The 72,089-nt window shown below is 36.8% G+C and overlaps 1 protein-coding gene across 2 annotated transcripts; it reads left to right on the forward strand.

Annotated features, from left to right (window-relative positions):
- The first annotated feature begins 17,377 nt into the window (after window positions 1–17,377).
- On the forward strand, window positions 17,378–53,734 carry tsc22d3 (TSC22 domain family, member 3). 2 transcript variants are annotated; one of them, XM_084134122.1, is made up of 3 exons: window positions 17,378–18,047; window positions 50,840–50,891; window positions 52,386–53,734. In XM_084134122.1, exons 1-3 carry the CDS (start codon window positions 17,743–17,745, stop codon window positions 52,641–52,643), a joined length of 615 nt encoding a protein of 204 aa, XP_083990248.1. In that variant the 5' UTR covers window positions 17,378–17,742; the 3' UTR covers window positions 52,644–53,734. The 2 variants fall into 2 exon arrangements, with proteins under 2 accessions (XP_083990248.1, XP_083990247.1); XM_084134121.1 differs by lacking the exon at window positions 17,378–18,047 and adding an exon at window positions 50,362–50,658.
- The last annotated feature ends 18,355 nt before the right edge of the window (window positions 53,735–72,089 follow it).

A 72,089-nucleotide genomic window follows, 5' to 3' on the forward strand; every position in this document is an offset into this window, starting at 1 on the left:
TGTGAAAACAGTGACATAATGCACATGCGTATTACATGTTCAGTCTATAGGTGCATAGTGTTTCTTTACAAAGTGACATCGCAAGGGACATCGCCAACTATTGGCCAGGCATGAATAATACAGTGTTTTTAGTCATTTTTGCAGATCCGTGTGAACGGGGATCGTTTTGACACTGTTGTCATGTAAACGTACCCTTAGCCTGTGTTTAAATAGCCCTCATTTTCAGTTGATCTTTGTCCATTCTCGTCGCTGTTTAGTTGGTTGTGTTTGCACAGCAAGCAATAACCGCCATTTCACCGTCTATAGGTTAACTATAGACCCGATATAGTCCAGCTATGAGTAACCCACTTCTTGCCAAAATAACCTTGCATTTGGTTACATGTCGTTTTTTGCCAAAATAACTTGCGAGATGTATGATATTCCATCATGTAAGCAAAGTCAACAGTGATTACAAGGTGTTTGGTTTCATGTTATATGTGTAGCCTGTGCGTCTATTCTTGGGCTTTGGTTAGACGTCTATTCAATTTTCACTGGCAGCCCAAATTTTGCCTTGTTTTAGCCTAGACGTCAAGGCTGTGTTTGGACGGTAATTAGACGTCTTTAAAATGCAAAATTGCTTGCCTCTTGCTTTATCCTGTACTACTTTGTATCTGTTATTTTGTTTGCATTGCAATAGACGTTACTGCCTTAACACTTCCTTTGCTGCAACCAGCTGTGACACACCAGTTATTGCCGTGGAAACTGAAACCAGTGATTTAGGAAAGAGAGTAAAGAGAGTAAAGATGGCAGGAATGCAGTAACAAAAATTGGACAACAATTCCTCATAGATTTATAAAACCCCAAATGCCAACAGTAAAAGTCGTTGTTAAACGTACAGTATGGGATTTTTTCTCCACTAGGGGTCGCTAACCTATTTACAATAACAAAGGCGTAGTTTGATGACGCAACATTTGCTAAGAATTATGGATCTTGTCGTCAACGTCAAGCCGACCGATCTAATAATGTTTATGGATGACTGAATACATCGATGCTTTTATCATGACTGTGATATGAAGCAGTTCGGGATTGCTAAGAGACAGCTATCAGCTCCAAACGCGACGCGAGTCCCGCGGATATAAAAGGAATATGGACATTTCATTCTACCGAACTACACGCAGAATTACTACTCACAGGTCAGTTTATTAGACAAATTAAACTTGTGAGGTAACGCAGCGCTGTTTCACTTGGTCTAACATTACACTAGCACACTAAACTGCATTTGAATGTGTTGAAATGTATGTGTTAGTCTGTCTGTATGAGACTAGCAGTAAACTAGATCAACATTAGAATAACATACAGATCATATTCTGACATTTTATCATTGTTGAACTATATAACATTGATTAGTTTTATGTAAATGTGCTCACCTGTTTAATAAAGTACATGTAGGAGCGGTCGAAGTCTCGGACGTGGAGCTCTCGTTTATATACTGTCTATGGGAGCTCTCGGCATCTCGAAAACACAGCGCTGATATTGATTCTCGTTTTAGTTCTCCTTTTTTATCCAAAGTCTGCTTGCCATGGTCCATAATGTTTGAACGAAACAACAACAGCGTGCAGATAGACATTGCGAACTACAGTGGTCCACGTCTGTCGTCTTGGTTACTATCAGAGGGCTCTGGTTCATAACTCTGGTTACCATGGCAGCACGAGCGGAAACCAGGGACAACGCGGATATGACGCCATTGACTGCGACAAAACGGAAATAAAGAAACGTCCCATGTCTTCGAATTAAATTAAAATTTCTCCTGGTTTGAAAGTTGTTGGAAACAGTCGGGATAATGTAAGTACACAACTAAAAAAAATATATAACATAGATATAGTGATTTTTGCTATTTTTAAAGCAAAAAAGTTACATATTGTGCCTTTAAACCCAAAAGCCACAAAGAAAGCATCTGTGTAACAGGACATAAGCATATTCATTTTAAAATGTAGAACATTGTCCAGATATTAAAAGCATCAAATCCAATAATTAGGACTTGACAATGTTTCATGTGACAATTTAATATTTTACATGATTTGATCATTTGTACTTATGTACATTACTCAAACTCTTCATTTTCAGTAATAAATTAACCTTTGTATGGCTGCACTAAAGATGCTATAATATTTATATTCACCATGTATTATTATTATTATCATAGATATCAGCTCACCAAAATAAAAAGCAAACAATAATTCACATATATTAATCTTTTTTTCTTTTTTTTGTTGCCTTTTTCCAAGTTTGGATCAAATTAAAATCTCCCTGGGGGAATTTTATAATATAAAAGTGATTTGCAGTGCATATAAGTAGTTAATGATTTCCATTATGCAATAGAACGTAGGTTTTATTCTCAAACTGTGCAACCCTGCACTACGCTTGCACGTTGAGAAAGAGTCTCATTCTTCCATTCATTCTATTTCATTTAGGTTATGCTCAAATAATATATACTCAAGATGCCATTAAAATTAAATCATATAATAAGGTATTTCAGTATAAATGAAGCAGCCTTGAGGGTTCAGAGTCCTCTTCACTTGCATAACTACTTTTTGTTACTTGTACTCATTAGTTAGTAGAACATATAAACTATGTAATGAGCAACTAAAGATACAGATGAATATACAGCTCATGTGTTTAGGCATGTGACACATTCATTATGCTCTCAGTATTTTCTTTTGTGAAAACATTCGATTTCAGAGCTAGTAACAGCGCTTTACAGATTTCCTACAAAGGAATGCTAAGCCTTTTCTTACAATGAAAGAGAAATACAAAAACTTTCTGTGATGCATGGAGCCTTGGAACAGATGGAGATGTAGGGGATTGGGAAAAACAAACCGCAGCTCTCATTTGACCACGTACAGTAACAAGAGCAGCGTGTTGCTCTGCTTCCCACCATCAGAGTAATGATAGCTGGATTTATAATGAGGTCTATGGGGAAATGATTGAAGATACCTTCTATTCTGAACAGAAGAAAAAAGTGAACACTTCAAAGTGTGCTGGCAGCCAGAAGAATTCCTTATGAACCTTGTATGAGCTGAACGTAAAACCTAAGAAGAGTGTGGAACTGAGGGACCTCAATATCCCGGCTTAGATCTGGTTTACGAGCAGCAGAGCAGAGAAATTGTTGAGTGCCTATGGCCATTATATGGCACTGGAACGTTCTTTTAAATTAGGTTAAACTTTGTCTTTAAGTCAACTTTATATCTTTAAAAGATAGTCAGAAAGGAATAGTTCACTTATGAATGTTGTCCAAAACAACATTGGACCCCACTGGCGTTCATTGTATAGGGTGCTAAAAAAAAAAAAAGTCTTTTTTTTCATCTTTCAAAATATCTTCTTTTTGTGAATTTTCATTTTAGGTGAACTATCCCTTTAACTCTTTGGAGTCAACACGTGTGATGACAGATTGATGTGGGTTGTGCTTTATTTTCCAGGGTGTCACTGAGCATCATCAATGACGGCTCTTAAACCTGTCAAAGAATATATAGACTCTGAAGGCTCAGATCACATGGATGCTCAGATCTGACAGGAACTTTGACCTCAGTCAGATGCTTGACAGCGGCTTGACTTTGAGAAGACACAGCAGGTTTCCCCTGGAGAATATTCACTGACTGAGCTAAAAATCACTCTTCTGCCTAGCTCTTCAAGGTCCAACTCAAACTCTGAGCTTCAGGTGTGAAAGTTTGAACAATCCTCAAGCTGTGCTTGCCTGAAAACAAGCAGCGGGCAGCAGTGAATTAATAAACTATGCTCTAAACAGAGCATATGGTCTATGAAAGCCATTGGAAAAGATACATGATGGTATCTGATATTTCTTTGCCAATACAGAGATTGCATGAATGTTAACCCTATAAAACCTACTGTATCATATTTGATTCACAAATTTCTAAGGCCTATAAATTACCAGCATGATCAAAACTTTGCTGAAAGAACTTCAGAAATGCCTTCTGTCATCTGATTGATAGTTTATACTATCAATCAGATGCCAAGTAAGTAAAAGGCATTTGAAAGGCATTCGTGACCCTGGACCACAAAACCAGTCATATGGGTAAATTTTTTTAAATTGAGATCACCTGAAAGTGGAATAAATAAGCTTCCAATTGATGTATGGTTTGGATATGGTTAGGATAGGACAATATTTGTCCGAGATACAACAATTTGAAAATCTGGAATCTGAGGGTGCAATAAAATCGAAACATTGAGAAAATCGCCTTTAAAGTTGTCCATTTATGTTTGCGATTGTGCTGCATTAACTCACAAAAATAAATGTTTTATATATCTAAATTTACAAAATATCTTCATGGAACATGATCTTTACTTAATATCCTGATTTTTGGCATAAAAGAAAAATCGATAATTTTGACCCATACAATGTATTGTTGGCTATTGCCACAAATATACCCGTGCGACTTATGACTGGTTTTGTGATCCAGGGTCACATTTTAGTATAATTCTGAGTTTAGTATACATTTTAATATAACATAGCCACCTTCAGGTTGTTGTACACACGTCTTTCTGCTCTGAAATAAGTGATTATTTTATAAAGTAAACATAAGAATAAATTATATATTCTTAGTAACATTTCAAGATGAACACTTTTACTGGGCAACTTATGTTTACTTGATTTTCCATACTTTTTTTTTTTTTAAATATCATGTGTTAAAAATGTGAATGTCAAATACATCAGACTTTTAAGGAATGTTCATTTGTACATTTTACAATCTTCATTACATTACATTATTTGTTTTACCCTCCACAATAAAACTACAGAGCTTTGATAAGCATACAACTAAGCATCTAAATATCAACTTATATGACATATTATTGGGAGATACAGAGTGACATACATACAGAGTGAGATAAAATTAAGGTTTAATTTAACACCTCCCCAAAAAACGATTCGATTTCAGAAAAATAAGATTTTTCAGACTGCTATTTAGAGGCTTTAGAGGGTTAATGCTAGCATGGTTGAGCACATCAACCATTGATTTACTGCTAACTGAATTCAGCACAGATGTATAATCGATTGGAATTGGTGCACTCATTATTTTTATTTTTTTGTATCATTTTTTAATTTCTGTCTGTTAAAGTTGTAATGTAAAAGTATTAAATAATGGTATCTTCAAGATGAAAACAAATTGATTTGGGTAATACATTTGCTATCATGGAATGCACAGTGAAAGTCAAATAATGTGGACATTTCAAACATTTTCACAATGACATGATGTCTGTTCAGTATCACAGAAATGGTTGGTATTATGTTTGCATGGATGGACTACATGAATCTGTGAACTTAACAGATGCTTGCCTTTATGTCTCTGAGGACTCAATCCACATTTGCTCCTCTACTGGAGATGGCCTACCAACACTTGGTGGAGAATTAATCACTTGCTTTCAGCCTGAGGCAAATCCATCATTGCATGGGAATACTGTGGTGTGTTCCTTTGTTAGAATGTATTTTAGATTTCCCTGAACAGGCTCATATCTATTTAGTCTTTTAAAAATTAGCATCGAAATATAGGACACTGAAAACTAATATTCTGTCAGCTTGGAAACATTTGTGGATGGCATGCCTAATGGAGATCTCACTCACTCTGGCCAGGCTCACTTCCCCTTTAATATTGGGGAGAGGGTGACATCTAGTGTTTGATTTAAGTGCAACCAAAAAGGAGCAATTTGCTTGAACACATTTATTTTATTTTATTTTATTTATTTTTTCCATAGGAAAAATCTTTTCAGATTATTAAAAAGTTCTTCACACCAAAAAAAAAAAAAGGAAAAAAAAAGAAGGTTATTTTAAGAACTGTTCACTGAAAGGTTTTTGGGGAACCAAAAATGGTTATTCTGTGAAAACCCCCTTTTGGAACATTTATTTTTGATTTTATCATTTGTTCATGGACAGAAATATTTCTGTCATGACAACTCTGTGAGTGTTTGGCATGTTAATAGATTTGACTCATATAGCCACTGTGGCCAGTGGTTTTAGTTAGTTAGTTAGTTAGTTAAAGTTTATTTCGGTCAACTTCAAAAGAAAAAAATAAAGAAAAACAATTTACAAGCAAACATAGAAACAAACATTAAATTACAATGTAAACAATATTTAAATGATAAAAAAAATGTTGATCGACCGAAAAGGTGTCGGCGGAAGCTTATGCTTATTGCGCTGATCCTTTTTGCATATTATTTATTTTACACACAACACCAAGACCCAAAGTCATCTTGCGTACAATGACTAAAAGAAAAAGAAGCTAAATTCATTCTGTTTTTTATAATGTAATCTTTTAAAAAAAAATAATTTCTTGAAACTACTAATGGATTTACATATTTTCAGTTCATCATCGAGACTATTCCACAGTTTAACCCCCTGAACAGACAGACATCTCTGTTTGACATTGGTTCTGATTTGAGGTTTGCTGAACATAAGTGTTCCTCTGAGCTCATAAGGAGTAGATTTCATCTGAAACAAGTTCTGGACACAGTCTGGAAATTTATTATTTTATACATTATTTTGGCTATTTTATATTCCACTAAGTCATTAAATTTTAATAGGTTGGAATTCATAAATAACTTGTTTGTTGGGTGATAATAATCTGTTTTATTTATAATTCGTATTGCACGTTTTTGCAGAATAACAATTGGTTTTATTATTGTTTTGTATGTATTTCCCCAGATCTCTACGCAATAAGTCATGTATGGCACTATTAGAGACTGGTACAGTATGTTTAGGGCCTTTGAATGAAGAATGTGTTTTGTTTTAGACAGGATAGCCAGAGTTTTAGAAATTTTTGACTTTATAGGTTATGTGGGATTTCCAACTAATCTTGCAGTCAATGATGACACCTAAGAATTTAATTTCATTTACCAATTCTAGTTCAAATTTATCAATTCTTATCTGGACGTTTGTATTTATTTGTTTATTACTAAATAAAATAAATTTAGTTTTATTTATATATAGTGACAGTTTAACATCAAACCATTTTTTTAATGTTTTCATTTCTGCTTCCACTGTGTCCAGAAGCTGTCCCGAATTTTGATTGGAACAAAATAAAGTTGTATCATCTGCAAATAAAACACAATTTAATTGAGTAGATGCGTTACAAATGTCATTGATATATAATAAAAATAGCTTTGGTCCAAGGACTGATCCTTGTGGAACCCCACAAGTGACCCTCTGTAGCTGTGACCTGTCGTTGGTGAACTGCACAAACTGGAATCTATTCCTGAGATAGTCACTAATCCATCTTTGTGCAACGCCCCTGATGCCATATATTTCAAGTTTTTTTAACAATATTTTATGATCAATGGTATCAAATGCTTTTTTTAAGTCTATAAAAATTCCAACTGAGTAATTTTTATTTTCTATTGCAGAGGTCAGTTTTTCAACCAGCTCTATTACAGCCATTTCTGTGGATCGATTTGCTTGGAAGCCATATTGATGACCGTTTAATAGTTTATATTTTTTAATGAAACTGTCTAATCTTGTTTCAAATAGTTTTTCTAGTATTTTTGAAAATTGTGGAAGGAGGGAAATTGGTCTATAATTTGAGAGTAAATGGCTGTCACCATTTTTATAGATGGGGATGACTTTAGCTATTTTCATGTTGTCCGGAAAAACACCAGTTTGGAGAGATAAGTTGAAAATATAGGTTAATGGTTTAACAACAAATGTCATAACATCCTTAACTAGTGCCATGTCTATATCATTAAAATCTGTTGAATTTTTATTTTTACATTTATTTATTGTATTTATTATTTCATTTTCATCTACTGACTTTAGAAATATTTAGTTTGTATTTGATTTAATTATGTCAACATCCACACGTACTTTTAATTCTGGTTGCACAATATTGTTTGCTAGATTGGCACCTACATTTACAAAATAATTATTAAATTCATTAGCAATATTAATTGGTTTGGTTATAGTTTTCAATTGGTTTGTGAAGTACTTTGGATATTCGCTTTTCTTAGTGTTTCCTTTGATTGCACTATTTAATACCTTCCAAGTCTCTTTAATGTTGCTTCTGTTGCTTTCTACAAACTTCAACTTTTACAAAGTTACTAGCGAATCAGCATATTCACTGGCCACAATTTTGACATTGATCGATACCATGGGGAAAAACTGCCATATAGATACTTTTAATATGGCAGCAGGTAAAATAGGCTGCTGTCACTTTAAGACCTGATGGATGGAGCCATTATACTGTTACACATGCGTTTTTTTTCTCAACTGTTAGGTTCATTAGCCGCGTTTCCACTGTCGGGCCAGAGCCGGGTGTGCTAGTGCATGCCAGGGCCAGTCGCGTTTCCTCTGTCACTTCCAGGGCTTGATCGGGATACCTGGCCCACCGAATACCTTGGTCCAAAGTGGGCCAGCTCGGGCTAGAGGAGTGGTTACAAACAGAGGCGGAGTTTACCTGAGTCTGGAGATGGCATCGCCGGAGGATTCTGTCAGCATTAAAGACATTTAAAATAATTTACCTCAAAACTCACTTTCATGTTTGAATGCCTTCTGTTTGTGATCCGATGTGGATTCTGATCACCGTATAAGGTCGAAATATTAATACGTGATGCAAAAGACTATGCACGCTAACCATTACCATTGTAAACATGGTAAATATGAATGCTTGAAGAAATCAGACAAATCATAAAGGCTATCACAATCCTGTTTTTATTTTATCTGTCAGTAGCCTACGTCTCGTCTCTTTATACCGGACTATTATAAAATAAAGCAACTTTCCTTTCGGGAGCTTCCTCTGCTTCTCTGACTGAAAATATAACTGTAGCCTACTGGGAGAGAGTGCTAAAGCTCATCAGGTCGTATTTTTGGTGGCATATTTGTAGAAATTATCATTCTTTCAAAATGTGATAATATGTCCTGTAACTACCAAATAAACAGAAACAGCCTCGACTGAAAAAGTAAGTGTGTCCTCTTTCTTTTGTGAAATAGACCTAATGGTAAACCACTTTATTTCTGTGTGACTAATGTGCAATTTTGACACAAATTAATTCATTATAGTCAATGTATCACTTTTTATTGTAAATATGTGGTAAAACATTGATTCTTGGGTTTTAAATATTCAAGAAAACAACGAAAATGCCAGCAAACGGTCGCTTATCATGTTTGTTTTGCGATCACGCTGTTTGCAGTGATTTATTTCTGATTAGTTTTCTGATAAAACTTCCATTTGTTGGTGAAAAAATGGTTAGTGTGATGTTGTTCCAGAGAGGCGTGTTACGGGCGTGTTTTAGTGCAGCGCTGTGGAGCTTCTGGCCCGATAGTGGAAACGCAGCAGATTTTGGGCCCGGTGCTACTGTCCCGAGGCTATTAGCACGGCACGGCACGTTTAAAGGGTAACTCTCGCCAAAATTGAACCTAGGCTCCTTTTGTTAATCTACCCGAGTCAAACTTTTGTGTAAAAGCATAATTAGAATAGAAACGCCACTTTTAAGACTGACCGTATTTTCGTTTTAGGTCAAAATGCCTTTTGAATGGGAGTGCATGGGGCACTTCTATGATAGCATCAAAATCGCTATTTTTAAAACACTAAAGCCCTATTCAGACGGGACTAGTTTAACATGGAGAGGTGGGGTAAAGTAATAATTACCAGAGCTTCTCTGTAAATTCTCTGATTTTAGTCCCATCCGAATGTGCCATTTCAGTAATCATTACGGACAATGTCAGTAAAGATTACGGCGACTTTTACCTTCAAGTAAAAAGGTCCAGAAAAATTACCTCAGGTAATACTAATCCCGTGCGAATAGACCTGCTGTAAATATGTACGTAAATATTTCATCATTTCCTGTTTAAAAGTAGTTTTCCGCGGTTTTTCAACTATGGAGACGCTTGAAAAAGCACTCAGTTGCGTTCTAGACGCTGTAGTCGGGGAGCCAAAGTCTCAAAAGCTCACTAAAATGGGTTGAACCTGACATGGTCTGCCATACTTTTTATTTGTGTTTTTTCTGTTTTCCGTTTTCTCACTTTTTTCCAATATTTTCATCTTTATTTCATTGGCAATCAACTATTCCCCAAGTTGACATCAGTCAATATGTCATTCTTTTCACCAAACAGTATACTCATTCCACAGAAAAAATCATAAAAATCCAACCAAAATCAATGGATCTGTGATGATTTCACTACTAGTTGATCAACAGGCTCAGAACCTCAATAATTTTAGGCTACTCTCAAAATTCTGAAAAACATGCTGGATATTTAACATCATGGCACACTGACTTACGCACACACACATGATCTTAGTCATTTGAATGAGTTTGTTTGGAACGACCAACCAATGGTAACCAACGGCTACCAACAGACTTCAAAAAGCTGCTCATCATTGTCTGTGGTAGTGTCGAAATATAGGACATATGCTCATCGTTATGCTCATCATTGTCAGTGACAGTGACTTTAGTGAATACCGTTAGGTCTGCCTCAGCGTTTTGAGAAAAGAATGGTAATATGGATATTGTAATGGTAATTAACTGAAAGGACCACGCCAGTTTTCAAACAAGTATATTTCTGATGATTCCTCATCTAAAACGTATACCTGTATCAGCAACATTCATTATCTACTAGTTTACTTAGCTAGCTTTAGCCGTTTTAGCTAATTTCTGTGGTTTCTTTAAATGGCCATAACTCCTCACAGGAATGGGTTAGAGACTTGCTTTTTTTTTAAATGCTCAGAACAGTGTTAATTTCGTTGACACTATAATTTTCGTCAACAACATTTTTTTGTCATTGACATTGACGAAAGTGTCAATAAATTTTCCTCATAGTTGTCGTCATTTAAAGCTGGTTTTCTGAGTCATCTGAATTGTTTTAGTTTTAGTCTAGTTTTAGTCAACAAAATACAATAAGATTTTAGTCGACTAATTCTAAAATCGAATGGGTTTAGTTAAATTGTAATGCATTAATTTAGAATTTCTCTAACATTTCCAAACCCATTATATACTCCCAGAGAAAACATCTATTAATTAACCTGTTAATATGAATAATTTTTAAAGTTTGAACATGCAATACAGACACAGATTTAACTGCAGTAAACTTTGTGTACACAATGTAGTCAATGCTCAAGTTCATGTGTAGAGCCCCTGGTGATACTTCGAGCACAGTTTTATGTTGTGTGGAGCCTTCTTAGTGTTTTAAAAATAGCGATTTTGATGCTATCATAGAAGTTCTTCATGCACTCCCATTCAAAAGGCATTTTGACCTACAACGAAAATACGGTCAATCTTGAAAGTGGCATTTCCATTCTAATTATGCCTTTACACGAAAGTTTGACTTGGGAAGATTAACAAAAAGAGCCTATTTTGGCGAGGAGAGTTATCCTTTAAAGCCCTGGCTCGCACTGGCCCGACAGTGGAAATGTGGCTATTGACTATGTTTACGTGAATCCTTGCTAATACCGGAATTTTGACATTATTTTGTGGGTATTTGACTGCAATAAGCAATGGAAAAGAACTCAGTTTAGTACTGAGAGACGGCTTTATGCGTGCACACTTTGGGTGTGAAAAATCCCACGCCGAAATTCAAGCCCTGTATTCTTCCGGAGCAAAATAAATGAGGTGAGTGAGTGAGGGGAGGTGGGTTTGTGTGCCAACTTGCTGTCGGAGAGGTGAGAGAGCGAGAAAGTGCAGCTGGTCTCTTGTTTCTATTTTTCCAATATTTTTGACAAAACTACATTGCACTTTTTTCAGATTATTTATATTAATATAAAATTCAACCCGCCAAAGTGGCAAGTAGGAGTGACTACGTTACACGCCACTGCTCAAATCCACCCGCATCTGGCAGGGTGGTGGGTGTTAATGTCAAGCCCTGGATATGACAATGTTTATATGTTTGGTATTGGCGGAATAGATCTGGCACGCTGCTGCTGTTATTGCTGCTGCAGAGCAAGTACGGGACTTGCTACAGTCAATACATACACAGACACGCTGCTGTGAGCAAGAAAAACATGCTACTTCTGTACAATATAGCATACATGAATTACCCCTAGCAGATCTATACAGGTGGAGCTGGGGAAGGTGGAGGGTTTCTGAAAGTGTGCTCCAACTGCTACAGCAAATGCTGATCAAGTATTTGAATGCTGAGCAATGAGCTCATTGGCTACTGATACAGCAGGAACCAATCAGGTGTGCCCTGTATGACGTTATTGCAAGCAGATTGAGTTAAGGATCTATCAGCCTGCGCCATCTAGAGTTTCATGACAGAACTTTGTAGTAGTGCCAAGTTTTCATCATGGAAATTAGCATTCTTCGTTAAGTAAACTGGTTATGAACTATTGGTTGTGTTAGTGTTTATAGCAGTGAGGTACAGTTATGAGCAGCAAGAAGGTGAAATGAACATTTACTCTCTTTTCATTAATTAACTCATTTATTGGCTTTATTTGGCAACAAAACCCAGATGAAATGCACCCCGTGATTGCATGTCATATGAGGCTGGCTTACAGGAGGACCTACATTTTTATCTAAAACACAAAGTCATCCACTTGTGGCTAAACTCGACTGAAAAAGAGGAGATCAGCAAACCTTGAACCAGAATCGAGATACTAAAGCAGAGCTATCCATCACACACTGGCCTACCAGCATGGGGTCATTTATTTAAGTAGATTGTGTTATGCTTAGTGACACAGATTGTAACACTGATTAGAGGAGCCATTACCAGAGTTCAGGAGAAGAACAGGAGTTTTCTTCTTCCAAAAAAACACATCTGTCATAATAATGGAACAAAGTGAATATGTATTACTTTCTTCTTAGAAATCAAAAGATTCAAAGCTACTATTAAGCATACAGCTACAATTACCTGAGTTAAAAATATATTCTTATATTTAGTACATTTTCAACATTAGCCTGTTTATACTTATTATAAGAGTTTTGTCACACACACACACACACACACACACACACACACACACACACACACACACACACACACACACACACACACACACACACACACACACACACACACACACACACACACACACACACACACACACACACGCACACACACACACACACACACACACACACACACACACACACACTGGGTTTCCATGGGTTTTATGGGGACATTTCGTACGCATAATGATTTTTTACTGTACAAACTGTATATTCTGTCCCCTAACCCTAACCCTGCCCCTAAACCCAACCATTACAGAAATCTTCCTGCATTTTACATTTCAAAAACACATAATTTAGTATGATTTATAATCTGTTTTCCTCATGAAGAGCAAAAAATGTCCCACCAGGATATGGATTTCAGATATTGACAACTTTGTTGACATTTTGTTCCTATAACATAGGGTTTACCAGGACCTTCACTTGGCTCTGTTGTACGCACTCTGAACTATGAACAGGGGGATCTGAAATCAAATGCTGTTATAGGGACTTTGACTGCATGTGATGAATACATTTTGTACCAGGGATCCTTGCCATTTCTGTCCTGACTCTTTCAGTCCATGTCTTAAAATTATACATACAAAAATATTTTTATAAATGGGTTAATTAACCTTAAATGTAACTAAACTTTCATTCCAAAAGGTGGCAGCAAAACTCTACACCAGAGCTTCCAGTTTAAATATCACAGAAGAAAAAACAACAAAGCAGCAAAAGAGTTTTAAGCATTATTAATGCATTAATTATTAATGTCTTCTTAATTTTGTACACAATATTGGATGAGTGGTAGTGCTGTATTATGAACATGAGTATTTAATACATCTTGAAACATTTTTCTTAGCTTATTGGTAAAACACTCTTGTTATAAGCATCTGAATTTAAATAAATCAATTTGCCAATAGGGTTACAAAAATAAACAGTTCAAGATACACTATCTAAACACAAGTCAAGCAACTGCTTTTCGGGGAAATTGATCTTGTTTTAAGGATATTTCAGTATTTTTACAGGAAAACATGACAAAATACTGATTAAGATTTTTTTTTGTGCCTTGTTGTTTTAAAAAAATGGTTACAATATAAAAAAATACTAAGGATGCCAATTTTCATTGAAGTAGCCTATATTTTATTAGTAATTCTTCTAAAGGATATAGTCCCTGGCAGGTGAACGGGTGTTTTGTGTATTTTAGCACAGTTGGAACACTGTATTGACCCATTGGCATTCAGGACGGGCACTGTATGTTTTTGTACTGTCTCTGCAGTAGATAACAGGCAAAACGATATCAGTCACTTTAGAACTTATTGACGAATCATGTGGCATTTACGAGCCGAAAAACAAATAATTTGGACATTTTAGAAGAGTGGACTACCCTAAACATGATAATAAGTAGTTGACTGCTAACCTGTATTGTGTGTTTGGATTGATCAATGTAAGATTGGTACGAAGCACACTTCTTTTTTTTTTACTTAAACATGTTTACATCTATGCAATCTGTGAAGAGACAGTTGAATGACTTGTACAGAGTTCTTTGGAATCCCTCCCATTTTAATGATTTAATTATCATCAATGATAATGAAAATTAATCAATAATAACATGCAAAGGCCTGTTTTCCAAGCACAACCCAGCATGATTGCCTGGACAGCGGTGACTGTTATCTAAGTGGTTTGGATGTGTTCAATCAAAGAATCAATGTAAAGCTTTAGTGTACACATTAGCATTCATAAGAGAGCATTATATGGCCTTTTTATTCACCCCAGGCCCAGTGTAACAGTACTGCAGGGAAGGATTGGGAATACTGGGACTGGGTAAACAGCATGGGACCTTTGCCAGCCCAACTTAACCCACAGTGAAACATTTTCCATCATATGTATATGCTGTATGTATAATCCTTTCCCACCATTTGTATTCTGCATATTCCTACGGAAGAGGATTAGGGCCAAGCAATAATAAAAAAATAAAACCATCTCGAGATTAAAGTCACTATAATGCGAGATTAAACTCGTTAAATTTCAAGAAAAAAGTCGAAATACAATCTTGAGAATAAACTCATTACATTTCGAGAATAAAGTCGTTGTGTTTCGAGAAAAAAACTCATTAAATTTCAAGAAAAAAAGTCGAAATAATCGTGAGAATAAACTCATTAAATTTCGAGAATAAAGTTGTTGTGTTGCGAGAAAAAAAGTCGAAATAATCGTGAGAATAAACTGTTGTACTGATACATCTTCTGATGAAAAAAGTCGAAATACAATCTTGAGAATAAACTCATTACATTTCGAGAATAAAGTCGTTGTGTTTCGAGAAAAAAACTTGTTACATTTCGAGAAAAAAAGTCGAAATAATCGTGAGAATAAACTCATTAAATTTCGAGAATAAAGTCGTGGTGTTTCGAAGGATCACTAGACACAGTTTTCAGTGTCTAGTGATCCTTCGGAAATCATTCTAATATGTTGATATGCTGCTGTTAAATTATTATCAAATATTATTGCCACTCAATTATAAATAATGGTTAATATTTAAACTTAATATTTTTGTAGAAACCGTGATCTACACACACACACACACACACACACACACACACACACACACAGTATTTATATATATATATGTATATATATATATATATATATATATATGTATATATATATATACATATATATATATATATATATATATACATATATATAATATATATATATATATATATATATATATATATATATATATATATATACAGTGCTATGCATAAGTTTAGACACCCATGCTAAAGTTGACTAAAAAGAGGAATAAAAAATCATCTTTTGGAAATTGACCTTAATGCCTTAATTAAAAAAAATGGGAAAAATCCAACCTTTAAGGACACCAATTTTCTTTGTGAATGAATAATGTATCGCAAATAAATAAATGTTCTTCCTTAAAATACAGGGTGCATAAGTCTGAACACCCCTATGTTAAATTCCCATAGAGGCAGGCAGATTTTTATTTTTAAAGGCCAGTTACTTCATGGATCCAGGATACTATGCATCCTGATAAAGTTCCCTTGGCCTTTGGAATTAAAATAGCCCCACATTATCACATAGCCTTCACCATACCTAGAGATTGGCATGGTTTTATTTCAGTTAGCCTAACAGCTGGTTTGATTTGCATTGAGAGATGATCTTATGGAAAGTACTCCATGCCAATCTCTAGGTATGGTGAAGGCTATGTGATGATGTGGGGCTACTTCTCGACTGAATTTCTATGTAAAGTCCAGCTAAAAATGTGGTGAAATCATATTGTACATATTTCAAACATTCTCTCAGAAATGAGTGGATCATTGGAAGGTGTTCTGAGAATTTACTGACCACTGAATGATTTTTAGAGCACACTGTGTTGCGTTCATGTCAGCATTTCTTCTTAATCATGTTAAGCAATATGATAGGAATCCTATTTACTTCAGATAAACAGATCAATGTCAAAATCTCTCCCTGAAATAAGAATCTAATAGACAAAATATATTGGATTACTGACCTTTAACCTTTAACTAATGATGCCAGAGCAATTGTTTGGTATGTTTGGAATAATGGTGCGTTCCATTTGTCCTCAGATGTGGGAAATTCCTAGGCCCCAGTAGGAACTTTTAACTGAAACACCCCCTCGAGTAAGATTTTGTGTCTGGGAAACACGCAACAACCCTGGCTTCAGAATCCAACATGGCTGCTCAGTGCATCAACCATAGTGACACAGTAGTAAAATCACTTTTGTTTGTCCGTCTCTCAATAAACGCAGTGGTCTACACAGTACTATTCAACCTCTGTTTCTGGACATGATACTTCGGCATTATCTGTGCAAAGTACCGCTTTTTTATGCGTTTGCATTCTGAAAGAGCAAGCATAACAAAGGTTTGCCTGGACATATCCAACTTAGTTGTCCGTTTACTGGAACGCTGTCACCTCGGGTGTGAAGTCATTCCCAGTGCATACAGTACGGTCTTCAAACAAAATTAGGGTCTGATTAAGTGACATTTTATAGATACTGGTACTTGAGCCAAATTCTCTCTTTAAAAGGAAAGGGGAAAAAAATGGTAAAAGTAAAACAAGACTGATAAAAACATTTTAGTGATGAATCATTGGACAAGGAACAGTACACACAAGCAGTATTTGTACTGCCAGCACGCAAAGTCGAGTCTAAATTCAATAGCCTTAGGAAAGTGAGACCAAACCAGTGATTGATTCAGTGATATAAACAGGGAAGTACTACATGTTTGCTCTCTCTCAGGGTTCCGCCCCTGGCAACACTGAAGTGCACATGTTAAAGAGCATGCTTTTACTCCCTTCCTAGCTTCGCTCCTCCCCGATTGTGATGTTGAGGGGAAAGTAGGCGGGATCTTTTTGTGAACTGATCTGCCTGCTTTACCAATCAGAAAGATTCCTCCTCCCTCCCTTCCAGCCCTCTCCTCCATCCCTCCTCCTCCTCTCTCGCTGTCTGCACTGTATGCACGCACAGGGGCAGAGAAAAGTGCGGGGCAGGGGACACCGAGAAGAAAAAACAAAACAAACAACAAAAAAACAGAAGCAGCTTCTGTTTTTTTTGTTTTTTTAAACGCATTCCCTCTGCATCATTACAAGCGAACAGGCGCCCCAGCTCATAAAAACCTGCGTTGTGTGCACACACACACACACACTCTGGCACTCGCTGTCGAGAAGGATCAACTCACAGCAGCTTCTCCCGTGGCACCTGGTATACACTTGCGTGAGAAGGAGGGAGGTCTGCTCAAAGATCACCTGGAGCAGGTGGAGGAGAACCTGTCACGGCTACCGCCTGACTCCCTCGTGGGGAACCTGACCCGCCTGATGTCAAACGAGGAGTGCCGTTCGCCCATCGGCCTGGACTGCTGCAGCTGCTGTCTGGATCTGGCCAATGGCTGCGAGCCTGAGCCGGGCCAAGCGAGCCTGGGCAGTCCTACATCAGTCAACCACTTCAAACAGCTCCGGGACCAGCTTCACTTTCAGAACCTAAACACCGATAAGCTCAACAACATCATGAGACAGGACTCACTGGAGTCGGTGGTCCGGGACCCCTGTTACCTGCTCAACGAGGGCATCTGCAACAGCAACATCGACCAAACCATGCTGTCCATTCTGTTGTTCTTCCACAGGTATGTGAATAAACTCACATGCATCACACACCTGCTCTGGCACACACATCTAGTTCAGGTCATAAAAACCGTAAAAGTCTCTGCCAGAGCTGTGATTGCTGGTTAATGACCAATGTCAGGATGATTGAGTTTGATGACAACAACATTCTGTGCTTTTCATTTATTTAATTCTGGCCTCCTCCTGACTAACTGGTTATTCATGACTAAGTATAGTGTTAAGTGCTTTGTTTTTGGTTACACTATCGTTTTGCTTGAACCAAATCAGTCTCAAGCTCATTTTCATTGGTTTGGGTCAACTAATTCATCACTTATTAATGTTACACAATCTCAATTCAAACACTGAACACTACTAGTTATTTACACTTCCTGATAAACTCGTGATTAAAGACCATGCTCAACTGTGTTATTTAAGAACAGGGTGGCTCACGTTCTCAGCAGGGTTACAGGAATGTGTAGATTTGTATGAAGAACATGCCTTCGCGCATGCAACTTAAGAGGATCTTGAGTCAGTCCACCTTATAGCAGTTCTCACTTCTTAAATCTCACTCCGCATTCATTGCAACTCATTAGGTTCATGCAATGATTTTGTGTAAATATTCTACACACGCTGCATTTTATTTGTGTAGAAAGTGCATGTGGATTTTTCCCCCCAACCAGTCCGATTTGCAAAACACCCATTCATTTACAAACTATGGGCAATTTACATACCGTTCTGGCATAGTCTTTCACCCCATAGCTGAAGTATGCAGCAAAACAAATTCCTCTCCAGGTAATATGCATGTTTGTCAAATTTAATGGTCAAAGGAGTTTCCAAAACAACCCTGGATGCAATAAAATCTCATAAACCTTTACCATTTGCTTTAATCTAATGTCTGACAGCATGTATACATAATATTGAATTTTGGAACAAGTCGATGTGATGTACTACAACATACTAAAGTGTCAAAAACAGATTGCACACCATCCAGAGCAGGTATTTGGCAAAAGTGTCTAATCAGGATCAAGCTCACAGCACATTTTCCCATGGAACCTTGCTATCCCAAATGAAAATAAACATTTGGACATCAGGATATAGTTTGTTAAAATCTGATAGTGGTTGAAATGTTTAGTCTGCGGGAAAATTAGAGATATATATTAAATATTTATAGCTAGCCTGTCATACGGTCTACTTGTTTTTCTCAGATTGGTTAATACCATAAATATATCAACAAGTCAGCAAATAATTTTTACTCTGGGAAATAAAATTCATATTTGAAACAGCTATTGTAAATGAAAAGATTATAATCTGAATAAAGAAAGGAGCATGGCATGACATAATAATGAGACATATTTCATATATAAAAAAACTGTTGTATCTCAAGCTATTGCATTTAAGATAACAAATACACATATGAAAAGTAAGGCCGTCAGTTGACTAAAGTTTTTAATTCATTCAATTGATATGTAGAATAATTAATCACAAAATCCAACAAAATTGTGTTGTTTTTTAAAATAAATAAATGAATAAAATAAATAAATAAACAAAATCAAACCAAACATTTATATGTCCTTGGTGAGCTCAGAATTTTTGCAATAAATATTAACATAACATGCAATATAAATAGATTATTCAGTGGAATCTTACTTATGGCTTAATGCGATAAAGTTCTTGCTCAGCGTAATCTGTTTTACGACAGGACAATATACTTCTTAACCTTACTGGGACGCCTCTGAAACAAGATTCTTGTGTTCCAGTTAATGTTTAATCTTCTTTATCGGGGTGTCCTCAGTTTTATACGTGGCAGTGAAAGGTTACAGTCTACGTAATTAGCTTTTCTTAATGAGCCTGGTGTCGGGATGTAAACAGGAGCAGTCTGCATGGGATCTCTGACCCAATGACACTTCACAGTCTCAGTTACTAAATACACAAAGTTCAACAGTCCGCTGTTTTATTATGATCAAATAGCCATTGTTAGTCTGTACACCGACCCATTCTTGTATTCCATGACAGGAAAGGCAATTCTCTTTGGTGTTGGACCGCTCTCTGCTATGGGATAGACTTACTTTCCTTGTGATCCCAGCAATTATCCAAAATTGGCACTCTTGTGTCTATGGATAAGATTATTCCTTTCTCTCCTCCTTATATGGTATAACATTTCATATTTCACACTTCTTGCAGACTAAATACTGACATATACGTGTTACGGTCAAAGGTTTTGATGTTTTGAGGAAGGAACATTGTGTTATTGATAGAACAATGATAAGAAAGGTGTGTGTCTGTATCAGAGGTGGGAGTAAGTCACACATATGCAAGTCACAAGCAAGTCTCAAGTCTTTACCTTCAAGTCTCAAGCAAGTCCAAGTCAATTTTGTGAAAAGCAAGTCAAGTCAAGTCAAGTCACTGCTTTATGTCAAGCAAGTCAAGTCAAGTCGTAGCTTGGGTCACAAGTCACTGGCAAGTCATACAAACGTTTGATGATTTCACTGAATTTATATATTAAAATAAGTTAAAACTACAGAAGTTGTGGACTATGGTTTTATTTGCAACATTTTTTTTTAAATATGCATTTCCACACACAACTGAGTGGTTACTACAATAAAAATCTAAAAAATAAAAAATAAATAAAATTTCAAACTACATAGCCTAAAATGTAAATGTAACTGAAATTAGGCCAACATTAAAGCATGAAAAAATAAATATGCCTCAAACACTGCAGAAGACCATTAAAAGGTATTAATTCACAATTCAAGTATAATGGTTCCTATGCCACCAAATGGCATTCTTCAAACTGGCATCCCCTTTATATAAGTTATATATTTTTAATTATGAAGTTAAAACCGCCAATAGGTGACGCCAAATCACCGTCTTAATGTACGAGTCATAGAAGCATTCATTCAACTGATTTGTTCAAAACGGCAGATTCGTTCTGGAACTAAGCAACTATAGGTCACTGAATCACAAATACGCATAACTCTTGTTTGGAACTATTGTCACTGGAGAAATAGAGCAAAAACAGAGAATATTTGGAATATTATGTCTAAAATGTCACATCACAATATTCACTCTTTGTTTACTGAACTGTTTTATAATTATCACATTTGCAATTGCGTCAATATTCTGGAAATATTTTTTAATATCATATGCTATAATTATAAAAATAACTCATAGCCTACTAGGACAATTTTTCCACCACATTATGAAATTTGGGTGCATATTAATTCTGCTGGCATTTTGCCCCCAACCCCCTGATAACATCTAACCCTGCTTTAAGAGAAACATAAAACACGACAAAACATTAACAGTTTTCTATGTTGTTTTTTGTCATTGGAAAGAACAACATATTTGGCTTTAAAGCATGATAAGAAAGAAATGTGGCAAATGTTATACAAAACATATGCCATCATTAATTATCATTTCAATACTGACAACATTAAGCTACATTTGAAAACATAATTGTGTATAAAGAGGCATGCTGTTTTGACCAATATTCTTTCTAGATTTAAAGATAGTCAAATTAACTATAACAAACAGGTTAAACAAGCCATAGCTTACTTTTAGACGTGGTGAATGAAGTTCGACTGTTCGAGGTTGTGATGGTCGTCCGATATCCCTTGCCTGTTATTATGCGTACAGCAAATCTTCTTGTATAAATATGGTCAATTTCTAGTGTTTATATCCAAAAAGAAACGATGCTGGGAGATGTTTTTGTATTTAGCGCGCTCACCGCGATGTAGGCTATGGGTGTTTCTCAATATGCGTTCTTCAGCGATCTTGCGTCCTTGTGTTCTCGTTTTACGTCATCATTAACCGTCGAAGTTCAGACCCAATTCTCAAGAACACAAGTACAGAGGACGCATGAAAGAACCCGGATGTGTTCTTGATACCGAGGATGCATCGAATGCAGACTTGAGCTAGTACTCGCCTGGTGTCCCAGAAGTCATTGCGGCCGGTTCCGAGTTCGTTCTTCCAAGGAAGCTTGGCAAGACCGGTCTCCACGAGAACACAAGTCCGTTCTCTGCGTTCTTGGAATTGAGAAACAGCCTATGTTTCTTCTGGGCTTGTGCAGCGTCACGCAATCGCGCAGAATCTGATGACTGGCGTCAATGGTTCCGTTGCTTTCATTTTGTTCATCAATTGATGTTGCGATGATTTATATAAAAATGTATATCAAGTCATTCTCGAGTCATACAGTTCAAGTCAAGTCAAGTCTCGAGTCATTGGATCTCAAGTCAAAGTCTAGTCGAGTCATTTCTCAAGTCCTTCTCAAGTCTGACTCGAGTCAAGTCATGTGACTCGAGTCCCCCATCTCTGGTCTGTAAAATAGTATAGGACACAAAGTAACAGAGGTCTTGCCAACAATAAGTCCTGCATGTCCACTAAACCCACAGACATATTTCTAAAATGCCAGTCTTATTTACTTAATATGCAAAAATGTAATCCACATCTCCAGGCATGCAAAGACATGAATCCAGACATGCCAAGCTGAACAGCTCATGATCGGCACTATAGGATCTGGAGCCAGTGTTTTTGGGAATTATCCAAGGGGATTTAAATATAAGGTGTGTTTATAGTGCCTGGTGAATGGGTGCAATTGCACAACATATTAAAAGTGCACTCTGTATTTTTATATATTATATTATATTATATTATATTATATTATATTATATTATATTATATTATATTATATTATATTATATCATTGCATCAAAAAAAAAAAAAAAAAAAAAATCTGACAGCCCTAATTCAATATTTTAAACACCAACACATTAATATTTAAATATCCTTGGTGAGCTCTAAATATAGTGCAATAAATATGAATATTTATAGAATATATATTTATTCTTCAGAATTTGATATCCCTATCTTAGATCCACTCCAGTTTAATGAGAGTTTTATGATAAGATAATATACCGCAGACGACCGAAAACTGTCATATGATGCCCACAGTCACTACAAAACAGAATATCTGTCCAGCAGGGAGAGAAGCACACAGTGCCATGCAGGAGCCGGTCCAATACAACACAAACCTCAAAGAACATATGGAAAGAAAACATAGATACACACAAAAAAAAAACCCATATGTTTAAAGATAATTGAGAATAAGGCCCTTCACCTGAAAAACAGAAAAACAGAAGTGTGACTCATAGACATGCATAACTCTTGGGAGCAGCGTTGTACTTAAATCACACCCCAAATCCATGTTCAAATGCAGAGTATGCACAAGCTTGCTAAATGCCGTCTACGCCTTCCAAAACATGTTGAAAAGACAACACTGTGCCAAACTTCATGGTCGATGCCCATGTGTGAGATTACATCTGAACCCTTAGCCTTGCCCCCAAGGGGTTGTTATTCGCTATAACAACTGCCTCGCTATACATTATCCCGCTTATTACATGGCTACCTACAAAATAAATAAATTATTTGACACAAAATATTGATTTAAAAAGGAGTTTATTGATTTAAAAACGATTGTATTGCTTCCGCTAAAGAAAATAGTCCGTTCCTCGTCATTAGACAGTAGACAGTCATTTAAGAGATACGGTACAGTCATACCACTTATTGCACGGTATTTCACGACATAAATAATTATGTGGATAAGAGATATTGATTTTAGATGAAACTGTTTTAAAATTGTATCTGTTTTTTTAAAAATCTTATTATCCATTATAGTGTTCAAAACAATCGTCGCAAAATTACATCAGCTGCGTTTGTATGAAACGAGAAAGCGAGTCCACGGTGCACTGAAAAAAAAAATGAGTCGTTGAATTTAATAAAAATTTTTATCGTAAGTGGTTGCATTCAATTGATTTTACCTACATTTAAACAAATGCATTACGTTTAACTTAATCAATTTTAGTTCAACTTAATGCATTTGTTTAAATGTAAGTAAAATCAATTGAATGCAACCACTTACGATAAAAAAATTGATTAAATTCAATGAATCATTTTTTCAGTGACATAATTAAATAACTGTACACAAAATATTGATTTGAGTTTTAATATTTTATTAGCTCACCAAACGCAAAACTTCCACAAGGAAAAAACATTCCTAGCAAGCGTAAAGCGCCGACCTCATTGACAGTTACCCGGATGAGACTGTGTTATCAGTTTTTACCGGTTATTATCAGAGGATAACATACTGCTGGATGGTGCGATTGACAGTTGTTATTGATGTTTGTAGCGCAATATTTGACTGGAAGTTACGTTATTTTCCGTCAGCTCATTAGATCTAGCATTCTGCCCGTTTTTATTTAGAGACAGAGATAAAGTATAGTGTAAGATTACATTTATTTATATTATAGCTATATTTATATATATTTATATTATATATTATATTTATATTATTTGAATTCATTATCAAAAGAGAAAGAGAGAGAGAGAGAGAGATGATGAGAGATGCGTGCGTGAATTACCTGCGTCTGTTTAGCATCTCTCTCTACTAACAGCTGTGAGTTTAATTACTTCAAAACCAGCTATATTACCTTCTCATTGCTGAGAAATATAAGCTTTGATAAGTTTTCACGCTCCTGAATATTTCTGTGTGCGCAGTGTGATCTCTAATCGCATCAACACTAATCATGACTACCCTTTGCTCCACTAGCAACGGCCCTGGACGTATGCTTGTGTGTGCTTTAACAAAAACAGCACATTAATATAGAACGGTGATTAAACTGATTTAGAACGACCTGTCCATTAATTCAGACAGACCATGGTATATAGCATACGCAACACATTTTGGATTGCTTAAAAAACTTTTTTACATTGCATGCACATATGGATCAGATGTGCACACTCACACATGCAAAGTCACGCGTATGTCTGCACAGCCAGCATGAAAAGGAGCCACTACTAATAAAAGGCATCCAGCACATCACATGAGGAAAGAGAGCTAATGTTCGCCACATGAGAGCTCAAGCTTTTTGTTCTTTCTCAAGATGCTGAGGATCTGTTGAAGCAGAGACTTGAGAAATCCCTATCAATATACGCAAGTAGTACTGATATGCCAAAAAATACTCTTTAATAACAATGAACGTCTGTACACTGCCAAGTCTACAGCAGAGGACAAAAACATATCAAAAGATGAAACTTTTTTCTGAGAGATCCTCCTAAAGCCTGCAGGATATTATCTGGAAGGGAACACGCAGCAGACTGTTACATAAAAATCCTGGGGTCATGAGGGTTTCGGTGGTTTTGGCTGAGCGGTCTTTCTTTTAAAGTTGTTTTGAGAACGTCAGGCTGATTCTGCACTATAAGCGTGAAGAAATCAAGGCTTTGAGAAACCCCAGGCCTGGAACCTCTGAGTATTATTTCCACCCATCCCTGGCCCTCTGTGGCCTCAATGGCCTATTTATTTCACATGGTCATCGTTATATAGAAGATCAGCTTAGACATACATTACACCACGTTCTGAAGACATGCTGACCACTCCCAGCTGTGTCAACAGGACCAGGAACCATTTCATAAGACTTCTGTTTCAAAAGAATAGCAATCATTTAAAGGCACAATATGTAACTTTTTTTGCTTTAAAAATAGCAAAAATCACTATATCTATGTTATATATTTTTTTTAGTTGTGTACTTACATTATCCCGACTGTTTCCAACAACTTTCAAACCAGGAGAAATTTTAATTTAATTCGAAGACACGGCACGTTTCTTTATTTCCGTTTTGTCGCAGTCAATGGCGTCATATCCGCGTTGTCCCTGGTTTCCGCTCGTGCTGCCATGGTAACCAGAGTTATGAACCAGAGCCCTCTGATAGTAACCAAGACGACAGACGTGGACAACTGTGTAGTTTGCAATGTCTATCTGCACGCTGTTGTTGTTTCGTTCAAACATTATGGACCATGGCAAGCAGACTTTGGATAAAAGAGGAGAACTAAAACGAGAATCAATATCAGCGCTGTGTTTTCGAGATGCCGAGAGCTCCCATAGACAGTATATAAACGAGAGCTCCACGTCCGAGACTTCGACCGCTCCTACATGTCCTTTATTAAACAGGTGAGCACATTTACATAAAACTAATCAATGTTATATAGTTCAACAATGATAAAATGTCAGAATATGATCTGTATGTTATTCTAATGTTGATCTAGTTTACTGCTAGTCTCATACAGACAGACTAACACATACATTTCAACACATTCAAATGCAGTTTAGTGTGCTAATGTAATGTTAGACCAAGTGAAACAGCGCTGCGTTACCTCACAAGTTTAATTTGTCTAATAAACTGACCTGTGAGTAGTAATTCTGCGTGTAGTTCGGTAGAATGAAATGTCCATATTCCTTTTATATCCGCGGGACTCGCGTCGCTTGTGGAGCTGATAGCTGTCTCTTAGCAATCCCGAACTGCTTCATATCACAGTCATGATAAAAACATCGATGTATTCAGTCATACATAAACATTATTAGATCGGTCGGCTTGACGTTGACGACAAGATCCATAATTCTTAGCAAATGTTGCGTCATCAAACTACGCCTTTGTTATTGTAAATAGGTTAGCGACCCCTAGTGGAGAAAAAATCCCATACTGTACGTTTAAACGCTGATTTGATCAGATTTCCAAAGCATGAAAAGCAAACAATCAGAGACAATGTGGGACATTACCCACGGACTGCAAAGCTGTGATATAACTTTTAATTAGTACTCATATACAGGCTAACAGCACTAGGATGTGCAGTCTAGACAGGTTGGCCGAATTTGAAATAGCATAGCTTACTTTTCCTGCCATTCCTGCTTTTCTGAATGATAGGGGAGAAATAGGAGTTGTATGCTAGTATGCTATGTCGAATTCAGCCTTTACGAAACACTGATTTGCATGAATAAAACCTGAGACCTGATTCTAGGGGTGACGATGACTTCACTTTAAGATATGAAGGTGAGTGAGTGTGTAATTCGTGCTGCAAATTAACTGCTTGCGATCAGCTGTTTCCTCAAAAAAGGCTGCATTCTTCTGACATCTGTTGAATTATGCAACATAGATGCAAGTGTTGTATGTGTTAATAACAAATACATAAATACCGATGTGTGTTTTGTTCTCCATCCAAAAGTATGGTGATAACCACTGAGGCAGAGAGAGAACATTCATGCATTTAAGGGTTAATGCGGTTTTAAATATAAACCCACATACTAAAAAGAAGAGTCAATGGAGAATACACACATTCCACCCGCCTTAGATCACGTGCCATCAGTTTCCCCTTCATAAATATAAAACCTAATGAATTGATAATGTCGAAGTTAATTATTTGAATGAGATGCAGTCTTTTGATGTAACACATGCAATGCATTCAGTCATGCTGCTCGTGCAGCTGGTCTGAAAATTAAACCTCCATTGAGCTTGTGCTGTGAGAGCAAGTCATTTGCATTGATGATTCTGATTATGAGTTCACACGCAGTTCTGAATGTAGCGAGCGCTATCCCCAACACAAGCTGTTTGTAAAATGGCTTGCAGACAGTAGATGGAGTGCTGTAATAAAATGCAACAGGTGGATGAAGTTTCATAGCGGCTTAACAGGTCAATTGTCTTCATGGCAGAGGCTTGTTCAGTAATTTACTTGTCATAGTCAGACAAACACGCACAGAGGTGTATAATATCCATTTAATTGGCTGACTGAATAGCAGCATTGTTGTGACTGGGCCGGTGGAGAGTTGACAGTGAGCCAGAGGCTCGGGGCCAGCCCAGGCTTTGTTGTCTGGTATAAGGTGCTCCTGTTCCCAGAAGGAGGGTTCAGGGTACTGACAGGCACTGTCTGCAAGCCCACCCAGCACTGGCATTCACTCATCCAGAGCGGCCATGCTATAGCCAAAACACAAACATATTATTGAGGGCATTGGAGTGCCTCAGAGTCCATGACCTGGGACAATGGACTGAATGTTTACACAGGCTAATAAAGAGACATTGTGCTGTTTTATAATCTAACAGGGACCAAATAATGTCACTGATAATCATGTGATATTAATATTGTCTAATAAGGCTTACTGTGAGTGATACACTGTCATGGTGGCATTTGTAAATTAATTGCAAAATGAAGGCTTACAAGTTCCATGTAAAAGTGGTCCATTTGACTCATGTGCAAGTCTTTTGAAGCTATATAAGAAAATTTGTTATTCATTGATAAACTTCATTTACATTGAGCTGTCAACAAGAGAATGATTCATTCTTGAATCTGCACATTTTATTTCTCTCATTAACACTAAGAGAGCTAGGATATTTTCAGTGAATAATGACTTTAATTTGGGTCTGTTCCTCACACCAACATATTTTAAGTTCAGGGTCAGTAAGATTTTTTTTTTTTTTTTTTTTAATAAATTAACAGGCCTACTTTCTATTTATCAAAGAATCAAAAAAAAATCATGATTTCTATAAAAATATAAAGCAGCATAACTGTTTTAAATAATTATACCGGTAATTAATAAAAGAAGAAATGTTTCATCATCATATTAGAATGATTTCTGAAGGATCATATGACACTGAAGACTGCAGTAATGATGCTGAAAATTCAACTTTGCATGACAGGAATAAATTACATTTTAAAATGCATTAAAATAGAAAACAGTTCCTTTAAATTGCAATAATATTTCACAATATTACACATTTTATGGTACTTTTGATCCCCCAAAAATGGAATGACAGAAGGGTGAGTAAATAATGATATCATTGTCATGTTGAACTGTCCCTTTAAAGCCAGTGTAGTTTTTCAGTGGCACAAGGTTTCCGCTGGGAGGTAACCTAATGTTGTTGATTGTGGCTGGCCTTCAACAAAAATATATTACCACAGTATTAGTGAAGAGATCAGATCAGTTGCTTGTGAAATAAAATTGCCCCGGTGGCTTGTGAAATAGGTTCATGGTTTGTTGACTTGTTAAAACACTTTTCTGGATGACTTCAGTTGTGTTTACCTCAGGGTAAAGCAGAGGTCTGATCATGTTGAGACATAATAACAGTTTTACAGGAATACGGGACTGTATCCTTAATTTCCCCCAAGGCCAGTTTAATTGAAATGTACTGTACACAGCACATTCACTGCAGTCGAAAGTGAAAGGACAGTTTTGTTTTGTTTTTGTGCCACATTCAGAATTGAATGTGAAAAAATTTACATTTATTGGCAAATTTACAATGATCGCACAAACTCTGAAAAGATCAGTGGCCAGAGTCGATTTTATTCAAGGCGTTTGTTTTCGTGTCCTCAAAAGGCTTTGCTGCATGGTAACTCTCTTGGAGTGAAATAACTTCCACTACTTCCAACATGGGAAAAAAAATCAATTTACTGATGTTTTCCAGTGATTTATTTTATTTTTTTGCCTCGTTTATTTATGAGAATGCAAAGTTATGGAAAGCATCAGCATGAGTTGTTTATACAGTGTATGATGATACAGAGCTGAGCTCTGCAAAAAGTGTTTGCCCTTTATTGTCTTGTCTGCTCACACCCTGGCAATGACGTCCATTGAGATAATGACAGAACTTGTCAACAGTAGTCTGTCCTCTGTAACGTTTGCCCTTGTTATATCAGCGTCTGGGAGCCCACGTGGGCTGAGCAGAATCTGTGCATGACTTAGGCCTTTCTCACTTCGCACGAAAAGCAGCCTGCAATTATTTAAGCACCCATATTAACAGATTTGAGTATTCACACTGCCCACCCTAAGAGCAGTGCTGCATATCAGGAACGTAGCAAAAGGTATAGAGTTTCGGTGCTGAGTCTATTTTTTTTCCACACATAGTGAGCTGAACTCAGCAGAAAACATGTTGAAATGCACTAAAAACATATTCATCAACATTATCTTTTGTAATATAGGTTTTTATGAAGGAACATAAAATAATAGGGTGAATCACTCACCCATTGCTGTGTAAAAAGACGTATAACTGGCTTGAGTTAGATGAATAGTTCACTTCAAATTGAAAATTCTGTCATCATTTACTCACCCTCAAGTTGTTTCAAACCTGTATGAATTTCTTTCTTCTGCTGAACACAAAGGAATATATTTTGAAGAATGTCAGTAACCAGACAGTTGATGGACCCCATTGACTTCCATAATAGGAAAAAAAATTAAAAAAATACTATGGAAGTCAATGGGGTACATTGCACATTGATTATAAAAAGTTAGTGAAGTGCAAATTTAAATATCTATACTTTATCTGGCACATAGTTTTGTTGGTGCAATCTAATGTAGTCGATTCAATCATTTTAAACAATATTTTTTGTCTTAAATAAAACAAATTTACTTAGATGTTACCAAACACATTTTTAGGATACTGTACCTGACAAAACGTTTTTTTTATGTACAAGATACATCGCAGCTATTTTCACGATGTTGTATAGTCAAGAACACTGAACGGTTCTGCTGTGGAGAGAACAGACCTCTAAGGAAAGTGTTTTTCCACTGTGCTAGTCTGAACACTTAACCACGACAAGCCATGGGTCAGGTTTGTCTTGACTGGGCTGGAACATTGTGTCCTCTAAAACACATAGAGTGAATGAATCCGCTTGCTATTAGAGCTCATCCCTGTTTGGCTACAGTCCCGTGTGAAGCTTCTCCACAGGGTTGCTGTGCAGCATCCAAGCAGGATGTCATAGCTCTACCTATGGACTTTGCCCAGTATTTACAGATCACATGTTACAAACCAGCGACAAATCGTCTCTTCACTGGCGTGTTGGGCATGTGCACAGCAAGTTGCAGTAAAATCTGTGTGCGTGTGGCTACGCAGTGAACAATTTTCAGTCCAAAACAGCCCTTTCACAGTAAACAACTCTCCGTTTTGTTTTTTTGACTTGGGCGGCTATTTAAAGGAGCTTGGTTTCTCAAAACACAAGTCTCATGCGACAGAACTAAAACCATATTTTAAGCAATAAAAGCTGAGATTGTTTTGTGGCGTAAAGTTGCCAAACTTGCATTTGCCTGTCCAATTTGGTTAAGAATAAGATATTGTAGTATGATGTTGGGAACTTTGAGTCATCCAACACAACTTAAAAAAGCTTGTCTAATGCGTATTATGCACGGTGTTCATATATGAATAGAACTGAGTTTATCTTGATGTACTCAATCAAAAGTGTGGATATGGTATGGATGCCACCCGCATTAATTTTGATCGATAACATACATAAGAGCAGTTTTGTTGCAACAACTCAAAAGCATTTCTTCCCATAAGCATGTAATTCATTATAAATGTCAGGCCTGATGAAGGAAAGGCACTGTGTCTTCTCATAGACGCAAAGCTCTTACGTGAAGAGATGCTGACTAAATTAGACAGTGCTAAATCTAAACAGACATTACTTACAAGCTTTATTTACGTAAGTTTACGGTTTGTTGGCGTCATTTCTCAAAGACAAGAAGAGAAGAATAAAGAGTCAATGACACTGATTCATCAGGCTTGCTTTTTCCGTGGAATTGACTTGTTTGCATGAATAACCGAATGTAGTTCTTAAGTAACCTTCCTCTGCTTTTATCGGAAATGTTTGGGGCGTACTGGAAATCCTTTGTAAAACTATTTTGCCAAGTATCTTTCCATAACATGTCCATGCCAGTAGACTGCTCTGTCTTTAATTATTAGTGACTCCAAAAGTCAATGTGATAAATGATAACCAAGTTCAGTCTTGGGTTTCCTGTAAACCGGAATGAGGTTGTGCAATCCAGCAATAGCAAAAATAGGTGATTTTAATTACTCCTCATCTTTTTTGTGCAGTCTGATCTGTAGAAAGGTTGCTTAAAGGGAACATTCACCCAAAAATTAAAGTTCCGTTAATATGTGGAACAGCGTGAAAGAGAAGTAACGATACGGTTAGTAAACAAATCATTCTTTTGAGTCAGATTTCTTCAAATACCTGGCTGAGTTAATTCACAAAAGCCAGGTCGCTTTTGTGAATTAACTCAGCCAATTATTTGAAGAACGACTGAAGAATGACTTGAATGATCACTTTTATTGTACATTTTGACATCTGTTTACTTTTAGCAGTGTCTAACAGTGAGTAAACTTGAATCTTGACAGCCCAATTTTTCATTTACTTTCATTAAATGTAGAAGAGCTTCCAGGATTCTTTTAAGAAAATAATATTTTATGTTCCATAATTTTCATTTTGGGTTAACTTTCCCTTTAAGTCAGAGAAGTTAAAAAGTGGCATCGAAGAGGCAAACCCACAGACAAGATGCGCTTTGTAAGCCGTGACTTCTTTCAGTTATTTACAGTATCTTCCATGTTCAATATGCATGACGTGTTATCATGTAGTTTATTTTCACGCTGCTGCCGTCTTGTGTTGTACTAATTACTAGTGCCACTAACCACGTTTGCATCAGCATTCTTTCCACTGATATGTCATGGAATGGATCATCATGATGGGTTGGTCATGCAAGCAAATACAAATAGACAAATGAGTAAACAGAGAAGTGAACTCTGGGACAGGCGGATATAACTTATGAACGAAGTTCTGCCAAGAAATCTAAGACACTGGGATATGGAATGTGAAACATGCTGCTCTCAGCCTTGTCCAAAGGGGCAATTGGGTTCTTTTTGGACTTAAAATACAGAGCTGTGGCCCAACTTTGCAATCTCCCAGGGCCTGCAATTCATGATGTGTCATTTGTTCGAGAACTGGGCAGCTCTTATGTCCGATAAGAAAGAGTAAAGAACATTCTAGTCTTCATAGAACGTACTTAACCAGAGACAGCATCTGAGAAGGAGACGAGCCGTGCATAGAAAATTTATTGGGATGTTTTCTTTTTTTTTTTTTTTCAGAGTGAACCTATGTGTTCCTTTGACTTATCTGACATGATCCCAAACTCTCTGGTGTTCTAATTTAAATATAACCATCAAATCAGTTCCTCACTTAGGAAATGTATGTTCCTCCATATAACTGTACCTTATATAAATATGTATAGAGGTTCCTCTTTTGATTTCCTGGATCTCAGAAAGAAGAGTGTGACATATACTTAACACCAAGGTCATACTGTAGGTTTAATGGGAACACACATGATAAAATGTATACTTTAAAGGGGTCCTATTATGCCCTTTTTATGAAGTCTTGATTTTGTTTTTGTGGTGTACTAGAATATGTTTTCATGCCCTATTGTTCAAAAAACACATTATTTTTTCACATATTTTAAATTATTACAGCTCCTCTCTCCCCAGTCTGGTTGAACGCGTCAGTTTCAATGAAGCCCCTCCTTCCGAAATGTGCAGTGATTGGTTAGCTGTCCCAGTGTGTTGTGATTGGCAGCGCTTAGGGCGTGTTCGGGAAATGTCACACCTCTTCATAACCGTGAGCCCTACTCTAGTGTAATGAATAAGGATGGCGTCAATTTCAAACCAGTTCAGACCCTGGCAATGTTAACGAACAAGAAGATTGTGCTGAAAGGATTTCAATCACGGACTTTGCAAACACGTATTTCACAGGACATTTCAGAGTGGTATGTTTTTTTTCTTTTTTTCTTATAGATATGATGTTATCCACCGTTTAATCATATTTGTCGGAAAACTATGGTCACAAAATCATGGATAATTGTCCTAAGGGGCGGTGAACAGTCTTACAAAAGCAAGAGCTTACAAAAGCTACAGTAAACACTACATCAATTTTGTAATGTTAGTTAGCATGCTAGCGGAGGCAAAGCTTTTCCCTTTGTTTACATCATAGCAACTACATAAAACTTATAATTGGAACTGTTAATAGAAAAACAACTACAAATAATTAGACATACTTACAAGTTCTGATCCATAAACAACAGTTTGTCCCGACATGGTTACATCTTTCAGGTGAAGCTTTTGTGCGTATAGCCTGCATTGTACTCTCTTCTGGAAGATGTTCTCCGTGAAATGTGCAGAGCACATGCAAACGTTGAGGTAATAATGTTCAGGAACAGTGTTTAAAATAATTGCTCATGGAGGCAGCTTTTTTGTGCTAAAAATAGAGTAAAATTTTAGTATTGTGAAATACTATTACAATTTAACAATATATTTGATCAGTAGCCATTACTCCAGTCTTCAGTGTCACACAATCCTTCAGAAATCATTCAAACATGCTGATTTGCATACAAATAAATACATACAAAGTCACAAAGGAATAATTAGTTGACATTTAATCATTTGAGAAAGATGCTTTACATTGGATTTCTATAGGTGAATGTACTTCAACATCAGTCCAAAGTTCTGGATGAATTTTGGATCAACAAGACATTTATCTTTTAAAGTTGCACTAAGAAATGATGATTTTCAAGACATACTCATAGCTATTAAAAAAGAATGAAAGACTGACAGAACATATGCTTCCATGGAAAGTTTGTGCTGTAGATGAAACACACCTTTATTTTAGGTGTTAACTTGATATACTTACATTACTAGACCTGTCTCACAGATCACGCCTGAAGGTAAAAGACTGAACTTGTATGAGCCAAATGTCTTGGCATGTTAAATTGATTAACACAACAGTGCTTTTCATTTATTTTCTGAAGTAGAACCTATGATCAACTTCAACTATGTATTATTTTAATTATTTTATGTATATATATATATATATATATATATATATATATATATATAGGAAGTAACAGAATTTGGTCATAATAAAAATAATAGTAATGATTATTATTTTATATATATTATACATAAAATAATAATCATTACTATTATTTTTATTATTACCAAATTCTGTTACTTCCTTGTTGTTGATGGATTTTCAGCTTCAACATTACACAATTCTTTAGTGTTACTGGTAAAATGTATATAAAAGACATTCGATGCACAGTGAAATTCAAGAAGAGGTTATCTGTCAGGTTTTCAGTGTTGCCATGGTCACCTGGAGAATCATGGTTGAGGACCCATTGGGAGCTTTGTTCTCCTCAATTAGTATTCTAGAATAAGTTCCGTCCCTCCAATGTACCGACCAAGTGCAACTCGCAAAGGGTCACTTGTGAACAGATTAAAGAATTAAAGCGTGCATGTGCCATAAGCTGATCTAGATATACGAAGCTAATGTCAGCCTTGTCAGCATTTTGTGTGATTAGCAACAGTTTTATAAGAGGATATCTCTAAAGTATTTACACAATAATATGCTTTAAAATGCTTTATTCTTAAAATATTCAAAATATTCAAGCAAAATAACCCAACTATGCATATATATTTAAGAGAAAAAGTCTTGGTGGGAATCCATAATACGTGTTGTTTTGCATACTTCCACCTTGTCTTTTCATAAAAAGGCGTTGGAGGTAATTGTGTTGTGAGTCGTTTACCTAAAGAACTGGGAGTACAGCCAAGTCCACTATCAGAGGAAACACAGCAGAACAACAGCTGTGAAAGCCCTCCCACCCCAGCTCTTTCTCTTCCTCATTTTTTTTTTATTTCCCTGTTTCAGTATGTACTCTATGTCTTTCTTTCTCACAGTCATCCAGATCTAAAAGAGACACAGGACATCCCCCAGATAAACTTTACACGACATTGCATCACGTGTCCGTTTAGATCTTGACAAATGATATAATGGCACGAATCAGAAGAGAACTATATCTGCGCCAAGCTCACTTCAAACCATAGCAAGCTTCTTAGGATTAATTATGATATCACCAAATCAAAGAATATTAACAACAACAATGGCAAAATAAAGAACATTTTACCAATTAATAACCTGTTTTACTTCCTTAATGTGACATTTCCGAGTGAAGCAGGATATTTAATAAGAAAAAAAATCTAGAATAAGACCTTGTATTTGATAGGAGGTTGAAAAGTGTGTTACATATCAGAATGAACATATCATTTACTCACCCTCAAGTTGTTCCTGTATGAATTTATTTTCTTCTGCTGAACACAAAAGAAGATATTTTAAAGAATTTCGGTAACCAAACAGTTGATGGACCCCATTGACTTCCATAGTATTTTTTTCTATATTAAGGAAGTCAGTGGGGCCTTGGGCCTGTTTGGTTGCCCATATTCTTTTTATTTTGTGTTCAGCAGAAGAAAGAAATATTTGGATATTTTCTGTCCACTAGTGTGAAAGAAGACATGTTATGGAAGCAAAACAAAGTTTTGCCACTGGTTTTGCCTGTACTGTCTTTTCTTAAGTGACATCAATAAAAAGTAAAGACGCTAAAGAGAAAGACCAAGTTATTATAATTTAACAAACATTTTATTTTTCTTGGAATGACATGACACCAATGAACCATCAATGAATGTCTATTATAAGAGTAAATAGGGTCGCTTTTGATTTCACGTTGGCTTTGAATGTGGGAAACTGCAAGATATGTAACCATTGTAGGCGCTTCATCAGAAGTCCATCCACTTCGTTCTCATATGAGCAAAGGGTAGTCAGGGTCTTGTACGACAAAAACCACAACTTCCATGCCAGTGTCTATCACGAAGTGTCTAATAATAGAGCCCATGTCAACCAGCTTCCTTCTTGTCCTCATGTGAGGGTCATGCAGAGTCTCTTCCCGTGGTCTGTGTACTTGGGCAGGACTTCTGAGAACACGCTGCCTACCATGTGTATGTCACAGGGCCGTTTGAAGTGAGTCTGTCCACAGCCAGAAGAAGGGATATTAATGTTTTCTAGGGTGCAGTGAAGACGGTGAAGAGAGTTCCTTCTAGCAATAAAGAATGCGATGGCACAGAGCAGTTCATAACGAACAACAAGGCGAAAGGATCAACATAGAAGTGACTCACCTTGTTATGATCCTACAGGTAATGTCAATGTCACACCAAACATAACACCATTGCTCATGCCAGAAATAGCATCTGAGCCAGACAACAGGCAAACACTTGCAGACATGCAAAGCTTGAAGCAGGGAGGGGCATATGCAAACATGCAGACGGGATGAGCTTAGTATGTAGACAATCGCTGAAGAGCTTGACCTTCACAATCTGGCGCAGATTGTGCAACTCCAAAACAAAAGGAATGCTTTTAGGGCAAATGAAGGTGTTGGAGCACATTTATGAAATGGCAGCTATATTGCAGTCTGCAATTTGAGCTGAGATTCTGTCATTTTACAGCTATAATTCCAGTCCTTGAGCACTCCAGATGTGTTTTAGAGAACTGGTGGAAGTGTCATTGTGTGCATTGTGAGACGAATACCAAATTACTCCATGAAAATGTTACTAGGATTGAACTTTAAAAGTCACAATAAATTATTGATCACAATTCAATTTATAACCATAATATTATAGATTTCCAGTGAAACAATATTCAAAGGGGATTTTTTTCCCCTTGAAAGCCTAAATCAGTGCAAATGGCTGACCGTGCTCCTCATCATCCAGACCGCGGGACATAATTACACCATTTTACCGTTTCTACAGATTAAAGTGAGCAGCGCATTAAAACAACTGAGCGGTTCACACCACACACACTCAGGGTTGTTTATGGTAATGATCTTTCAGAGCTATCTCTATAATACTTTTATCTAGAGCTAAAAGTGCATGATTAATCAGCATATAATGAATATTTCATAATAAACAATGTTAGATTTTGGAAAATTATTTGAAGATGGCAAGGGAAGACGAAAAACCTTTTAAATTATTTTTAATTTTTAATTATTAGATTATGTAGCCTACATTGTTTGCTTTAAGCAAAATATAAAAAATGGTCCATACTATTCTTGAGAGGTAAACCTGAAACCCCAGTATGTTTTCTCAGTCCCAAGGCCTTATGTGCCATACACAAAGGTGTCTAATATAAAATTAAAATGAACAAATTAGCCTGTTAAACCATCTGATCTAACCTTTTTATATTCATATTTGGGAGAAATATTAACTTTTTTGGGTACATTTTTGGTAAAAAATTCTTAGACATCACTGTTTTGGCTCTCTGGGACCAATATTCTTATCTTTGATGACTATTTTGATTGTTTAGTTTTTATTTTATTTTACAAAGTACTACGGCTGCCTCAATGGAAATGTATTACTGTTCCAAAAAAGTATTATCCAGACCTCCACTGGGAAGGAAATATAGAGACCAGAACTCTTGGAACTTTAATTGAATACCCCTTGCCTAAATTATCCAATAGCCCACAATGTCTAAATACAGAGCTCTTAAAGAGACATGGTGATGGGGGGAAAATGAGATGGAAGGGATAATTATACGTTTGCTTACAAAACATTTGCACTTTGAGTAAATTTGCATTCGCTCACAAAAGTTTTGCGTTTCCCGGAGAAACTGGTGATGGAAATCATATGAGGTTGAAGTGCTTTTGTGAGCAAACACAATGTTTCTAAGGGGAATGCAATGTTTTTGCGAGAGACGCAACAATGAAAACGCCAAAATTCTGCGAGGAAATTCATTTTGAGTGTTTTTTTTCAGGAGGACACTAAAGTTGAACACAAAAGTGTTTAAAGTCACCCTGAACCGGAAGCTGCGACCGATTTTACTTCAGTCACCTATTTTCTGATTGAAACTGCAAATTGAATGAGACAAATAGACTTGTTTTTCCCACTGGGAATTGATTGGATCTAGAAAAGTGGGCATTTCATTCAGGTCATTGTTAAAGTTCTACCCTAGCTGTCAAAATGACATCATCAGAGAAGGAAGGCCATTCCAGAGGGGAAGTACATTGTTTACTACAAGACTAGTAATGTGCACTAACAAAATAAATAGGGTCAATTTTGATTTCATGCCGACTTTGAATATAATTTTTCTACCCAACTCATATTTTCCCATCACCATGTCCTCTTAGAGGCTAGTGTAATCAGCAGAAATGGAAAGTTGTATCAGAGACAGAGCAGGATATTTTATTTTGATTAATAAATTACAAGGAATATTTTATGAAGAATCCTGTGCATGGATGAATCATTCACAATATCACCAGGAACATGCATCAAGGAAGTAAATGGGGTCAAGTCAGATTTGATGTTGAGACTACGCACTGAGAAAAAAAAAATGTGATGGTTGAGTCAATGTTAAAACAGGTTTAATACTATATATATATAAAAAAACTTGAAACAGAACAAATCTGTTGTTTCGAAATGGCTTTCTGCACTTCTGCATTGCTCTGGGTGTGGCAGTTGACTTAAGTTCACTGTTATGTAAAACCACGACTGTGTGTCTGCGTATCTGAAAATAAAAGTAAGTGGTATTTTAAATATAAATAAGGGCCATACAGAGATAACTGTTTCTGTAAACATGGGAAGCTTTTATAGTATAGTGACATGAACAGGACTTCTTTTCACTGCTTCTGATCTTTAGCTGTGTTGCCATATATTTGAGCTAAAAATCCTATCAAGTCCTTTTTATGGAAAATACTAATAATATATTTTATTTGTAAACAAAAAATGGAATAATCATGAACAGTGACTGAGAGATAAAGAAAGTGAAGATAAACTCTTTGGGTCTCATTCATGAAACATTCGTAAATATACGAGTAAATATGTGAGTGATTTGCGCGTAAAGAGACATTCCCGAAAATTCTTCTCCTGATTCACAAATACTTCGTAAACGTCAGATTTGATAGTGAAATGTGTGTGTGGGTTAATGAATTCCAATCACTCGTAAATGGGACGCGCGTGCACGCTCATTCTCAATTACCATAAATCCCGCCAATTAAAACCGACTGACAGCTATATATGGGCATCATATTATGACACGAAACGAAGGATTTCAACATGTCTTCTCAAAAGCGAATGCTATTGTATTATTACATGTATAATTTTGGAAGAAAAAAAAAAAAAAAAAGCGAATGAAGAAGAGAAATTTCTCAGATGCAGAAATTGAAGTTTTATTATCAGAAGTTCATTCAAAACGCCACATTTTATTTTCAAGCGTACATAGTGGCGTATCAGGTCCTAAAAAAAAAGGATTTTTTTAGGTAATAGGCTACATGCTTTAGGTAAAAATGCTTGGCAGCATATTACAGATGCAGTTAATGGAGTTTCATCTTTTAATCGAACAGTCCCAGAAGTGAAAAGAAAATGGTTCGACATGAAGCTTGACTGCAACACTTGTAACTTGCGGACTTGTAAAAAAAAAAAAAAAAAAAAAAAACAGCTTGAATATAAAAAAATAAAAAAAACTTGTGGACTTGTGTTCCTTTTGCAGATGCTATTACTGGCTCTCGTAATACAAGTAAAAAGAAAAACCGTATGTAATTACTATATATAATACTTTTTCAAAATGCTGTGTAAATATGTACCCGATTACGTTGAATTAAAATGCAGTTTATTAATGAGCAAAACGTTCGGATGTTAAACGTACTATTTACGCGTGGCTGGGAGCAGGTGTAGATTTCTTTCGTACCAACTAACATTTGGGAAATACGAACATTTTAATGAATCCGAAAATTTACGCCAGAACCACTTTACACACGATTTACACAAAAATTCGTTCTGCTCGTGTTTCATGAATGAGACCCTTTGTGTGCAAATACACTGAACTTGCTTGCGCCCTTTGTATTTGCATTAGATTGAGACTGGCTTTCTACTAACTGGCTTGTTTTTACAGTGACTAAGAACTGCAAACAATGTCTCGAAAGACACATTCTTGATGGCATTGATCTGTTTCAGTCTCAGTATATTAAGTTTGCAGAGTAGAGAGAAGCAGTTGTCTTTCAACACGCACTGTTGGCACACAAAGGTTCTCAAATTATGGAGCAAATCAACTGTTGCGCCACTTTTGCACACAGTGTTTCAGTGGAAAAATCTGTGTGTTGTTCACTGCAATCCAGTTTAGTCAAGCACACTGTCTGCATTTTAAAGGCGTCTGCATCTCGGTGCTGTACAGTCACAATAAAGTACGGCAGATAGCTCTAGTGCACAAGATTGGAAATTGAGGCATTCATTCCCAACCAATACCCCCATGATGTACGTTAGATAATCAGAGATCATCTAAGGCCAGTACGCGAACCCAGTGTAGTTCATGCTGTTGGGCAGCATATGGTCTCCACCTTCCCTGACTCATCTGAACATTGCTCGTTTCTGCAAAATAGCTGCATGCCAGCATATCACCAAGTCTGACTAGGCTTCTAGATTGTTTGGAGATATATGCTGACAGCTAATTGGCTCAAAAGCTGGCTACGTGTAAAAACACTGCACATCAGAAAACAGCATCTCTGCACCGTTCAGTTGAACTACGTGTTTCTGTCCGGTTGGTTGACTTTGATCTCAGCATTTATGTCACTGCCTTTGCTACCTGCACATGTATCATCTTTCAGTTCATACGTTTAATCCTTTTGTGAGAAAGGAGATTAAGAATGTACAAAGCCTCAAGATAACACATTTTCATTCTGCAGAGGTAATTGCTTGAATGCACATACATAACTGGAAACACGCACACAAACACCTGTACTCAGGCAGAGGCGGTTATATTTCAGTTATGGCTCAGGGTGAGTGAGGTTACCACGTTTCTGGGAAATTCCTTTTTTTTAGCTAGGATCCATTCATGACAAAGAGAGAGGAATGAGTTTGGGGAAGAGAGTTTAAGGTGCTGTAAATCGTCCTTGCCCGGCTGCCAGCAGACTTCAGCCAACACATGGATCTCATCCGGCCTGGTATAGACGCTGTGATGTCAACATGCATACAAGATAACATCTTTCTTTTAACCTTTGCTCGTGTTCCTTAGTTATTTAGACATCAGTGTTTGCCTTAAGGTTTATGGTTCAATTGTGTCAAAGGCATTTTGTCTGTGTTGTCTTTGGAAACTATCCGATGACAACATCATATGATTTAGAGGACAAATTCTTTCAGTGCAGATTATACAATGCAAGAAAGTAAATCAAAAAAATGTTTTCTCTCTAAGTAAATAAAGAATGATTATTCTCAGGATTCACTACAGGAATACAGTCGCCTTTTGGGTGATTTATGGTGGCCTTTTATTGCACTGATTAACACAATTATGTTTTAAATTGATTTACTTTCGTTTTCAAGCCTCATTGGTCGCGCAGAATAAAAACGGCAAGATCCCCAGCCAACAGACACTGAACCGTACCTGATAAAATAAATTAGTACCGCTCCACACACACACACGTTTTGTTTTCAGTTGAGATGAGACGCACTAATGAATGGATTTAGCAGGAGGCACACCGCCAGGCTTTGCACATTGTGTTGATGCCAGCGGATCTACGTTAAAGCGGATGTAATGACCACGCTCTGACATCAGAAGCCTTATGCTTCACCCTTCTCCTGGCATGTCCACTTATCTTCCGAGGCCAGAACACTGGGGCTTCGCTAGCATTGCTGCCACTTTGCAGGCAGGGAAGTCACTGGCTACCCACAGACTCCCTTTCAGGCTAAAAGTGTCCAGTAATGAAATTTTCAGCTGATATCCCCTCCCCAGTCACAAGAGCTTTACAATAAAATCATTTTTAGTTTAGTTTATTAAATCTGATATATTATTTCATATAATAAATATAAGATTATATATAAAACAGTAAAATGTTTTTGAAATTGTTTCTCTTATGCTCACCAAGGCTGCATTTCTTTGTTGAGAAATACTGTAAAAACAATAATATTGTGAAATATTATTACAATTTAACAGAACTTTTTGAATTCATTTTCTATTTTAATATTTTTTTATTATTTATTTTATTCCTGTGATGGCAACGCTGAATTTACAGCATAATTACTCCAGTCTTCAGTGTCACATGATCCTTCAGAAATCTGTCTAATATGCTGATTTGGTGCTCAAGAAACATATATATATGTATGTATACATACATACATATATATATACATATATATATATATATATATATATATATATATATATAATGTATATATATATGTATGTATATATGTATGTGTATATATATGTGTATATATGTATGTATATATATGTGTATATATATATATATATATATATATATATATATATATATATATACAGTATATATATATATATACATATATATACATACATATATACACATAATATACACATACATACATATATATACACATACATACATATATATACACATACATAAATATATATATATACATACATACATATATACACATAATATACACATACATATATACATACATATATATATATATACATACATACATATATACACATAATATACACATACATACATATATATACACATACATACACATATACATATATATATATATATATATATATATAATAAAAATCTATCTATTTTTGTGTTTGTAACTTTAGAATATCACTTGAAATCATACACCAAGAACATCTAAATCAAACTTGTCAGCTAGACTGTACGTGTTTAGAATGACTTGGTTATTATACAGTATTGGTTATTATTGGAATATGTGCTAACTCTGAAAGGTTGATGGAACATATACAACAGCCTTAATGCATTTTTGATGATTTCACTGCTGTAGAGGAACTGCTGCATTGGCAATGACTTTATGACCAGGCTGCAGATGCTTACATAAGCCTGCCATGGCATGCAAGGTCCACTTTCTGAGGGAAGGTGCTCTTCCTCATTGCCGAGCCCATGGGAGATCACGGCCCATGCAGTGAGAGGCATTGATCAGTATGACCCGTGAGCAGCCGTGCAAGAGTAACACGCTCTGATGGTTCTCTGCAGAAAACAATGCATTATTAATTAAGAGTGTACAGACACATCTGGAATGATCTCTTTTCATGTTTGCACAGCAGGAGCTGCTTGAACACGTGGATCATTGGTACATACCGTACAGAGCTGAAGGCAGATCTACTCTCTGACCTTATTGTATTATGAGAAAGTAGGATCATCACTTAGATGGAGACTACTCATATTTACATCATCTCACTGTGCTGATTTGTGAATACATGAATGGATATTATTTATTCAACATAACCTTGGGACTAATGTTTATGATTATGTTAAAGGAGAACTCTGGTCAATTTTAACATTGAGCTCATTTTTTTTTGTAAATTTGGAGTGCTGTCAGTACAGAGAACAACAAAATTGACCGGAGTTCTCCTTTAATGATGGTATAATGATGATAATGATGACACTTGTGTCATTAGAGTGTTCCCTCTTTTTATTGCTTGAATATCTATGACAGATAAATTAGAGCGATTTGATATAGTTTTACAAAGTGTGCAGAACAGCCATTTTTATTGGGGAGAAGGTTCTCCCACTGGACTCTGTATGAAAACATGCCGGTCAGTGTTAAATACTCTACTTAAACCTTTTTTTTTAAATAAACTTTTATGCAAAGGAAAGGTTCCAGTGATGTCATAGGTTCTTCAGGGATCTATAAATGCCAATAAAGAACCTTTATTTTTAAGAGGGAACCTTATTACTGGGACAACTATAAGATATTCATAGATTTTTCACTGAAAAGCCTAAACTCGATCTCTGTGGCGCCATCAGTACTCTTAAAAAGATGGACATAAGGGACAAAACTGCAGCTTTATCTCTAACTCACTTAATGTGTCATTCCTGCATTTCATACTTTTGATGTATTAGTCGGAGTGGCGTAATTTGTCACGTAATTTGGAAATGCCACCATTGAGCAGACCAATTATTTCCATAATATTTTGCATGCACAGTAATAAGACTGCAATGTGCATTCAAGAGTCAATTTATGTTTGTATCTGAATGAGATGCGTTTAAGTTTTTGTAGTCAACAAATAAAAAATGTCACTCGTACACTACCTTTCAAAAGTTTTCAAAGAAATTAATAATTTTAGTCAGCATTAAACTGATTTAAAAAAGTCAGTAAGTAATTTTACTGTACATTGTCACAAACATATTTATTTTTAATTTTCTACACAAAAAAATTATTTCAACTGTTTTTAACATCAATAAAAATAGAAATGTTCTTGGGCACCAATGAACATATTAATTAGAAAGCATATTAGAATGATGGCTGAAAAATCAGCTTTGTTATCCCAGAAATAATTTATAATTTAAACTATATTTTAATATTTTACAATATTACTGGTTTAACTGTATTTTTATCAAATAAATGCAGTCTTGGTGAGCATAAGAGAGAGCTTTAATATATATATTATATACATATAAAAATTCATTCGTACCAATACCAACCCCAAAACTTTGACTGGTACTGTATCTATACCATTATTTCGGTAGGATGAGCCCATTGTTGTACCTTGTAAATCTGAAAATACAAGCCCATACAACAGGAGAGGGCAGTAGATTCTCTTTAGTAGCGTAAAGACAGATGACTGCATTTGCTGAGATGACACAGCTCTCAAGCGGGTGTAAATATCCAGCTGGAATAGGGGATCTGAATGTCCACAACAGCCTCAAGCGGCTAAGTCAATGTATTACAGGGGACCTGTGCTTTCTGTCATGAACAGATTGGGTCTTTAGTGAAGGCTGTGCAGAATTTCCATGAGGCCCATTGGAAACTGGGTAACAGAGAAGTTAATCAAACCCATAAGCGCTCTAGTCCACACTGAGTCTTGTCTAGACAGATAACAAAGAGGGTCGGATCTGTGACACACCTGGGCTGTAAAGGTAAACATCTGCTAATACTTGCTGTATGATTCGAAGCGGTTCTATAACTGTTAAAAAAATGAAGTCTTACATAAGCAGCTGCTTCATGCACTAAGATAATAGCACTAAATCATAATTGCTCAGTCAGCCACTGCAGGCAAGTTGCTGCATGGGTGATATAATAACCTGTTTTCTACCTCATTTCATCACGTCAATGGGAACAGGCATTCATGAGCACTGCACAGGGATGCAAGCCCTCACTACAGTTAAACACATTTGGGTTTAGTAAGATGTTTTATTTATTAATTTATTTTTTCAGCAAGGATGCATTAAATTGATCAAACGTAAATATATATAAAGATTTATATTTCAAATAAACGCTGTTCTTTTGAATTTATATTCATCAAATAATCCTAAAAAATAAAATAAATCAAAGTTTTCACAAAAATAATAACCACCGTTTCAACATTGCTAATAATTAGAAATGTTTCTTGAGTATCAACTCATCATGAATGATTTCTGAAGGATCATGTGAATGGAGTAATGATGCTGAAAATGCAGCTTTGCATCATAGAATAAATTACATTTGAAAATATATTCAAATAAAAAAGTTATTTTAAATTGCAATAATATTTAACAACATTATATTTTTTACTGTATTTTTGAATAAATAAATGCAGCCTTGGTTAACATAAGTTAACATAACTTTTTTTTTTTTTTTTAATCTTACCAAACTAAACTTTTGAATGGTAGCGTTTCTCACAACTACAAATGTCAAAGTTCTACGAATGTTCTGTTTTGTATCTTTCTGGCCTAAATTGCCATCTTATTGGCTGTTAAGGCAGGACCTGGCACTAACGCTATTAACGCTCAAGTAGGTCAAGTCAAGAGCTTCCGTGAAAGCACAATACATGGGGAAGCCATCCTGACATGGGAAAAAACAAGCAGAACAAATTCGCACACGTTGTTCAAAAGGAAAGTTTTACTCTTGGAACATGAAATTAAATTACATTACAGACGCCAACAAACAAACACCTTACTTGCCTTCAGGCTGACCTGAATTACGTCTGTAAGAATTAGTAATGCGTTTTTGACTCAGCTCAATTAGACAGTTTAATGTATCTAGTAGATTAAAGCAATGGAAATAAAGTTTTACATAACACATTGTATGCGCATCTCCTGTACCGACATGATTTATGAGGGCAAACAAACACCCAATCACTATAGCATGCTTCATAACTGCTTTTTTTTTGCAGTCACGCATAAGTCCTTTCAGACAGTCAGACAAAACAAAGCTGTCTGCTGAGAAATGAGCATGGTATATACATAAAAGTTGAAGCACGTCTGTTCTTATCCTACAAAAGGGAACTTAAACTGAACAAACTTCTGCCATAAACCGTTATGGAAAATTGTAGACGGAAATTTTGCTGTTTTTGCTGAGTCGGAATATGTTTGGAAATTCCAGATAGCAACAACTGCCTCGTTTACACCTGATATTAAGATAGTTTTGGACTATCTGATCACAATCAGACAAGGAAGACACAAACCTGTTTACACCTGGTATTTTAATCCGTGTCTTTTGTCCACCTTCAACCACTTCTGTCGTAAGTTTTTCGAGGGGAAGGTCTATGGGCGGGTAAATGTATGGACTTTTTCAGATCTTTCAATTTATTGGATGAAATTTACATATGAACACGACCGGAGAAAACAGAAAAAACATACGGAGAGCAGTAGCTTTCGTTTCTGCTCTGAAAGCCGCAAGATCACGCCGAACGCTGTGAATGCGTGTTAGAAACCAGGAATGGTGAGAGAACATCGTGCTTGGTGCGTTTTTCGTCTTCAAACCAAACTTGGGTCTTTAGCTGACAAAGTTTAAATCCCGTCTGGCTAGTGCACGTCCCATAATGCATTAATTCCGTAGGTGTAGAGTAGGTGATCTTTTGTGGCTGTTCGAATGCATTCGACCACATGAGCGTCTACACCACGAAAGCAATCCGGATGAATGCGTTTTCAACTACCTCTGGAAGTGGTTGAAAGTGGACAAGCTCAAACCGTTTTAGACCCTGTTTACACCTGTATTTAGCGTCATCCACTTGTGATCCGATCGACCAATACCAGGTGTAAGCAGGGTACAGTGAGACTCCATTTGTATAGCGTTGTCATTTTGTTGACTTTAATCATTTATCATACTCAAAATATTCTGCTCTCAATCATGATGCTACGAGAGTCGCTAATCAAACTTCCTATGTGGAAAAAAAGAAATTCTCCATATTCTCCATATCTCTGACAGACAGACAGTGAACAGAGAAAAACAAGACACATCTCCTCTGTATGTCCACCTCCCTCCCATCTAATAGAGAATGGGACATTTTCACACCATCCACGCTGCTCGAGTCGCAAGGTTGCATCTTGGGCTGCATCCGCAGAGACTTGTTTATAGTGACCGTCCACAGAGCAACAGCCATGAGTCTGCCACCTATTTACTCACCTAGTCTATTTAAGAAGAGGGACAGGCGGTAAGTGAAAGAATGTTGCGTGAGTGTATCATTACAACTGACAGCTGATGGATTAATTGTGTAGGTGTGAATGTGAGCGAGGAAAGTTAGTCTGGTCTAACCACTCAAACTGGCGAATACTGCAGGTCTTGCCCTACAAGGTGTGAAAATCGTTACGTTACAGACAGTCAGCAAAGTGCATTACCGGGTTCATCGTCTGTGGATCATGTTACAAAGTACTTACAGACGTATTGCATAACTTGTTTTTCCAATTCGTAGGATACTAAATCAAGAGTTTACACTGATGATGTTATTTACATATTTTATTCTTCACTATGGCGAGGGTCTCTCTATTGCTGTCCTCCTAAAGAAACTAGATTTAATTTTTTGACCTAATAAGCAGCAGCTATTCACAGAATGCAAACTCGACAGACTAAAAATATGTCATTCCACACATTCTTTCGTAGGGATTATTGGTGTGTTCTTGAGTACGCAAATGCTAACTAAGTAAACCAAGTATGGTTAGGTGTGTCTTGAGAACTCTAATCCTGTTTTGTGGGTTTTTATTAAATGAAGTCTTGTTGCAAGTGTAAATAATTAGTGCCACTCAGTGTAACTGTATTGAACATAATATATATATACACTGAGACCAGTCTTAAAGTTTCCAACCTTGTTTTAAACTGTGTAGTAGCAGTGTAAAGCATTTGTTTATCGGAGAGTGTCTGGGACATCTCCACCCTGGCCATGGTGACAGACGGAGACATACTGTACAATGGCACATCTGTGTTTACTGTGATGTACGAGTGCCGACTGAATGAAGCATTTGTTTGCTCATCTAGCTGCATCAAAACAATGTGAAAGTTATCATTTATTCAATACTGAACAGTTTTTAAGCAAATTGATTTGTCAGTCCCGGTTTCCTTGGAATGTAATGCATGTAGCTTTCTCTTTGCCAGAGAGGCTGGTTGTCCTAGTTTTGTCACGTCACTAAAATGACGACGATTAACACACCATTAGCAGTACTTTATAACAGGGAGGTTCTGTTGACACTTCATTGCCTGCAGACTCTCACGAGGCATAACTCTTCAAATTAAGAAGCCACTTCATGGTCTTTCCCTCTTCGTCTGAGGAATTATAATATTTTCATACAGTACAAACTGTACAAGCACTTGCCAATTATCCTGACTGTAACAGCTCACCAGGAGTTCGGTTAACTCTTTCTGGAGCGTTCCTCGGAAATCTAATCTGTCAGCTTAACTAACTCTGCATGAAATGGAAAGTGACAGCACTACGGTGACTAATTTGTGCTTTTCTGTAAAGTCTCATTAGGAGGATCAGCTTTGAGCCGTCCCCTTTTAAAGGGCTACACTAGGATCCAAACAAATTCTTGCTCCGCTCAGAAAAGATAGATGATAGATGGTAAAATGTAGAGAAAGAGTCCATAATGTCCGTAAAATTACGTTTTGTGACATAATAGATTCATTTTCATAACTTTGCATTGTGCAATGTTGCATGTCCCATCAAATGATTTCCCCCAAAAATTCAATTCACAAAGGAGATATTACGTGTTTATAAGCTGTGCAAGTTTATAAGTTGGACAAAATATAAGTTTGATTTTGTTATAGTTTACATTATTATATAGTTATATTTACATTTTGAGTCTACACCAGGCAGGTATTTTTAGAAGGATTAAAATTTCTGGGGTTTTTTTTGGTGTGGTTTCTTTCACACTGTTTTATAACTGCAACGTTGTAAAATGTGTTAAAATGTACTTGCTGAGGACTTTACTGTTGTATTCTTTTATTATGGACTCATTAGCTTTAATGTTAAAAAGTAAACTGATGGACAGCGAAACAGTGTGTTTATGTTCTAAATGAGCAAAATGTGCAAATATTAGCTTACTGATATCAAAGTGCCAGTGACTTTGATTCCAAGTTTGGTTGAGCATGTGTTTATGACTGTTATACACAGTTTGGCCACTAGAGGCACTAAAGGCTGAAGTTAGATATTATGGAAAAAAGTGTTGTGAGAAAATTCTATTGATTCAACTTTCCCATCCAGTTCTCCGTATCTCTAAGCAGTCAACTACAAAACTATAAACTTATGAAGACCTGGAGGCATCGATTGAAAGACCAATTCGGTCAATTTACCATTAATAAAATGCTCAATTAGGCTACTGATTTTCACCATGTAACAAATTACTGAGGTTTATAGGAACGCGTGGTTCCTTCAAGTGACAACTTTACATGGATAAGACAAGTGCATTGGTCATAGGGCAGCTATATATTTCACGAGGCATGTCATAACGCGGAAAACGTCTTGTTTGTGTTGATGTGTTATGGAGGTTTGTCCCGCGGTTTGCTGCTGCTGCATGCTGTGTGTTCTTTAGGCGAGTTCAGTGAGAGGGCAAAACGAAAATCTATGCCACAAGCCTCATTTGAATAACACATGCGCGCGTCATGTGACGTCACCGAGCCGAGTATAAAAGCCCGCTGCGGCAGAAATAGCATCACTTGCCGACAGTGTTTCTCTGAAACCGCTCCTAGTTCACTCATAGTGCCCGGTTTTATCTGCGCGTATTGCAACAGAGCAACGCAACACAAACAACCAGGATCTTAAAATCGTGTTCAAACAAGTCGCAAACGTGGCGAGAAGTATTATTCAGACGGGTCTTGTACTCAACATGAGCACGGAGATGTTTAAAACGCCAATGGAGCTCGCAGTCTATCAGCTACACAATTTCTCCATCTCCTTCTTCTCATCATTCCTTGGAGGGGATGTAGTGTCGGTCAAACTAGACAACAGGTATGCCGATTTTACGAGATTATTAGATGCTTTTGACAGTCGACAGGAATTACAGTCGGTCATAAATCTTAGTTTGCTGTTTTGCGGCATCGACACAGAATAGGTCTCACGCACTAAGAGCTTGTTTACTACTGCACTGTCTGAACTGCGTTTTAATACTTTGTGTCTTTGTCTTTTGCAGTGCCTCTGGCGCAAGCGTTGTGGCAATTGACAACAAGATCGAACAAGCAATGGTAAGATCTATTCTTTTAACACTATGATCAGATGTTGTGAATTGCAGTGGAAAGTATCTAGTTTCTGTGTAGGCTGTAACCAGAGCTGTGGCACGCTCTAGAGCTGCTGCATATACATTCATTGCATATGCTTTGTTTGCCCACCTGCAATAAAAGTCAAAGGTTGCTGTACAACACCACATGCACCATTTTATATAAAGCAAGTAATTGTTGAACCCATTTAATCCCCCCAGTAACATCTGCAACCAAAAGTCTAAATGTACTATTTACTAATATTTATTTATTAAACATTACTATTAATTATAAATGAAAAGCAGATCATAACTACCATATTTGGCACAAATAATCTGAAAAGTCTTTTATTAATGTATTAAGCTTGCTCATTATAGTATATACATAATGCTCACAATATATGTAAACATTTATGTTAACCCAGAGACACATTTGAATAATTAACTAGCAAAATAAATATGTATTAAAGAATTCTTAGATAATTATTCTTAAATTCCCAACATCACAATTACCTGATAGTAAAAGTGTGTTAACCCATTTAATCCCCCTAGTAATATATGTAACCATTTTTTCCCCCCTTTAAAGGGTATTAAACTCATTAGTACTATTTAACTATAAAAGCAAATGCATATCTTTAACTACCATATCTGGTACAAATAATATTTAAATGATCTGTTATTAAAGTATAACAATTACTCTGTCTTACAGTATATAAATCATGCTCACAATAGATGCAAACATTTGAATTGCAATAACTTTATTCACATAAAAAAAAGAAGAAAATTCAAATACAAATAGGAAACATGCATTTATTAAACATTACTAAACATTACATTTATATAATATTTGCGTTTTTCACATACAGATGACAACATTGTCAAAAGATCCCGTTCACACTGATCAGCTAAAACAAAAAAAATGCTGTATTCATACTAGGCCAGTAGTTGGCGATGTGACTTTGTAAAGAAATACTACGCGCATATAGACTGAACATGTAATATGCATGCGCATGGCGTCACCGTTTTCACGAATTCGAGTTTTTTAACTTTACAGACAATAGCGATTTAGTTTTCAAACACTTGCACTTTGAATCTTTTTTTTTACGTTTGTGTTTTCAGGCCCCAAAAACGCTGTTGTCGTGTAAATGAATGGCCAAAACGCATACAAAGTTTTCAGTTTTTAATTAAAAACGATATTGTGTAAACAGCCCCTTGGATTCGCTTTCCCTCACAATGATAGAACATAATGTACAGTTGTTGTCATTACAAATTCAGGAACCCTGAATGAATGACAGTTTATTTCATTGGGCTATTCAAGGAGTAAAATACATGTGCTCAATTAGCTTGGATTTAATCCAAGTTCTCAGCCTCATTCTTCTGAGTTCATACATGAATTCCACATGCAAACAGATCTGTTGCAATAATAGTCTGAGTATGTTTTGGTGTGATCATGGAAACTCAATTCTCTGTATTTCTCTTGCAGGATCTTGTAAAGAATCACTTAATGTATGCAGTCAGAGAAGAAGTGGAGATCTTGAAGGAGCAGATCAAGGAGCTGGCAGAGAAAAACAACCAGTTGGAGCGTGAGAACAGCCTGCTGAAGAACCTGGCGAGCCCAGAGCAGCTGGAGAAGTTTCAGTCCCGTCTGCCCTCAGACTCCAGCCTCCCCCTGGAGCCTCTGGAGCTGGGCTCCCCCGAGAACAACGAGCACCAGTACATCAGCACGGGGTCTGCTGTATAAGTGGCTCTGCCATGGGGCGGGCAGAGCCACAGCTCTCACCTGAAATGGACCTCCAGATATGCAACTTCAAGATGAAGCTGGCTGTACAGATGAAACCTGACCTGAAATGAAAGCATTACGACGTACCAGTGGCCAAGTTCTGTATTATCCGACAATCTCTTCGGACTAACATGGAAAAGAGAGAGATGTAGACGTCTGAGGTTACTGTACAACGGGACTGACGTGCCCCTTGCTTGGAAGGGGGCCCAGCCTTGCTTTCCTTTGGTCCCTCTCACGAAGAGATGGAGAGGGGTTTGCCTGATGGAGCTGGCCAAGAGCGCATCTTCGGTCAAGCCAAGGAAATGTACGTCCCTACGAGATGCCCCCACAGTCTCACGAGAGCCCCACCTGGCGCAAGCTGTACGGGACTCTTGTTCCTGCCCTCCGTGTCACTGACCCCTAGTGCCGTGGACATTCTTAGCTCCCGTAGTTCAGGACGCTCGAGACGGACCTGTACGGAGCACCGGTCCTCTCGTCCACAGCGGTGACTCCTGCCATATGATTTGTATAGCATCGCTTGTATCTCTGCAGATGGGGCCTGCTGCTTATGGGGATTATTGCTTGTTTGTGTTTTGAAACGGAACAAAATCAACTTGTTTATGTGGGCTGTGTGTAAAAATGATTTTTTTCTTTTTGTGGGAATGAAAATCTGTATACATTTGCTATAGTTCTGTAAATTAGCACCTGATGTAAAGCGAAATGTTCTGAAACGGACGGAGGTGAAGGGCGGATAATGTTGCTGCGAATGTTCTGCTGACATGTCGAACGTGTGTTCTGTTGACCCTCTATGCCAACCAACTAACAGGCACGATGGTGTCTGAAGGAGGCCACATGTTTTTCAATGAACTTTGTGTTTTCTAACCACCAAAGACTTGCCTAATACTCACAAGCCAACAGGACCATGTGTAACTTTTCACAGGAAGAAGTTTTTTGACAGCAGTCTTTTTGTAACATGGGTATTGTTGCTTTATTGTGTCCATGGTGTTTTGTTTTTTTAAAACGATTTATGGATGCAAAATGCACATTGCAATAAACCTGATGTTTACACTAAATACTACCCTCAGATCCTTTGCTTTTTCTTCATGAAGGACAAGAACATTTTCTGTAGTTTCATATTCGGTGCATACGACCTCTTAGAAGTTACAGTCAGATTCTCAGTATCTATAAAAATTCCAACTTTAAATGAGATGTAAAATCAGAGCAATCTTCATTGGCCTCAATATAAGACTGAGAGTCTTTTAAAGATGAGGTGTTTGACACTACATGAGTAAAGTTCATGCATGGAAGATAAGGCCTTCACAAAGCAATTATTTAGACCAATAAAATCCTCTTAGCATGCATGGTAGTTTATGATAGACATTTGCTATTCAAGTATGCACTGACATCACTTGCTGCTCACATTTTACTACATGCAATGAAACTTCTTTATATGAATAATCAAATTCTTTCCAGTAATTACATATATATAAAGATAAATGTCATTGACCTCAGTGAGCGTGGCACCATGTGCATGATAATAAAATATGCTAAGTTTGGACTTTCCACTGGACTATCAAAATAACTATTAAAAATGGAAAAAATGACATGGAAAAAAGGGTTTAATTGCAGATGTTCATACACAGATCTAGAGCTAAGTGCACAATGGCTACTGTGCTGTAGTCATCCACAAGGCTTTGGGGCAAAGCATAGTGAGAAAACAGATCATGGCGTGTGAAACCCTCATCTTTCTCTCCTTAGGAAAGGCACGCTCAGTGTAACTCAATCCTCTCCCTTATGTAAGACTTCTATGTAAGACCCACATCTCAGTATTCTTCAGAAGTTCCTATAAGGTAGACGGTAATAAAGTATATTCAAAAGACTATGCGGTTCCTGCGGGTCACGTCCACTGGGTCCTATTGCAGATGGGTGGAGGTTTAAAAGGAAATCACTTCTGGAAATATCAGAATCCAAATGCACTCTGATCTGATGTTTCATTCATGTTTCATTGCCGTTATTAACAACAAGCTATCTATCAAACTAGAATATCAAACAGAATAGACAAACCACACATTAAAAATAAACACATGAATACATATTCATGAAGTTTATGTGAATATGAAGATTGGGTTACACTTTATTTTAAGGTGTCCTTGTCCTTGTTACAGTGTAATTATACATTTGCATACTGAGTAATATCAATTAAAAACAAATACTTACTATAGAATAGGATTAGAAATAGGGTTTGGTTTAGGGTTAGTTACTTGTAATTATGCATAATTTACTGTTATACAATAAGTACATGTAACAAGGAGTCTGTAAATTAAAGTGTTACTGAAGGTTCATATTATGTTACTTCATTGTGTAATAGACAAGATAACGTCTTTTGGCAAATAACTAAGTAACCAACAAACTAAATAATAATACTACTAATGTTATAGTATTATAATATTAACCATAATATAAATAAATAACAATAATAAAGCTTTGGTAACAATTGAATTAAAGCCTTTCTGATTAATGCATTGTAAAGGTATTGACAATGTTATATTATAATGCATTATATCTTTTCATAAATAATTGTAACCAAAGTTAAAATGCATTATAACATTATCCGATTCCTTGTTACATCTGAAATTGGTTGTTTGTCGTGTTTCAATGCATTATGCTTTCTAAAGGTGTGTTCAATTAATAGATTAGTATTATAATATTTTATAACTGTGGTTACAATTATTCACGAGACCATGCAATGCATTATAAGGTGCATTACCAGGCATAATTAATGCATTAAAAATACGTTTATAAAAATACGTAAATAAAGGCATTAAGTAAGTGTAACCAAGTTTTTGTTCATGGTATTTCTGGACTGGAGTAAACAACCATGGACAATGTTCAATGGTTCAATGTTCAGACTCAAGAGTGGATTCACTGGTGATCTGGCATTTGTTCTGCTTCCCAAAACAGCTGCAAGACCTCTGCTGTTATGCAACTCCCAAACATCTGTTTCAGTTTGGTGTAGTGGGCGGATTTCTATGTCAGGGCCTGGTGAAGTGTGGCCGGGTTTGCATGCGAGCGAGTTACAGTGCACTGATACATTTACTTGTTTGTTCTGTATGTAAATATAGACTCAGAGTAGGCTGTTTGTGCCATATTTTAGTGGAGTGACATTATTTCCTAAGCCTCGGATCTAATACCCTGTTGTGGAAAATTATTGAGTGTGATCCGCAGTGTAAACGGTGTTACCTCATTCTCACTTTATACAAACAGCTTCTCGCTCCCAGGTGCATCCTGTAGAGACAGAGGCAAATGAGAGATGTTTACTTCGGGAATTTTTTTTTTTATCCTTAAGAAGTAAGTTGACCGTATAAATAGACAAAGTCATTAGGAGCCCAAAGTGTTTACTACTTTTATGCAATGCACTGACTGGTGTCCAGCTACCAAAATGAGTAATTAAAAATTGCTGCAAATTTTCCATTGAATTACATCAGAGAAACTGACGCCTGAATCCAAATATTCAAGAGTTATATAACTTTCTTATATTTAAAATACATGATAATTTTTCATTATATAATTTAGAATTAGATTATATAATTTATATAGTTCATATTAGACTTATAAGACGATAAAAACGCATTTGAGGAAATTCCAGCGGAATACAAGAATCATTGTAAAAGGTTTCTAGAGTAGTGCTAGGCGTATGGTCAATCTACTTCAGACATAAAAGGCAAAAAAAATACCGGTGCATGACCCATTGTTCAACTTGGGTTGCATATAAGTCATAACCACAGATATGTATAAAATTCCCATTGTACAAACCACAATTTCAGATTTTCTGTGATGCGACAGCATGTTTTGACTTATGCCTGTGTATGCACAAACTCATGACCTTTTGTTGCAGTCAGACTTAATGTATACAGTCAGACTAAAAGTATTGAATCTTATCAAGTTCTCTAATATTGCTTTGGGTGTTTTATCTCAGTATCTACCCAAGCCAGTTTGACCCAAATGATTTTCATCCATAAAGTCTGATCATTCTTAAAATATAATCTTCTAAATGATCTCTCTGTTTTGCAGAAGCAGTAAACCGTGAATAGTTGGCGACTAATGAATTTAATTTGCCTCCAAGTATAATCTACGACAATGCCTTGTTTATTCCCATTAACATACACACAACTATCTCTTATGATAGAGCATTTTGTGTTCACAAGACCAAATGTCCTGTTTATTTGAGGTAAGCCACTATTGCTCTTGTTTTTACAGATTTCTAAGGGTGTGGGAATGTGATAAGCTTACCACACTCCACCTATAGAAAGAGGATTTGGAAACCAACATTAGTTACTTTCACATGGCCATAAAAGGATGTTGCCTCACAAACACATATTAGTGTTGTAGTAGTTCCACCCTAAACTCTTTACTAATCTCTGGGCTGGTGCAAGAGGTCAAATATACCAACAGAAGTTGGCCAATGACTCTGAGTTGCAGGAACATACAGAACTTATGTTTGTTAGTCCCTCAGCTTGATGAGTTTTAAATGAGGAGGGTATAAATATATCAATAAAGATCCTCCAACTTTATCTGAGTGGCTTTAATTAGGCTCTCCTCAAAAAGAGACTCTTTGTAGGAGGGAGAAGGGAAGGTGCTCTTATTTAACAGTGCTGGAATTCTTCCTAGACGCATTAGATCTGAAAGGAACCGTGTCCATCTTTCCCCAGGGGTTTGGAAAACACTGTGAAACACTGTGTGTCTGTGTGAGAGGTGTGCTTCTCTGTGGTACCAGTCTCGCAAAGAATGTGCTTGGAACACCTTATTTTGACCAAGTGGGGCAGAACAAAGGCCACCAGCATGAGGTTGAGGATTTAAGAGGAAAGCCTCGAATTCAGAGTCCTAACACGAGACAAGCACAGTTTGTTTTCTAGCACTGACGTGTGTCATGGGGAAAATGATGTGCTCTTATTACATAACTTTTTCATGATGAACCCAAGTACCTCAAAATTGTTGGGTTTCTGGAAGCTGTTTTGCTAGATTTGATTAAAGATATTATTAAAGATTAAAGATTCAATCAACTCCTCAGATAAACTGCTTAGAGGTGGGTGATATTGAAATTTTGAACCCTGTTATTTATATACATTGCTTAACTAAGTCAGTGATACACATCACCAAATTGTAATTAGGCTTGTCACTACACCAAATTGTTAAAAATGTAACAAAACCTCACAGGTTTCATCAAGTATAAACAGCATACTATATTGCAAATCTCAACTTGATTGTTATATCGTTGAAAGAATGTTTTCTTGAATGAACATTTTCGCTAGTGATATTTTAATATAGTATGTCCTACTTTGCCTGCATATAGACAGCATACAAAGATTAAGGTATATACAATCTCAGCTAATCTCAATCTATATCTATATATCATATTTAAACTGCTTGATTGCTTGCATTGTCACAAAATTTGAACTATTATCACCCTGCTCTAATCTGCTAAATGTGACAATAAGGCAAGATGATATTAAGATATTATAAACATTAACATGACTTTCTGTAAAGCTACTTGAAACAATGTGTATTGTGAAAAGCTATACAAATAAATCTGACTTAACTTGATTTGTAAGTAATGTGATGCGTGTACCAGACAGGTCAACATTTTTTTTCCCTAAAAGGATATAGTATTCGGAGCAGCATGGATTTGTGTTTAAGAATGTTATCTGAGTAGTTAAATTGCTGGTGTATTGTGTTGTTGTATAACTTTATATGTGGCAAATGCATGTGAGCGCAGGGTAGAGTACAGGCCGACTGGGGGTCAAATGTCTCACCTGGGATGCTGTTGCAAAACCAGTGGAACTTTAACCTCTGCAGGTCCCCTAGGGAAAGTTCAAACCGTTTTAGTGTGTAAAAGGCAGAAAAACAGCCAATAGTTACACGGAAGACTCAATTATTATTGTTGCTTGTGAAATATCTTATGCATCTTACTCTCTTTTAAGAGACTCATATGGCCAAGTGCTGTTGAGACCATCAAAGTAAAGAAGCCTTTGCATTCTATTAAATATGCACATATAGAGTTGTTGGTCCCAAATACCAGTGTACAACAATTATGAAGTGACTAATGCAAATAGTCTAGTCACATCAGTTCTTGGAATTTAACGCATCTGTCTTAAGGACACCTCACGCTAGACAGTCAGACGTTTAACCTTCTAACCTAGTCTAGGTACAAGGCAAAAAACAGCCTGTGAATAAGAAACAAAGTAATACGTTGTATTGCTTACTGAATGTCACGCATGGAATGTGAAACTCCTACTTGATTTGCATGCAGAATATTGTAAGGTGCTTTCCTTCTGCTTACATGCAGCAGCATGAAGGAATACCAGAGCGTCTGTTCGTCCTGATCATGATTCTCAGCCAATCAACACTTGGATCCCCTGGGAATGATCTCAGCATGTCTCCTGCCATAAATACACTCTCCACTCCCACAGACAACCCACTGACCATCTCAAAAGACCATGAAGGTGTGAAAGCAATTCATCCATCCATCCATCCATCCATCCATAGTTAGTATCCATCCATTCATTCATCCATCCATCCATCCATCCATCCATCCATCCATCCATCCATCCATCCATCCATCCATCCATCCATCCATCCATCCATCCATCCATCCATCCATCCATCCATCCATCTATCTGTCCATCTGTCCATCCGTCTACCTACAATGGCATTATATATAAGTCTTTTTTATTTTATTTGGCTTATAAGGTATTGTTTGGTTTGTGATGACATATTTGCCCAAAAAGATTTCATATGTTATAGTGGAGGTAATATGAATCCTTCTGCCACAGAAGAACATCATGCCTTAAGATTCAGCATTTCATAATCTTGCGTGTTAACAGCAGTCTGGTGTTATTTTTCGTGAATCATCATCTGAAATCTAATTTTGCAGATCTCAGATGCCCACAGAGAGAGAACCGAGAAAAAAAATAAAAAATAAAAAAAATCATCAGCAGAGCTGCTTGAGGCTCATTTTTCTTGGAAGGCATTCAGGTTTGGAAGATTAGTTTCTGAAACACACAGCTCCTTGGTCACATTCCATAACAAGAGAATAGTTGCTTAAAAGATGCTGGAAAAATGCTAGAAACTGTGCTTACCTCACTTCTTTACAGTGTATTAATGCTGCATGTTGCATACTTGTGTATTTTTCTGAATTATGTTTGGAGCCTGTCATGACTGTGGAATAATCATAGTTTAGATCTGCTTGGCTTGGCAATGCTGAATCCTATACAGGAAACTAAATCCAGTAAACAACACTGGATATTACCTCAAGGGTAGGTATTGTTAAAAGTGAGTGTTTTCAAAACACAACCCGGATGTTCATCTCTTCCTTATGACGTTGGTTTAATCCAACAACAGAGGCCTTGGAGTGCAGTTAGCCCAACGTCTGCACAGGTGAACCATTCTTGCTATTGTCTCGGCAAATGCATCTAAAATATAAAATGAGGGCAGCTGGGCCCGTTGTTTTCCTTCTTTAGTCCATCAACAGTTGGATTAACAGTAGGATCATGTCATATCTTCAGCTCAATTCTCGCATGTTTTAATTGTGTTCTGAATGAGGAGAATATTAAATGTTTTGATCTGGTTGCTGGGTGTGGAGGCCAATGAGAGCGGTCATGATATTCCCACCACAAGTGAGTACATGTTGATTTAGCAGGCATCTACTAAGCTGAGAAAATACAAGCTATTTTTGACCACATAAACCATTTAGTTTTTCCTGCCTCAGGAAACTCAGGAGTCATGAGTTCCAGACCTCATACTATTTAAGGAAATTTTACCCCTGTGACGTGGGGTAAAGTTGACAAAAATGCTTCTAAACAATGGTGCTAAAGGCTAAAGCCACCAACGCAATGACAAGGACATCGTGTTATCTCTCATACTGTACCTACACAAAGACATTCATTTAAACCAGAACAATTATATAACAGGCAAAATAATACATTTTTCCTAATAAATAACTCTCTGACTGAAACGATCACTGTTGAGAAATCGCTGATTTTTTGGAGAACTTCAAGGATTTCTTCACCCAAAAATGCTAATTTTGTCATCAAACCAGTATGACTTACTTTCTATAGTGAAACAGAAGTGCTGTCCACTTTTGGTTATGCAGTTACAATGAATGAGGGCTAAAGCATCAAAAAAGATGTAAAAGCACCATAAATTTGTCATACAAGTAATCCATATGACTCATGCAACTCTATGCATTTCAAGTCTTCCAAGTCATTCAGTTTGTGTGAGAAATAAGCCAAAATGTAGGCTGTAAGTCACTGATAATCTTCCCCTCTAGCAACCTGTTAACCAGATCATTGAGTCAGTGAGTTGAACTTGAGAACTGAAGGAGTTCACTTTTTTTTTCACTCACTTTTTAATTATATACAAAAAAGAGGCCAATATATTCTTCAGAAAGTCTCCATTTGCGTGCCACAGTATTTATTTTTTATTTATTTTTTTATCAACATGAGTCTTTTAATGTGTTACTCCTGAGGGCAAGGCCTGCGCACATTTCTAAAGGACCAAGTAAATCTTCCAAGATCTGTTTTTCTTAGTCTGGAAAGTGGGGGAAAAATCATTCACACACAAAGAGAGGATTAGAAACTAGTTCTATCGTATTCACTATAAAGAGGCACAACCTTGTCTACACATCTAAGACATTTAGAGTAGAACATGCTAATCAGACATTGAGACAGTTATGTAACCCACCGTCTTTTCGCTCCACGTCTAAAGCAATAAAGAAGGCATTAGTGTAATGGACACAATTAAGCCTACCTTGGCAAGGTACACGCTTCAACTCAGCCCGAGCTTAACCTGCTGTCTGTGTGCTCATGTCGCTCACTTTCCTAGTTATGAAATCTCAAAATATTTACCATAGACCTCCCTGTACTGTACTGTATTTTAATAGAACTGTACAGACGCCTTCAAAAGATGTGTTAAAGTTTTATGATTGATACCTCACTGACAAATTTGAGAATTTGTCAATCAAGAAGTGTCAGTTTGATCAGAATCAATTTGATTCTACATAAAATAATAACTAAATGTTTGCTAATTTCATTAATGAAAGCTTTTAAAAAATGTTATGAGATTGTTATCCGGTTCGAGATCTGCCTAAGCCTATCAGTTTCTCTTCCTGTTTACACCTTCAGGGGAAGAAATGCCTCTAACAGACCAGCGGTGGGAAATTTACAGCATTCCATATGTGAACTTCTGCAATATTAATCATTTAAGCCTGAAATGGTGCAGACCCGGTTGAGCTTGGCACAATGAAGATAAATTAACAAGAAAAGCCCTCGCAATAAGCTGATTTAAGTGCTTCAATGCAAACACAACATCCAGCTTGTTTTTGCTTTTGTTTTGAAGACTCAAGCACCGTTAAAGATTAAATATGGGAATTCACGGTGAAATAATAAACGTGAAGAGCGAGACTAATTGCATGGTGCTTACACGGCAATGCAGGATGGAGCTGAGCCGGTATGGCTCCCTGTACATTTTTGTGTTTGTTTCGTCATATAATTTTACATGGTAATTACTACCCATCTGTCACATATACTCAACAAACAGCATTTTTCAACAGACTGAGGAGGAACACAGTGTTCTCTAGAGACTTTTACAACTCTCCTGTGGTTTGGGAAAGGCAGCACTTCACACGAGTATGCCAGAGATTATTAGTGTGCTGCAACCCTCAGCCACACAAACACAACACCACTATCCTATAAAACACATGCAAGACTCTTGGGCCAGGGCTTTGCACACAAATGACATGCACATTGGTGTATTTACTTTTTTATATAACATTCATTCCATTGTTTATTGACTGCAGATGGGGAGATGTCCTAGTTTACTAACGGTTCAACACACGCCTTTCCTGTATGCATGGCAAATATAGTCATATCTCATCAACACAGAAGATGAAAACAGTTAAACTGCAAGCTGTGAGACTCAACTACAAGGAGGACACTAAACAATAATCCAAGCATTAGATTTGTGTGTGAGAGACATTTTTATGGGAAATGCCAGAGGGCAGATTTGGGGTATTGAAGAAAGGACTGTGCAATGGCCAACTCCACTCAGCCAGTGAATAAGGCTTTCAGGTTTAATGAATGTTCCGGGTGAAGGATGAACCTCTCTTTTAAAAAAAAATTAAACTGCAACCCATACAAACAAAATTTAAACAAAAAAATAAATAATCTAATGGTTGAAGGAAATAACACGATGTCTAAAGCACTCATTTGATGCCTGTTTGACATGAAGAAACGTCCAGACATTTTAGTTACACATTAGCTCACTGTTTGATTATTGTTTGATGGATTTAGTAGACTACTTTAATTTTAGTGAAACATCAACTTCAACTGAATTCAGAAAGCCGCTGGCAGAACACCTGGACATAATAAAATTACAGCCTCACTTCTTCCCAGACTTTTTAAACTTGAGCAATAACATGAGTAATGACATATAAGAAAAAACAAAACAAAAAAAAACAAAGAAATATTACCATGCCTGACATAAATGGCATTTTCAGAGGCATTTTTGGTCTTTATTTAGTTTTTATTATGGCGGTAAATTTAAAGCTAAATTATGATTAAAGTTAAATAAAATCTTAATTCTTGTAATTGTATTATATTAAAAATCGACGCTGAAAAAGTAGTGAGAATGGTGTAAAAGGGTTTGGACAGGAATAATCAAACCATAAATTAATGTTAGATGTCCCCCACTTATAAAACATAAGTGTGCCAACTGCCAAGTATCTATATTCCTCCTAAAGCAGGGTGCACACTGTATGATTTTGGCCGTGATCTGGACATCTGAGACAAATGTTGAGAATCCTCTGATCCTAGGCCAAAATCTGAAGTCTTTGTTTAACATGTTCACCAACGACAGTCGAATAATGACCGTTGCGATCAAATTTGACCTCAGATGAAATTCTGGCAGTGTCAGAAGATTTGACACACAGTCCTGCAGTGTGGCTTCTCCCACGACAACCGCCAAATGCATAACATTAGGGAGACAACAACAAACCATCACTTGCGCCACACACATCGTCTTTTATTCCGTTTTTCTTTTCAAGACAAGCCATGATCAAAATTACTGCTAGAGATTGTTTGTGTTTGCAAGCCACCATTTCAATCCTGCATGTAATGCATGCTCGAGTCACGGATTGATGATGTAAAACTCCAGATGAGTCTTGCATGTGTCTGTTTCTAACGCGTCTTGACTGCAGTCTGACATCAATGACAACAGATCCAACAGTGTGGCATGGCTTACAGTGGGGATCATGTTCATACAGTCTGACAAGCAACATTCATAAAGGACTATTATAAATCATACAGTGTGTACCAGGCTTAATTCATTTAACCTCCAGAGAGCTGCTGTTCATGTTATTTCAGTCATACCCACACTATGAAAAAGATTATGGTCTGACTTCACTTTGAACATGTAGATATAAAAGTGTAATTAAAGTTTTAAGAGTATAAATACACACTTTGGCACTTCTACCACAGCTTGGAAAGGATGTTTAAATACAACAGATTTAAATTTTTACTTTATGGTCGTAAGGTTTACAGCAAAACGTTACTAGCGGTGATTTTTCAGCTGAATACCACATGTATTTTGTGGTTTTTAAGTTTTTATTTGATTTTTAATGTGTGCGCTGAATCAAATGGCAACAGAAAACATGTTAATCTGCAAATTTCTTTAGGATGATAAAGTTTAAAGCAAAATACAGTGAGCTTGTTGAAGCGTTGTGATCCAAGTGCAAAGCTCCACCCCACGCGCGTTATGCCAGGCCGTCCACAGCCAAGATCATTAGATAGGAACTTCTGACCCTGTACAACTAATGTGTTTTCAAGCAGTTGACCTGTTTGGCACTCTTGCCTGTTTAGACATTCTGATCTCTTGGATTTAATGAGGTAGTGTTATTTACACAATCAAAGATTTATCTCTCTGTCAAAAAAAAAACAAAAAAAAACTGATGCAGCAGTAATGCCTAATTGTTAACCACATTTGTTTAGTTTTTACACTAGTTGGAGGGGCTCCAGTGCTGGCGCACTAAATATGCTGAACACTTCCAATTTAAACTAGCATTTTGGCAGCCAACACTGAAGTAATGCATTCAGATAAAATTAGAAAATAAACAAGGCTTGCACCTACTGAGGATTCACGCTCTCCATTTGGACGAAGATAAATTTAAGCTTTCTCTATGCTAGACACGCAGAGAGAGATTTTACACTGGGGAGCACAATTGGTTCTTGTTAAAAAGTTAGTATTGAGTGCAAATGTGACCACAAAGTTCCAGCGTAAATCACCAGCTAGGTCGCAGGGGAGGGGTGGAATGCTGATAAGACAGGGCAAACTGTGGATAGAGGGCCTAAATCCAATTGTAGTTCATAAAGAGTTGTGGTTGTAATGCACAAGTGTTTCTGCTAGACTGCAGGTGGGAAACACATTACAGATCATCTATCATCTACTAAACCAGGGGTTTTCAAAGTCTTTGACTCTGTTGGGCTCCCTCCTGATCCCCACAAGATTTAATGGTGGAAAAAAATAAATATTTTTTTACTCATCCTCATGTCATTCCAAACCTGTATGAAAAGAGGATATTTAAATTTGTTATGTTTGTTTATAACGCATAACACATAGTAAAGTGTTACCAAAATAACTTAAGTCTTTCTGCTTCAAAATTTCACATAGTTACTTTGTAATTACTTGCGAAATTTACGAGCGATTCCTGAGTAAAAAAAAATATTTCTTCATATTCTTTCCCCAGTGTATGTTTATTGCATTGGTGTTCTGCTGAAAACATTTCACAAAACTCTCTTTTAATGTGAGCTAAAATAAACCTGATTCGTGGTGCTATGTGCATTCCAGCTCAGTCAGAGTTCTTTGCACAAGGGCCAGTCAGTGCACATGAGAGCACATGACATTAGGGAGGAGGTGTAAACACACGCATGCAGCACAGGATTAGAGTATCAGCCCTCGCTCTTTCTACCCACCACTGAATCTCTGGGCAATTTTGTGAAAGAGAAGGTGAAAAACACGCATAGTCTGCCTATCATCAGCTACGTCAGCACAGACTCCAAAGGCAATAACAAACTCAAACGCTGCATTGATTCATCAGCGGTGCGAAACGACAGCTGCATGCAGATTTATGCATGTGAGCGGGCTCGTGCGGTACATTCTGTCCTAGTTGGACGGCCGCCCGCACTCCCTCTTTAAATCCGCTTTGTGTCCAAGGAACCCTATCACACGGATCATGTGCGGAGAACTCCCACTGTTTTGAATGACTGATAAAGTTCAGGCCGCTACTAAACCAAGCAAATGAAATGAGCTTAATCATATCAATAAATTCCCAGAAACGCATGGACAAAAGTCCCTCAATCCATCACTCTTTAAACACTGTCCCAAGGACTGTTTCCATTGGCAATTGGTGGAATATTTGTCAAAGAGGGGCAGATTTTGTTTGCCTTGTTCCTTTCCCCTTGAGAGAGAGAGGAAGTGTGTATTGACTTTTTTAAAGTGCAGTCCAAAACATTTAGCTGACTTTGTCTCCGTTACCTCCACCTCAGAGCTTTGATTTCAGTGTTGGAAGCAGAAAATAGCTGTTATATTGTATGTTTAGTGGGTCACAATCCTTTCAAAGCTTAAGTGAGACATTGGCCTTTGTAATGTACACAAGATGTCACAAAGAATAAGCACCATAAAAGCAGAACGAAAGTGTGACAGCCTTATGCAAGCCTCGGAAATGAAACAGAAAGGACAAGGAAAGGTTTCCTTTGAGGAAAATGGCTGCAGGGCAAAGAGCCCACAAAGAAAACAGGCCAGACAAAACAACCTGCCCTGTAAAATACATTTGTTACAATGGAGCGGCTGGCAGAACTGTAGTATCCCGGTCACAAGCAGCTTCCTCGCTTTCATTTACCGTCCAAGAACAAACACTGGAGACGTTTGTTTCCAAGGACTGGAGTAGTTGTGGAAATGTGTTTGGGGTTAATGTGTTTGGGCATGATCATCAAATTACATTTGGCAAAAAAAAAAAAAGAAAAAAAAAAAGAAGGTTAATCTGAATTCAAATCTGGACTGGACTACAATAAAACACAGATTAAGCATTTTAGCATGTTTGGCACTCGGCAAGACAAGATGGCAATGAATGAATGGAATTCTATAACGGCCACAAAAATACAGTCATTTCAAACCAACAGTCCAGTGGTTGCTGTTCCTCATTATGCACAGAACCATTCGGCCTTGAATGGCCATTCGGTTTTGTAATGGATTACTGCGGACTCAATGATATGGAAATAAAACGAACAATATATGGACTTCCACAATAATGTTTTTATGTGGAGACTTTTCACAGCAAATAAGTCATTTGACTAATTAACTGCATATCATAAATAATTCGTTGACCAGAGGAAGACTGGTCCCCCAACTGAGCCTGGTTTCTCCCAAGGTTTTTTCTCCATTTTGTAACCTGGTGGAGTTTGGGTTCCTTGCCACTGTCGCCTCTGGCTTGCTTAAGACACACTGTGCAATTTTGGCCACGATTTGGCCGTCTGAGACAAATTGTGCAAATCCTAAAAGATTCCTCTGATCCTAGGCTAAAAATCTGAAGTATCTGATCCTTAGTTTGACATGTTCACCGACAGCCGATTAATGACGTTGCGATCAAATTTGACCTCTGACGAAATTCTGGCAGTGTTAGAAGATTTGGCTCACAGTCCTGCAGTGTGACTTCCACGACGACCGTCAAACTGTCTTCTTTTTTCAAGACAAGCCATGACCAAAATACACGTTAGAGATTTCTTTGTAGCCACCATTTCAATCCCGCGTGTAACACAGTTCACATCACCGAACGTGTCATTGATTGATGATGTATTAACTCCGGACAAGTTTTCTTGCGTGCATCCGTTTTTAATGCGTCTTGACTATCGTACAGTCTGACATTAATAAAAACTGAGATCTTACAGTGTGACATGGCTTACAGCAAGAATCCTGTTTGTACAGTCTGACAAGGAACAATCGTAAAGGACTATAATAAATCGCAGTGTGCACCTGGCTTTAGTTGGGGAAACTTAATATTCAACAATATTATTGATCTGACTGTACTGACGCTGTTGTATAAGAACTGAACTGAGCTGGATGATGACATTATTTTTGCAGAACTGCTTTATAAATAAAATGAACTAATTCAATAATTGATGATCTTCGCAGTGGAACCGAATCAACACTGAACTGACTTCAGCTGAACAACAGCCGGAATGCATCATTTATCTGTTATCACTGTAAAGCTGCTTTGAAACAATCTGTATAAAGTGATATATACTGTACATAAAGGTGACTTTACTGAAATATCTAACCTATAGTTCTCTCAGCTCTGAGGGTTTTCATATTTCTGACTGTGACATCATCCTACTTATTGTCTGTTAACTCTCTCTCTCTCTGTGTGTGTGTGTTTGTGTAAAATTACAGCAATTTATGCTTCCGTCTGGTCTGCAAATGTGACCTGAAATGACAATTAAAACCTCTGTGAGAATGTAAATCATGTCCTGACTCCAATACTACCGTTGTCAAATTGAAATAAGATGAAGCAGATATAGAACAGGCTACATAATCGAAAGGGAAATCAGAGGTTCCCTTCAGTCTTTAACATCCACGTCTGGTTATGATCTAATCTTTTCAGCATTTCCTTCTGCAAAAAAGCAGTATATACTATCAGCACCATTATAACGCTAAAATAAACATCAGCACAAAGGGTTGGCAGAACGGCGCTAAAAGTGTGATGTTTACTGAGTTCTTTGAGTGTGTGATTTTACAACTACAAACCTATAATGTGGTTATGCAGAAGGGCATCTATATGTTTCTAATTTGATTTTAAAGCTCATTATCCTCGCAAGATTAAACTAAAAATGTTTACCAGCCATCTTAGGTGGTCCATAGGATTTATTGAAACCAAGTGCATTTGCAATCAAACTAGATTCAAGAGGCTGCCACAATTTTGGGCTTACTGTGGTCTATATATGGGTAAAATACCTTTCCCATGAATTGATTACACAAATCTGGATCCCCGAATGTTACATAACAGGACAATTTTGTTGTTGAAAGCCTTATGCATAAGCCAGCATGAACACACAATATGATATCCGTAAACAGAAACCTGAGCAGTCTTCCATTTATTGACTCAGGCTGCTTCTCACAGGACCACTCGGCAGTATTTCTGACAAAAACAAACAGTATTCTGGACCTTATGGTTAATCCAGTTCACCCCCAGATAATGCAACCGAGCAGCTTGTAGAAATGTGGTCAAGCATTCAAAAGCTTATTGGATGTGAAAGTCAGCAGCACAAGTAAATCGGTGGAGAAATCCAGAGCTCAATCTGGATATGCAAATACAAGGTCTCTCTAGGCCAATGAGGAACAGGAAGAGAGCACATGGCTAGGCGGTGGATTACATAACAGTTAAAGCAGACAAGGGCGCTGTCTAGGGCCAGCAGATGCTCTACGAGCTCCAAACGGCAAACAATTCACACCAGTGTTGCTGGAACCACCTGTCCTCATGATTCCTACACCATCCTGAACTCTTGTTTGTTCACGTAGGAAAAACAATTAATGAGAGCTAAAATATAGAGTTCAGTACAAACAATTTCAATTATTTGCATCAGAAACAAACATTTCCATAATCTAAAATGAATAAACAGACATTCACCTTGGAGTAATATAAAATCAAAACGTCCACTTTATGAGCATTTTAGTCTGGTTGAAACGTCAGCATGTACAGTAAATGCAAGATTCCTCACAATGGTGTGGAATTAAGGGAATATAATGTACTATCATACTGTTCATCAACATCTCAGACTGGGGGAAGTCATCAAGCCAGAGCCTGTGAGTGGGAGGTAAACACAATAGCTGGCACGCAATGCTTGTCTGTGTGGTCTATCGTTCAACAAGGTCAAGCTTTGTGCGTGACTTTTCCAATGGCTGTAAATGTTTGGAGCTATTCTCTTGCAAATGAAACCTCATACAGATGCCTTCCATGCGGAACAGTGGGACAATACCAGCATTTTCCCACTGGAAAATATACAGAGAACGTCACATGCTGTTCCTGAACAATAAATAGCTCTGTTTTAAATTGAAATGTACCGTCATTTTTTTATTTAGTTTCATTTTTACTTTTCCAAGTCAAGTTCTAAATGGACAGTATTTAAAAATAATTATAATAAAAAATATGAGCAGCAAATCAGCATATTAGAATGATTTCTGAAGGATCATGTGACACTGTAGACTGGAGTAATGATGCTGAAAATGTAACTTTGCCATCACAGGAATATATTAATTTTTTCAATAGATTCAAATACAAAACAGTTATTATAAATTGTTTCACAGTGTTGCTGTTGATCAAATAAATGCAGCCATAAGCATTCAGTAAGAGACATTGTTTAAAAACATTACCAAATCTTATCAACTCGAAATAGCTCAATTATTTAACATAAGATAAAGCCATTTGTGTTGCAGCTAGCTAACACTGGTCATGCACTGTTGGGCGGAAAAAACAAAACAAAAAACAAAACCAATCCATAAAGCTATAAACATCAATTTTAGGTCTCAGTCTTCATGCTAAACTGTGTCCAGCAGCAGCCACTCTTCACACAACTGTCACAAGTGACTTACTTTCAACTGTAATTGGGCAGCTGTGGTGGGGCAGGTTAACACTAAGGAAAGAGCTGTAATAAAGAAGGGTGACACCTTGAAGAACACAAGCCTGCCAGGATTTCCTTTGCAAATGTTTATGTGGCTACCCACTGACCAGATGAAATGACCCAAGTCCAGACATCTCATGGCATTTGCAGAAGGCATGAGGAGGAAACACAACGCCTTTGATCACTGAGCTGTTTTGCAATCATAGTCTTCTATGGACTTTATCTTGTGGATGTATGCAAAATGCTTTCAAATATTGGTTGGCTTCATAACTCTTTTCATTAGATGGATTATATCTGTGGTACGCAGAGATGAAGATCTACAGCCTGCTGGTGCACAAATAGATCGACACCGAATCCCAGAGAAACATACTGAGAAATGAGAAGCGATTGCACTTTTGAGAATTGAATGCCTATTAAAGCTACAAGGATCATGTTGACTAAACTGATTACAAAAACTAATATGTAACAGTCCCAAGCAGTTCCCACAAGCTTTGTAAAATTCCTTTCAGCACTACTGATCTTTTGCAAGAAAAAAAAAAAAAAACCCTCAATTCCTTAGCAGTTAGCCATAGATTACAAAATGCGTTCATGTAAAAATTATGCAACTCTCTGGAAATTTCAGAGATAAAAACAAAAATCCATTATTGTTTCAACGGATCATACAACTCGCAATTCGGATCATATTATATTTGTTTTGGTAAAATGTTTAGCATTTTTCAGCAATTTTTTCAGCAAGAAAGATAAAACATTTTAGGTAAGTTTGCTTTCCATTTATTACATAAAGCACACTTTAAGTACCCTGATACCACAGCAAAAACTACTTGCCTAACTAATAAAGTTCAAACATTATTAAAGGCAAGAGACAATATGAACAAATACACTAATTACAAACATAGATAAATACAATATAATAGTTACAAATAAAGTAAGGTCTAACTGTAATATTAATTTCAGGTACAGAAATGTAATAATTCAACATATAACACTATAGTGTTCACTGTATAAATTTAATATAGATTCATCTATGTTAAAACTGTGTTTTGTTGCTTAACATTAATGACAGACAAAAGCAAGTATTTACAGGCTGCTGTCACTTTAAGATTTAATGTCCAATATAATGATACACATCCAATTTCTTTCTCAACTGTTTACTTTCACTTAAGACATAACTGACTGTGTTTACGAAAATATTCGCAGAGACGAGTATTTTGACATCATTTTGTGTGTATGTGTCCATTCAAGTGCAAGGAGATGCTTTCATTCTATGGTGGTTAAAATTGCCTGGTACGTACGGATCAACTACGATACGTTTAACGCCATCCATCCATCCATCCGAAAAATATCCATCTGTCTGTTTGTCTAGATCCTCATCACAGAGTTTTCTTTTATATTCACAGGAACTGCTTTGATATAAAAAGACTGTGGTACGTGCAGAATGTGAAACAGTTTTGTGTGCATGACACCAGAATGACAAAATCAAAAGGGCAAAATCTATTTGATTGGAGTGTACCCTGTGAACCCAGCGCAAATAACGTTTGTCATGCTTTCATATTTGTATTGGCAGTTGTAGAGTGCCTGGTAGACACTCTAGACGTACTGGTACAGTCACATGGTGTGGCTTTATACTGTAAGCCCTGCCTGTTCATATTGAGTCAAAAGACCATGAGACTTGTATTATTTATCAACAATGCCCTAACTTCAAGCCATC

The sequence above is a fragment of the Abramis brama genome, assembly GCF_963993115.1.
Source record: "Abramis brama genome assembly, chromosome: 13".
NCBI lineage: Eukaryota > Metazoa > Chordata > Actinopteri > Cypriniformes > Leuciscidae > Abramis > Abramis brama.

What these genes read in the sequence shown, in the direction of transcription:
- tsc22d3 (XM_084134122.1), top strand. Translation starts at nt 17,743, where the DNA reads ATGTCAAACGAGGAGTGCCGTTCGCCCATCGGCCTGGACTGCTGCAGC. An exon ending in ATTCTGTTGTTCTTCCACAG is followed by an intron (nt 18,048 to 50,839) that starts GTATGTGAATAA and finishes TGTCTTTTGCAG; the next exon opens with TGCCTCTGGCGCAAGCGTTG. An exon ending in ACAAGATCGAACAAGCAATG is followed by an intron (nt 50,892 to 52,385) that starts GTAAGATCTATT and finishes TTTCTCTTGCAG; the next exon opens with GATCTTGTAAAGAATCACTT.